At 38.5% G+C, this 72,089-nt stretch overlaps 1 protein-coding gene across 2 annotated transcripts; it reads left to right on the forward strand.

Moving 5' to 3' along the window:
• The first annotated feature begins 17,699 nt into the window (after positions 1 to 17,699).
• Positions 17,700 to 53,825, forward strand: VSIG1 (V-set and immunoglobulin domain containing 1). 2 transcript variants are annotated; one of them, XM_036271658.1, is made up of 8 exons: positions 17,700 to 17,748; positions 26,698 to 26,861; positions 30,694 to 30,801; positions 41,717 to 41,915; positions 48,124 to 48,279; positions 48,683 to 48,802; positions 52,003 to 52,150; positions 53,495 to 53,825. In XM_036271658.1, exons 1-8 carry the CDS (start codon positions 17,700 to 17,702, stop codon positions 53,823 to 53,825), a joined length of 1,275 nt encoding a protein of 424 aa, XP_036127551.1. The 2 variants fall into 2 exon arrangements, with proteins under 2 accessions (XP_036127551.1, XP_036127552.1); XM_036271659.1 differs by lacking the exon at positions 30,694 to 30,801.
• Positions 53,826 to 72,089: the final 18,264 nt, after the last annotated feature.

Genomic DNA, 72,089 nt, shown 5'->3' on the forward strand with positions numbered 1-72,089 from the left:
AAATGTTGAGTGCTTTTGTTCAGAAAGTTTTAACTGTGTGAAGCGTCATTACGTGGAAAGGTAAGTCCTAGATTAAATGCAGCTTCAGCTACTCCCTTTAGAGAAGAGGAACATGTTTAGCTACTTGGTAGAGAGAATGATTGTAATACCCAATGAGTCTCTGATTTTCATTATGTTTGTGAGATAAAACTCCAAGAACTTGACCATTTCCTCTAATATATTAACAGGTAAAAAATGCTTAGTATAATTTGGAGATTTCACAGAATGGTAGGGCTGTGGATAATAACCTTGAGTTGGTCAAAGGCCAATTCTGTAGTAATCTCTGAAGGCAAAAGTTCAGTGATGCCATTTTTAGTCATGTCATAAAAGGTGGCAGCAGAAAAGTTTGGAATCCACCCTCTGAATCCACTAAGTTTATATTTTGGTAATAGGTAAAAGACAATTTTGAATGGCTAAATTTCTATCTGCTTGGGGGGGGGGGTTGCCTTCTTAGGATATATTATAGCTTAGATTGTAAATCTGAGTCTTACAAATTAGAATTTATCCTTACAAACTGCCTGTCTTTTATGGCTCAAGTTTCCAAGAGATATAAAAGGCCTTCTTAAGAAGAGGTTAAATCAGATGAATATAAGAACAACTCACCCACATATTAGGTCAAGGTAGAGGAACAAAGAAAATTTAAGTATTGGAGAGTATGACTGAAAACCTCAGATAACCATGAATGGACATCAGTGAGGCTTTGTTACATCCCAGTCCAGGGATGTTGTTGTTTTTTCCAAGATTAAAGCAAAAAGGTATTGGGAATCAGGATGTAAGGGGATATTAAAGAAGGCTGAACAGACATCTACTACTGTCAAGAGAGTTGAATGTGGAGGTATAGAAACCAGAATAATGTTTGGGTTGAGAACAATAGGGAAATGTGGGCATACTATATGATTTTATAGCTCTTACTTCTTCTACCTATGTCCATTAGGCTGTTTTACTGAATGGATAGGAGTGTTGCAGGCAAGCACAAGGAATGATTAAGCCTTTAACTACGAATATGAAGAGTGCTTCAGGTTTTAGGGAACACTGGCCAATTTAGGCAGAGTCATTAGGCAAAAAAAATTTTTTTAATATATTTTTGTTTGCTAAATCTGGCAAGCCTAGTCGAGTATCCTGTTTCCTGGCCAAAGCAGGACAATTGCAGACTCAGTGTCATGTTCTCCGCAATATTTGCCAGTCCACATATTTTTGTGTTGTATTTGTAGAGGGCCTTTTATTTTCTTTAAGCTGTTTAAGTTATAATGACAAATTTGTGGTGTGTGGCTTTCTCTTTGTTTACTATGCTCTCCACAAAACACTGGACTAAAAAGTCTGGACTTTAAGTGTTGTAACTCATGAATGAATGTGATCTGTCAACCTATGTTTATGCTTCAGAACAGCATCTGATATTCTAGACTAAGGCTATTAACAAAGAATATGCAGATTGCTTTTTGGTTGTAAGCATTAATGGCCAACCCTGAGTATTCTTTAAAAGTGGTTTCTAATCGGTCCCTAAATTTAGAGACAGATTTATCATGCTTCTGTTAACAGTTTTGGATTATTCCTCAGTCAATGAAAGAGAGAAAACCTTCAAGGATTACTTTGAAAAGATTTTCTCCTATTTTCATACCTTTTGCATATCCAGAAACATCTGAAGCTTGGGATGTAAAGGTGAGAGGGAGCTAAGAAAGGGAAAGAGAAGGAGAAAGAGGACAGAGAACAGGAGAGGATGAAGGCCAGGAGTGAATCGAATTGTAAGGGGCAGACACAGAGTTAGAAAGGATGAGGTCTTTGGGGAAGGAGAAGGCTGAAATTTTTTTGAGTGAAGACTCAATAGATTGAAATAGTTCGAAATGTTTCTTTTCTCAGCTTTTCCTTACCAGTAAAAAGAATGCTGTCCATTGTTAAGTAGCCATCTCATTTCCTTTTTGTTCTTCTAAGGTATAAGTCTTGATATGTCCCAAGACTCTCAAATGGACCACTGCAGTTCAAAATTGTCTTCCTCGACATCAATCCACTTAGCCCATGGTAAAAAAAAATCCAACACAGAGGAAGAGAAACAGGGCTTGGTCTACCTTAGAATTGTCATCTCATTCTCTGCTCCCGGAGAACCTGAAAGGTCAGATATCCCCAAAAGACAAAAAGAAAATAGAGACAATGACTCAGTCAGACAAAATATTTAACCCTTTCAAAGAAGCAAAGCCTGGCCCAGATGATGTGGCTCAGCGGATTGAGCATCATCCCATGGACTGAGAGGTCCCAGTTTGATTCTTGGTCAGGGCACATGCAGGGTTTGCAGGCTCAATCCCCAGCAGGGAGCATGCAGGCAGCCAACAGAGGTTTCTCTCTCACATTGATATTGATATTTCTATCTTCTCTCCCTTCTTCTCTGTAAAAAATCAATAAAAGCATATTAAAAAATAAAAAAAAGAAGCAAAGCCTGCAACTTGTGTGTTTCAACAAAGAACTGGAGCACATACAGCATTACTACTTGACCCAATAGGGGCATCCATGAAGAGAGTAAGTGGTTTCTGAATTTGCTTTGTCTTTATAAGGGCTTCTCTAGACCCAGTCCAAGTCATAGTGCCAAATTGTCAGACAAAAACAGTTAAAGTGACTCAAATAGAGGTTACAATATTTATTCAGGTGATGTGCATCCAGGAGCACCTCAACATTATGTAACTCCCTGAGCCAAAAGCAAGACTGGGTCTTTCATAGAATGAAGAGAAGAGAGGGGTATATGACTATGGTCTTGTCTCAGTTGCAGTTTTCTTTTTCCGTAAATGTCATACAACTTGCACCCAGAATTGTTCCAGTTTATCAGAACTCTTTCTGGATTGTTGTTGCAATCTCATTTTGGCTGCTCTCAGAACAGCTCTTCTGAAAGCTATCTTTGTAAGTCTGTAGATTGTCTGTTAACTGTTTAATGCCAGTTAAGGTACAGGGGACTGAGTTAGAAAAGAAAAGAAAAAAAAAAAACAAGAAGAGGAAATAAAACGAAAACAACATGCTAAGCAAAGAAAAACTCGTCTACTAAATTATTTTACAGTCTCAGCTTCCAACCTTTATGTACTCTCCACTCAGGTACACAAATTCTTGGGTTCAAATCTCAGAGGTTTCCTTCTACTGACAGCCTAGTTCTAATTATTCCAATGCTCCCTCCAATATTCCTCTGCACCCCAATTTTGTTGCCTTCACATCCTTCACCCCATAGCCACAGTAGAGTTCATATCTGTTGGATGGGGAGCATGAAATCAGGAAAGGTTTCATTGAGGAGGCTGTATCTGAGCTGGACCTTGATAAATAGGACAGGATTTGCCCAGGAAGAAACAGAAGGAAAGACCTTCCAGTAGGAGACATGATATTGAATTTGCTCATTTTTTATTCCCTGTTTAGCCATCTTTCTTTTCCACTAGCCAGGGTATACTATGCCTGGGACATAGGGACCTACAAGACATATTTGTTTGGTAAATGAATAAACAGAATGAATATATGTTTATAATGTCACTTGCTATATGGAAACATGCACCAAGAAAAACATAGAAGTCCCCTTCTTTATTCACTCATTCATTTATCCAGCAAATATTTGTTCAGTATTTATTATGTGTCAAGGGATCATCTGGGTGGTGGAGATTCAAGAATAAACATGCCAGACAAAGTCCCTGTCTTCACATATCTCATATTTTAGTGTGAAACAACAATAAACAAGATATATAGGATAGTGATAAATGCTATGAGGAGAAAATAAAAGTAGGGTAAGGTGCATTTTCGGATAGGGTATTTGGGGAAGGTGACATCTGAGCAAACATTGTGGAAAAGAGGGAGCAAACAATACAGATATTTGGAGAATAACATAGTAGGCAGAAAGAACAGTAATTGCAAAGGCCCATGGGTGGGAGCATGATAGCCATGTTTGAAGAATGGCAAGGAGGCCAGAATGTCTACAGAGAAATGAGCAAAGGGGAGAGTGGTGAGAGATGAGATCAGAGAGACAATGAAGGACTAGGTCATGTTATCACCCTCAACCACCCATTGAATGCAAAGCCTAGCTGAATAATGGAGTAAGGAATTTCAGCCTTACTAGGATGTGTGGTGGCAGTGCCAGGGAGATATGCATAGGTCAAAACAGCTTTCCCCACACATATATGTTTCTTTTAGTGCTCTCTCTACCCAGAGTCATTACACAAGGCTCTCAGATGTAAGTCCCTCTGGAGACCAAGCATTGTTTGCCTTGGGAGGTTCATGAACTGGTGGAAATTGGCCAAAGTTATTTCCTGCAGGTTGGGGCTGGGACCAGGCTGTACACCTCCACCCAGTTGGAAAGAGCTCCAGAGTTGTTATTCATCAGCTACACTGCTATTTAGAACAAGTCTTGGGTTTCCCACCTCTACACCTTTTCCTGTCCCAGGAAGTAATACCAAAAATGTCAGGAGATCTATGTTCTACTCCCTGCTCAGCCTCTAAAATGAGTTGTGAGGCCCAGGGAAAATTCAGTGCTCTGGAAATGAAGGATTTGGACTTGATGTTTTAGCACTGTCACGTCATGCCTGTCTTGACTTTTTCTGTGTGATGGGCCTCCTCCTTTCTAACCCTGGAGTGGGACTTCTGTGGCCCTGTTCACATAGCTGCACCCAGGTGTGAGCATAGCCATGTTGCTTATTCAAAAGCAGTGGCCAGAGCAGGTTTTGGCTGAAGCCCCAAAGTCTCTTCTCCTGATGTCTCCATCCCCACAGTTTCTCTTTTGTGTATCTGATATTCCCACCACTAATCATCCCTCACAAGCAAAGTTGAAAGGACGTCACCAAGGGTGACATCTAGGAGCCAGCAGGCCCGCATGCCCACCCCACCCAAGCAGGACTCCATCATTCCGGAGAACAGAAATAAAGAATATCTCCTCTGAGGGAGAGACAAACAGGCTCTGCGACTGTCAGAAAACTGCTAGGGGATACTCAGGCAGGCTCACTACTGAGTGGCACAGAGCAGCTCCAGAGCACAAAGAGCCAAAGGCCACTAGGAAGCTCAGTGCCTTGGAATGCCATTATGAATGGTGGCTCTGAAGAGAAACTTGGTCGATATCACAGCTTGGTTTGGGGCTAACTGCTGTGCAAATTCTTCCTCAGCTGAGTTTTCAGACCTTAAGGCAGGTTTAATCTTCTAAATGAGAAGGAGGAGGAGGACCCAATTTTTTTTCAAGACCTGAAAACTCAGGGAAAGCCTGGACATTCCTCCTTTGCTGATCTCAGGCCTGTGCTTCCCCCAGAATTACTGCTGCAGAGGATTATGGGAGCCCTAAGGCCTCTTTCCCATCAGAAGTGCTGAACTGGGCAGGAGGACTTGAGGCAATGGAGGATTCTTTGGGGACAATGAGTGCTGGAGCAATACAGTGACCCAGCACCTGGAGCCAAAAAAGGAGCCCAAGTGGGGGAAGGGGACAGATATTTCCCTTAGACTAGAAGACTTAGTGCATCCTGTGAGCTCAGTCAGGTCTAGCTTCTAAGCCAAAATTTCTTCTTTATGAGCTCTCTTTGTAAATATAGGGGCATATTAGGAACCAGGATGCTCCGTTCACTTTAAACTAGGAGTCACAAGATCAAGTTAAGTGAGCCAGGAGTAATCAGCAAAGGCTGCTGGGTACTGTGGGAGCTGGAGGGTACATGCCCCATCTGAAGGCAACAGCCCCTCCTCAGCTCTCCTCAATTTCTGCAATACTTCAATCTGCCTGGATGGTCCCATCCACAAGTTGTTTTTTGGTTTTTTAATCCTCACCTGAGGATATATTTTTCCATTTATTTTCAGACAGAATGGGAGAGAGAGAGAGAGAGAGAGAGAGAGAGAGAGAGAGAGAGAGAACATCAATGTGAGAGAAACCACATTGATTGGTTGCATCCTGCACGACTCCAACCAGGGCCGGGGACTGAACTGCAACCGAGGTACGTGCCATTGGCCGGAATCAAACCTGCAACTCTTTGGTCCGGGGGCCAACACTCCAACCACTGAGCCAAACTGGTCAGAGCTCCACTAGTTGTTTTTAAGAGAAAGATGTTTACAAAATGATTTTAGAAATTACTCATGTTTCAATGTTGATGATTAATTACATTTGTATTTATACAACAAGCAAGTCTGTTGTGCTTACTATATGAGGGCACTACTCTAAACACTTTGCAAATATTAACTTATATCATTATTATAACAATAACAATCTCTTGAGGTAGGTATTCTTTTACCTCATTTAATGGATGAGGAAAATGAGGCACAAAGAAATTGAGTAACTTATCCACCATCCTTCAGCTGGTAAGTGGCAGAGCCAGGTTCAAAGCCAAGCTGCCTGACTGTAGTCAATGCTTTTTGTCAGTATGCTGTGCTGACTCATTAAAACTAGTAAATGAGCCCTGGCCGGTTTGGCTTAGAGGTTAGAACATCGGCCTGCGGTCCAAAGAGACCTGGGTTTGGTTCCCACTAAGGGCACGTATCTCGGTTGCAGTTTGTTCTTGGCCCTGGTTGGGTCATGCAGGAGGCAGCCACTCGATGTGTACCTTTCACGTTGATGTTTCTCTCTCTCTCTCTCTCTTCCTTTCTCTCCCTCCCACTCTATCTGAACAAAAAAAAAAAAAAAAGAAAAGAAAAGAAAAGAAAAAATGTCCTCGGGTGAGGATTAAAAAAAAAAACCCAAAACTAGCAAATGAACCCTGGAAAGTTTTGCTCAGCAGTTAGAGCATCGGCCTGCAGAGCAGAGAGTCCTGGGTTCAGCCCCGCTAAGGGCACGTACCTAGGTTGAGTTTTGTCCCTGGCCCCGGTTGGGGTTGTGTGGGTGGCGGCCAGTCAATGTGTCTCTCTCACATCTCTCTCTCTCTCTCTCTCTCTCTCTCTCTCTTCCTCCCTCTCTCCCTCCTGCTCTATCTGAAAATAAATGCAAAAATATCCTCGGGTGAGGGTAAAACAACAACTACAACAACAATAGCAATTTAAAAAACTAGCAAATGAGCAAATAAAATACAGCAAAAACAAAGCATGCTCACTGTACAGGAGAAAAAAGAAGCAAACATGAAACAGGTCTTTTGCATACTTCCTCTGATTTAAACCAAAATCCCACAGAATTTGCCACCTTTGTCATTTTCTCCTTCTTTTGTTGTCCATCTTCTTTGTAAACTCCTTCAAACCCGGTCCCCATTTTAACGATGCTCTTTTTCAGATATTCCCAACACTGATTTCTTTCCAGCCCTTTTATAAAGCAACTTGGATGCTTTGCCCTGGTGTCATTCTTGCCCTCTGAAATGATATCTCTATATTTCATTGTCCATTCTAGAGCTTTACCTTCAAAAATCCTGCCCAAATCCTCCCAGAATCCCTCTCTTCTACCAGTTGGAATCCACGAAACTCATTCTGCAATGAGGATTTGGGGGCTCATAGCCATGCCTTGAAGGACTCACATTCCCCTTCATGTATGTGTATTCATTTGGTTTTTTTGGTTGCACAGAGCGGCCTTTCATAATCACATATTTCTTAATATTAATCCCTGGTTTGTGTGTATTTGTCTTGTCTTTGCAGCAAGAGTGTGAGCCAGGCAAACTGGAGCTGTGTTGACTATGTATTGTACTGTCTTTATTCAGTGCTGAGAAGTCACATCATATAATCTGCAAGGGCATGGGCTTTGAAGTAGTCACACTTGGGCACAAGCCCTGGCTCTACCACTTACAAACTGTGTGACCAAAAAAACTCATTTTAATTCTCTGAACTTCATTTTCTTCATATGTAAAATGAGGAGTATAACTAATACCTTCTATGTAGGATTATTGTGAGATATAATGCATATAAAATACTTAACCTGAAGCCTGTCATTTAGTAAGCCTTCAGCATTTGGCAACCCTTATTACTATGTCACAGTTACCATTAATCTTCTCGGTAGCTGTGAAACTCTTCAATCTCTTGGATCCAAAAAGATCTCTGTTTTTTAAGATTAACTTCACTCAGGTATGGCATTTTTAGAAGTGTTAAATAAGACTGGCTGAAAAAATATATAGGGTCCTGAAAATATACCATTACTGCAGTTCTAAACCTGTGGGTTACGACCCCTTTGAGGGTCGAACGACCCTTTCACAGGGGTCACCTAAGACATAAACATAGAAAAATTACAGTTATGAAGTAGCAACAAAAATAATTTTATGGTTGGGGGTCACCACAACATGAGGAACTGTATTAAAGGGTTGCAGCATTAGGAAGGTTGAGAACCGCTGCTAGAATATGATTTTTTCCCAGTTCAAATCAAGCTTAACCTCTCATAGTTAGAAGGAATTGGAGGGTCTAGGTCCTCTTTGGGTGGAATAGGTTTGTGCATGTGGGCACACACATGTACATGTGCCCATGCTTGTGCCTGCACATATGTGTGGTTTAAAAAAATAGTTTTTCTTGATTGATTTTGGAGAGAGAGGAAGGGAGAGAGAGAGAGAGATACAAACATCGATGAAAGAAAACATTTACTGGTCGCCTCCTGCATGCCCTGCACTGGGGATTTGGCCCACAATGTGGGCATATACTCTGACCGGGAATCGAACTGGCAACCTCTTGGTGCATGAGTCAACGCTCAACTACTAAGCCACACTAGCCGGGCTTTTAAAAACATTTTTGTTTTCTTTATTGATTTTAGAGAGAGAGAAAAATATGTGTGTTTTTTTAAAAGCAGAATCTATGACATGTGTTTGTGCAGTGCGTCAACACAAATTGCTTAGGAGTAGGCTTCATTAAACATTTTAATGTACACAGCAGGTTGAGTCACACTATCGGTTAACATAGAGTTCCTGGTACTAAACCTTTCCAGCTTCCCTACTATCGCTAGGTAAGCATTCCCAGGCTACTCAACACAAGCTGACTCATACTTAATGTTAAAACACGACTTCTCAAAAGAGACTTTCTACATGATTCTCCCTTCCAGGACAGGAAACAAACATTTCCCAAATTCAGGAGGACAGAAACCTCCATGGCCCTACCTGAATATACTACTGAAATGTCCTTGCTTCACAGCCTTACTGGAGGCCCCTTCCAGAAGTTCTCTGGAAGCTTCTAGAGGAATCCCAAGTAAGGTGTCCAGCACATTTAGGGACTGCATGTTCATACCAGGTTAATCACTGAGAGAAATTTCAACTTTTACACATAGGGATGGGAGGGAGGAGGGGGAGTCTTGCACTGCATAACCCCATCACAGAGTTCACTTGATAGTTTCCCATTCTAGAATTTATAGTCTGGAACTCCCAGCCTTTTGATTTTGAGGACCGTAGAATTATATGCCACTTCTTTGTATTGCTTTCAAGGCAACTCAGTTATAACCAGGTATAAGGAAGTTTCTTGTTGTTGATGATGATGATAATGTTATTCTAGGTTTGTTGTTCAACAACTATACCAGGTAATGCATATTCAAGTGAGTGACACCCTTTCAAATAGTCACTTTGCTATACCATGAACTTGAAAAAGTGAATTCACCAAATGTTACTAGGTCAGGTCCTTCGAATCATCGTATACTATAAATTAAGTGCACATATCCTGGTTCCAGCTGACTTGGGCTGAGGTCCTGTTTCTGACATGTACGTAATCTTCCATTTTTAGCCATGGGGTAGTTACCAGGGACTGAGGCTTTGATCAGCAATAGCCTTACTTGTGTAAAAGATGACTGGCAGGCATTTCACAAGAGGAAAATGGTAAAGCAAAATAAAAATGGCTGCTCACTAGACGTGTGCAATCAAGGATGGGGATGGGGAGCAAGAGCCAATAGGTACTTCCCACTAAAGAGAACAGAAAACTACTTAATTGTGCATGTGAAATAGCATGTGGCTTATATCACTGAAATATTTGAGGTCAGCTGAGAGAGGTGAGAGTATGAGTCCTGTGTCTATTGCTACTATATGTGAGATTTGTACAAATTGCTTACTTTCCTTGTGCTTCTGTTTCTTCACCTATAAAATGGGGATAATGATACTACCTACCTCATAAACCTATAAAGAGGATTAAGTATCAAAGTCTGTGTGTGTGTGTGTGTGTGTGTATGTGTGTAAAATTACTTAACTCTAGTCCTTAGTCCTTATCCTCCTTAAAAGTTTGCATTCTTTGAGGCATCAGGAAGACCAGTATATAAAAAGCTATGTTATCCTTTAAGTGCTGTGAAAAAGGTATTTTTTTGTACCTAATGCTGTAAAGGTGAGATCACATCATGTGAGAATCAAGAGACAATATATGAAGAATTTATCTTTTGTGATGAGGCTCCCATGATGAGTAGATTTTGAACAATTAGACTTGGTGGGGTGGGCAATCTAGGATGAAAGGATATCCTTGTGAAAGCACTGGGGTAGAAAGGTGAATCGTATGTCCAGGGAACAGGGAATGCTCCATTTTGTTTCTTGACCACTTGTAAGACTTTAGCCAGCTCTGACATTTTTTGGTGTTATAAATAGCAAAAAATAGACAGGAAAGGTAGGTTGGGTGCTTATTGAATGCCAGATAAAAAATGCTATGTCTAGGTCAAAAGTGATGGGGAGTCATGGAAGAGTTTTGAGTATGAGAATGACACAATTAGATTGAACTTTAGGAAAACTTATATGGCAGGGTTATAAACAAGTTGAGAGAGGAATATTGGAGGCCAGGAAGTAGGCTAGGATGCTACTGCAATTACCTAAATGGGAGTTAACAGAGATTGAACTGAAGTATGGCAGGACATAGAAAGGAGAAGGGGGACTGAAGAGAAATTTTCAGTAGGATTTGATACTCTGGTATGGCATGATGAATAAAAGTAGGAGTCAAAGAATACCTCAGTGAAGAATTATAATGGAGACACGAACAAAGAGTTGGGAGCATAGGTTTAGATAGAGAGGATGACATGTGTGAGGTGAAGTTTGAAGCACCAGTGGGGTACATAAGTGAATATGTCTGGCAGGCAGTTGGGAAAAGTAATGCACTTTGAATGGTTCTATGATTGCATGGAGAACTTTTGAAATACCTTCTTTGCAACCACTCCAAAAACAATGAATTAAAATCTTTAGACTCTAAATACTGAATAGATTGCACCCTTCTATATATAATTCAAAATTTTAAATATCATACAAATATGTATAAGTAATTTCAATAAATTTTGTTTTTCCCATCATGACTTACTTCAATGATCAAAAACTATATATGAAAAGCTTTATTCCCAGATTTCTGTGTCTCTTTTGGTCTCTGTCTGTCCTTCTGTCTCTCTCTGATTCTGGTCTGTAAGAATAGCCTTGGCCTATATTTTGGAAACCCGACACTGCCTTCTGAGACAGCTCCCAAGCCACATAAAGGCAGCAGGCTCGTTATTTTATAATTATGCCTCATTTCTTGACCACAAAACAGCGCTACTAAACTTAATCACCTACCTTATTCATTAGAATGAGCCATGAATGTCCTAGCTATTTCCAAAGAGCAGACTCCCTCAAAGGGTAATAAATTTGCTCCTATTTAGGACGCTAGAACATTAAAAAACATTTCACCCTATCTCACACAATACAAAAAAATGAATTTCAAATCAATCAAATCCAGATTCACAAGTTCATTCACTTAACAAATGTTTATTAAGTACCTGTTATGTGTATAGCACTAGTCTATGTCCTTGGAATGAACTAAGAATAAAACAAACAGAAATACCTGCCCTCTTTTAGCTTATGTTCTAGATGGGTGAAAAACTAAATGAGGAAACTGTATAGTGTGTGAAAATGTAGTGAGTGCTATGGAAAATGGAAAAGATAGGGGAGATTGGGAGGGTTGGAGTAAGGAAAGCTGCTGTTTTAAACTGTGCAAACAAGGGAGGCATTATTGAAAACTGACATTTGAGCAAGCAGTTGAAGAAGATGAGGGAGGTGGTCCTATTGATATCTGGGGTTAAAGTGTCACAGATAGAGGCAACTGCCAGTGCAAATGCCCTAAAAAGTGGATGCATACCTGGTTAGTTTGATGATTAACAAGAAGAGTTGTGTGGCTGGAGCAGAGTGAGGGGAAAGAATGGTAGGTGAGGCTGGAAAGGTGGTAGAGTGGGTGAGGCAGATCATTTTAGGGTCTTCTAAGATATTTCAAAGTATCTTTTACTCTGAGAGGAATTGGGTACTATTGGAGGATCTTGAGCAAAAGTGAGATGAGATGTGATCTGTCTTACTCATAAAAGGATCATTCTAGCTGCTATAATAATAGACCATAATGGAAGATGGGGAAGCAGAGAGACCAGTTAGGAAGCTATTGCCGTGACCTATTACAATTGATGCTGGTGGCTCCAACCAAGGTGGTAGTAGTGAAGGTGAGGAAAGTGGTCACAGTCTGGATATATTTTGAACACAAACCCAAAAGAATATGCTGATGAATTAATTAGATGTGGTATGTGAGAGGAGAAGAGAAGGATAACACAAAGACTTTTGGCCTGAGCAATTGGAAGGACAGAGTTTCCATACTGAAAATCAGGATAAAATTATAGAAGTATTAAAAATATAATATTATATATTATATGAAAATAATATATAATAATATTTCTATAGTCTTGGATTGGGAAAGGCTTTCTTAGGGAAGATATAAAATTCAGAAGCTACAAAATTTTTAAAATTGCTAGATTTAATTACAACAAAATGCAAACCTCTTTATAGTAAAAGACAATTTTTAAATTTTATTTTTATTGAATTTATTGAGGTGACATTGGTTAATAAAATTATATAGGCTTAAGGTGTACAATTATATGTCATCTGTATATTGTACTGTGTGTTCACCACCCCAAGTCAAGTCTCCTTCTATCACCACTTATCCCCCCTTATATACTCTCCTGCGTCCCTCAAGCCCCATTTCCTCTGGTAAGGACATCATTATTTTAAAGTGATGGACTGGAAAAAAATATTTATAATGTATATACCAAATTCAGATTAAGATTCATAAACTATAGACTTCTACATTAAAAGATAACTCAATGGAAAAATGTTCTAAGGCCACAAACAGGCAATTCATAGTGAAAGGAACATCAATTAGGCCAGTACACCTATGAAAAAAGGTTCAACCTCATTAGAGAAGTACAAATTAAAGCAACAATTTTTACCCATGAGACTAATAAAAATAAACACTGATAATTTTTATTGTTCACAAGGCTGTGGAGAAACAGGCATGCTTATACACTCTTTTTAATTTTTTTTCCTTTATTGATTTTAGAGAGAGAGGGAGAGAGAGAGATAGAAACATCAATAAGAGAGAATATTGATTGGCCACCTCCTGCATGCCCCACTGGGGATCAGGCCCACAACCTGTGCATGTTTCCTGACCACTGGGAATCAAATTGGCGACCTCCTAGTGCATGGGTCGAAGCTCAACCACTGAGCCACACCAGTCGGACCATACTTATACACTCTTAATGGAAATGTAACTTTGTAAAGAATTTCTGGTTGACAGTTTTTCATAATATACCCAAAATTAAAATGTTCATACCCTTTGATCCAGCAATTCCATTTCCAGGTACCTAATGTACAGAAATAATCACACAAAATGGGCAGAGATACAGGCAAAAGGATGTTCACTTCACCATTGTTTATAATGGTGAAAAACTGGAAATGATCTAAGAATTTACCAATAGGAGAATGATTAAATAAATTGTGGTACGTTCATACTATGAAATACCATGCAGCCTTAAAATGAATAAGGTAGATCTATAAATGTAGTTTTATATGGTGATGTACAGAGAATAGAAATGCTTTTTCAAGATGAATAAAGCAAATTATAGAACAGTATGTGTATTATGATTATCTTTATGTTAAATAACCTCACCGTGTGTGTGTGTGTGTAGATTCATAGAGATCTGAGAAAAATGCAAAACTCCTATTGTTTGTGAGCATGGCATGATATTACACATGTTGTTGAGAGAATACAGATTTTCTCTTTATTCTCTGCATACTTCTTTTTTTTTAATTTTTATTTTTCAATAACAGTTACGTTCAATATTATTTTGTATTAGTTTCAGTTGTATAGCATAGTGGTTAGACAATCCTTTACTTACAAAGTGATATTTCCAGGTACCCGCCTGGTACCATACATCGTTATCACAATACTATTGACTATATTCCCTATGCTCTACTTTACATCCCATAACTACTTCTTTGTTCTTTAAAATCTCTTTACAATCAAAAGTATTACTTTTGACATTTTTAAGTTAAAAAATGAGGGATAAGTCAGATACAGCAAATTTCTCAAAGTTCCCAAAGATGAAATGTGGAGGCAGTAGCATGTTTGTTACATTACATTTGCACTGTGCCACTGTGCAGTGTGATGGGAGGGACAGCATCTAATACGTACTATGTGGCCTTGGGAAAGACACAACGTTTCTCAGCCTCCATTTTCTCATGTAGAGAATGTAGATAATACCTGCCCTATTTATTTTATTGTCAGTTGTGAAGATAAAATGGAAAGACAGTTTAAAAATTATAAATCCCAGTAAAAATGTGAGATATTTAATGTTTCATATGCCAGTTAATGACCCACTTCTTTTCAGCAATAGTCAAAAAGGTAAAAATTCAGTTTGAAGCAGAAAATCTAGATTATCTCTGAGAGTTTATTTTAACAGAATTCTACCTGTCCAAATTAGGTCCCACATAATACAAGTGTTGGTATTTTACCGAAATATTCTAGAGTGTCTTTTGTTTGTATAGGAGATTCTGGTGCAGATGTGTTTTAGCAATCGCCTTAAATCATACTCTCTATTCCAGCCATCCCAGGTCCAACCAGTTTGGACATACTGAATTAATGAGCAAGCTCACTCTTAATGTCTGCTTTGTACTTAGCACTACCCTGTGGGCAGGTGATCAGATATTCAGGTTTGCCTGGGACTGTTATGGTTTGCACTCTCCCATGTAATCGATAATAGTGCCCCTTTCAATTTCAAAAGTGTTCTAGATTTAATGATCAATTATATGGTCACCTTTTTATTGTCACATTACTACAGCAACCTATGGGTCATGGAAAGAAACATAAGAAGCCACTGGCTTACAAACAGTAGACTTAGAAATTTCTTTCCCTATCCCAGCTCCCCACCACTAGAAAAGCGAGTATTACTTCCAGGGGAGCCATTATGAAAACCATGGGTCTTTTGGAAACTTAGTAGACTCAGAGGTAAAGGTAAAACCAAGGTTGAGGAGAGCTAATGTGGACCTCCAGGTGGCCATCCTACAAGTTGTTCTCTGCAAAACCTTCCTCAGACTGTTTCTTTTCATTGTATTGACTAATACTCCAGAAATATTTCTAAGGGAAACCAAGCATTCTATTTCCAATAGTGCAACCAGGATGGGGAATGCTCATGACAATTGATTCTTGCCCTTTGAATGTCTGCTTATGCAGAGGAGGGAGTATGTTTCTGGAAGAAATAAGGTTGGCAAGAAAATTTAATTTTAATTTTTTTTAATCTCACTGGAAGATATTTTTCCATTGATTTTCAGATAGAGTGGGAGGAAGAGAAAGAGAGAGAAACACTGATGCGAGATACATCGATTGCTTGACTCCTGCATGTCTCTGACCAGGGCTAGGAACCGAACCGCAACCTACGTATGTACCCTTGACTGGAATAAAACCCATGACTCTTTGGTCTGCAGGCTGACGCTCTAGCCACTGAGCTAAACTGGCCAGGGCAGAAAAAGTAATTTTAAAGTGCAAGATATTCTGGGGAGTAGGACCTTCCCTTAGGGAAACTTAGGTACACAGGGGGTACACAGGGTCCTGAGGGTGGGGTGAATAAAGGAAGGTGAGTGACAAGGGAAAAAAATGTTGCCTTACATTCAACCCATGTCTTGGGAAGGGAAAGGAATGTTCTTTTCTCTGGTACCTGCTGCTCTTTTTTCTCCCTTGCCCTATATGGCCCAGTACGCAGAATTCAAACCAGTGCTACACTATGCACTGTATAGGTATGGGAATAAGACTTTTGTTTATAGCATTGCTTCAGCAGGAATGTGTAATCTTGGGTCCAATTATTGTGCTTACCAATACATTCTGGGGCACACTTTTTCTTAAGTTGGGAATTGCCTGTGTAAGACCTGGCCCCTGACCTGGAGGGACTAACAGTCACTGGATTTAGGGGAGACCCAGTTAATAAATTGTAAACTACTGGAGAGCAATCAAGTGCCAACTAATGGTAGGATATTGGCTCTATGTACAATGTGAATTTATCCAAAGGGGAGCCCTAAGAGGGGTGTTACATAGGACAGCATGACTGATCTACACTAAGAATGTGTTTAGATAATAACAGGAAGGAGAAAATTCTAAGTAATAATTGAAGTCACCTGGAGCCAGAGTTTGGCATCAGATATGAACATGGACAGGGAAGTCTATGAGAAGAAATCAGGCCTGATGGATGCAAAATGGCTTTCTGAGCAGCAGTAGGAAATTGGCTTGGCTAAAGTGTGATGAGGTCAAACATCTCTCATAAATTATAGTTCATAAAATTATCTCTGAAACTTGTACATATTTCATGTGACTGACTACTTTGAGGCAATAAATTCTGACAGCATGTTTCAGGTGAATAATTTAACGTGTCTAAATTCAGGAGAGGTGAGAACCAGATCTGGGAAGCCTGAGAATCCAGATTAAGGACTTTGGACTTTATGAAATAGTCCATAATGGTGTTACTAAAGATGCTTGATCAGGGTTGCAACATTGGCATATGGTTGGTTCAAAGGATTAAGGAGGAAGAAGTCAGGGAAACCACTTAGGAAGCTGCTACAGTAGTCCAGGGATTGAGGATCTGCACTTGGATCAGGATGGAAAGAGCAGATTAGAAAAAGGACAAATCTGAGAGCCATCGTAAAGCTGGAAACAGCAGGACTTCGAGACCGCATGGGAAGAGCCAGCGGAGGCCCTGTTTTTCTGAGGGTAACTTAAACACAAGACAAACTGTTACAAGTTCAGGTTCACATGAAGGCTTCTCACCTGTGCAGCTTGCCATTCCCTCCTAGTAAACCCCCTTTACAGGGAAGCCCTGTAGCACCTATTGAGTTACCTAATTCTGTGAAAATTCAGACTCATCCAATGTAAGTCTTAAAGCATTTATTCACTTATTTACCTGATTTTGCAAAATTAGGTGAGTGAATAAATGTTGTAACGTTTCTAACCTGGAAGACAAGCATGTACATTTCATTTTACTTCCAGTTGTGGTGGAGGGTAATGAGAACTGCCAGGGCTTCAAAAAACCCTGACATGTCTGGAGTTTCTTCACATAGAAGAATTTTGTAAAAGGATGTTAGTGAATCAATGCTTTAAGCCTTTTATGGAAATATTTGAAATTAATTAGCCTTATCAACTTTTATTTGCATAGGCTTTCTTCCAAATATATCTTTTCTCCCCAAGTGCAACTTTTATTAAAATTAACTTTAAACAATAAATCTTAGAGAATCTGTGTACAAAGAGCTTGGAGAATTTAAATATGTGGGTTTATTATTAACACAGTAGCAAATATATCAAGGAAACACGCCCCATGAAAAAGTGTTTCAAAGAAACAGAAATCTGCTCTGTGAAAGGTCTGTACCCAATAAGTAAGCCCGAAAAAGCTTGTTTGCTTGGTGATAGCTGAAGATAAGCCTGCCAAACCTCGGTGTGATTGAAGAAGTCAGTTGGAGACAGCCTAGCCCAGGCAAGCTACTGATCCCCAGCTGCACTCAACAAACTTCGGCACAATGGTATTCGCATTTTGGAAGGTCTTTCTGATCCTAAATAGCCTGGCAGGTAAGGAAAGGTTCTCCAAACCACCAAAGAAAATTGGGAATGTAGTTTCATTTTAAACTGAAATTGAAAACTTTTACATAGAATATTCCCCTCCTGTACTGGAAAGGAATTATGCTTAGTATGCTGAGTAAAAGAATTTTTAGAAATCTTGCTTAACAAATATGTGTCATGCTGATTTAGGGTGGGGGGGTAGCCTATAAATAGAATTGTTTTATGTAGCCTCTGAATTTTAAAATATTTTAAAAGAAAAATCACAGTAGCTCTTTTTTTTTTTTAGTTTAGTAGTTGAACAAATGAACTTAGAAACTCAAGCCTGTGCTAAAGATATATATTTTTTTCTGTTTTACTTGAGTATTATTTCCTTTAAGCTCCCTGTGATGAACCTGATATGCTACTGCAGGCAGAGTCTGGCTAGGAGGGCCTGCCATGCTTTACTAACATTTCTTAGAGAGTTGTACTTTTCAAAGTCTAAGCCTGTGTTTTGGAAACTATATGAGTGATTTATCATTGTGCAAAATATGGGTATTTCCAGGGAGTTGAGCAGGACAAAATCATTTTTTTTCTTTTTAAATATGTTCTTATTGATTTGAGAGAGAGAGAGAGACATTGGTGTGAAAGAGAAACATCCGTCGGTTGCTGCCCATACACACCCCAACCAGGGATCAAACCCACAACCTGGGTATGTGCCCTGACCAGCATTGAACTGAAGACCTTATGGTGCACAGGACAACACTCAACCAAGTGAGCCACACATGCCAAGACAGAACAAAATCATTTTTAGAGTCAAGATCCTTATGTGGTTAGACTCATAAGAGATCACTAATTCTGAATAATCTCTTGGCTAGTTTTTTTCAAATACTAGATATATTTTGAATTTGTTCTTATGATAAATTAGGTCCATGGTAGATGCAATAATATTATTTCTCCCCAAAATAATCTCTTTAAGCCATCAGTAATATTAGGCAATCATTATAATGAGGTTTACTAAGTATATTTAATGATATAAGAAAATGCTCAGGATAAAATGTTAAGTGAAAAAGCAGGATACAGTCACATTCCTAGAATAAATTGCTAGGTTATATACCAAACCGCTCATAGTGATTATCTGTGGGTGATGAAATCATAGATGATTTTAATTTTATTCCTCAGTATTTCCATATTTTTCAGGGTTTCTACAAAAATGCTATTTTTATTACCAGAATAAAAGTGTTATTTTTCAAAACTATATGCTTTTTACTAATAGTTCTCTAAATGCTCATTATGAAATGCTTAAACAAATATGTTCCACAGAGTCATCAGAAGGCAATACTGCATTTACCCAGTGATCTAACCAGGACTTAGAGCTGGAAAAAGCCACCTTTCTCAGTTTCCATTTTGGTGGGAACAGATGTTACTATTTTCCCTTTCCCTCAGGCATATTCATTTTAAACCTTAACTTTAGACAGTGAAAGTCTTTGTTTTCTTTAAAGAGCTCCCAGTCATTAGCTAATTGGGTCGCCCCTGGGCCTTCTGCACCAGCCCTCTAAAATCACACCTGTAGTCAACACCTATTTCCCTATGTGAGGCTTTTGTCTGGCCTGATCTAGACACCAGTTTTGGAACAGTTGTAAGAGTTTTTTTTTTTTTTACTGTAATTAATGTATACATAATTTTTACTTATTATAAATGTAATGTGCAGTCATTGTAGAAAGATTGGAAAATATAGAATTCTGTAAATAAGAAAATAAAAATCACCAGCAATCTTACCAGAAATTTGGGTAATTTTTTTTCTTTTGCAAGTATATATATATATAAAACATTACAAAATTGGGTTTATATCTTGTATCCAATTTTTTACTGCTTAAAAAACTACTTACACAATATCAGAATCTTACTTGATTATGACTTTTAGAACAAGGGCTAATCAGAGTGACTGATGAATATTTCAGTCTTTGTTCTGAAACTACTGTCCAACTGGTTTTATTGGCATATGGTGTATACTGTGTATCTATACATACACAGTGTAGCTGGCCTAAAGCAAATATGGTAGTATCAGTCTAGCAGATAGAATGGAAATGTGGTATAACATATTGTTGTTTTCCAAACATATGTATAGAAGTCAGAGAAAGATTTCAATTGTCTGTACCTGACATTAGCAGTGTCTATCACTTGATCCAAATATGGCTGTGAGGCAACTGGTAATGTTTCCATCGATGTGTAATTTGATGGCCTAGCTGAACTTGTTTTCTGGTAAGGAAAAATGTCATGTTTTTGGCGTTAAGCACGGTGCCAGGTAAATAGTGGGTACAAAGGAAATATTTATGGAAAGAATGAATTACCTGGGGAACATTATGTTAAGTGAAATAAGCCAGTCATAGAAAGACAAGTATTATATGATTTCACTCATATGTGAAATTAAATGAACAAACTGAACTACTAAGCAAAATAGAGACAGACTCAGAGAGAGTACACAGATAGCTCCAGGGTGGTAGGGGGTGGGGGATGGAGAGGTTGAGCAAAAAAAGAAAAAAAGAGAGAGAACTCATGGACATAGACAACAGTGCAGTGATTGCAGGGGTGGAGGTGGAAAGGGGCATAGAGGAGATAAAAGGTGATGGAAAAAATAAAACTCATTTTAAAATTACCCTCTGAAATCCTTCCATTTGCAACATGAATGGACCTTGAGAACATTATGCTAAGTGAAATAAGTCAGATGAAGACAATATTGTTTACTTGAACTTATATGTGGAACCTAAAAAGCCTGAATTCATAGAATCAGAGAGTAGAGTGATGGTTATCAGGGTAGGTGGGTGGGGAAAATGGGGAAATGTTGGTCAAAGTGTACAAACTTCCAGTTGTAAGATGAATAAGTTCTGGGGATATAATGTACAGCATTGTGACTATAGTTAACAATACCATATTACATACCTAAAAGTTGCTAAGAGAGTAGATTTTAAGTGTTCACACCCCCAAAAAGAAATGGTAATTATGTGATGTGATGGAAGTGTTAATGAATTATACAGTGGTAATCAGTTTGCAACACGTTGTACACGTTAAACTTACACAATGTTATATGTCAATAAAGCTGGAAAAATAAAAGAATGGATTACTTTCCCAAACTCTAAACATCCAGAAATAATTTTCACATACATATTTAATGTCAATTTTCTGTACAACTAAGCAAGGCAGACTTTATTTTAATTAAAATCTTTCTGATGACTCCTTAGGAAGTCTTAGGCTAAATTCTACTTTAGAAAAATAATTTCAGTCAAAGATTTCTTCTGAGAAAAGTTCATGCAAATCATGTTAGGTGCTTATAATAAATATTAGTCACCTGTTGGAAATGTATGTTGACATTTTTTCATTTTCTGGAGGAATATGCTGTGCATTTTAAAGCAGTAATATGTTTGAACGTTGGTTTTGCAGTCAAGTCCAAAAAGTGAGCGATCATTTGGTTATATTATCTTCTAACTCAAACATGATGCCATTATACATGAAGTTGCTGGAAATTAAATCACTTCAAATGCAATCAGGTTAAATATGGCTATTTGGAGGATATTTTTGCCATGGTACATTAGGAGAATAATTACCCCCCATAAGCAAAGTTCTAGCCACATTGTGGGTGTTAAATAAATGAATGAACAATCACTACCAAAATATGAGTCATTTAAAATCTTTTTAGAGTGTTGATTAATTTAAATGTATACTCCTGTATTATTTTACTTTAATAATAGGCACTTATTTTTTAAAAGCAGTCACACATATCCAGGTTTTTTTGTGTGTTCTGTGTAAGTCAGTCAGGTCATGAGTGGAATTGCAATCCTAAGTTTTGTTTAAATCAGGTACTAATTTTTATTTTGCTATGTATTCACAATTTCATTAATGGAGTGATTTTTCTGCCTCTTTTCAATTTTTAAACAATTTCTCAATTTAAAGAAAATTAATCCAAAGGAAGGGGAGTTTTTTTTTCCCGACACTCACAGAATCACCTCTAATTTAAGACTAAATTTGCACTGTTCACTGTCTACATGTGGCTAAGTTTAATAAATTCAAATTAAACATAATTAGAAATTCAGTTCCTTAGTCACCCTAGCCACATTTCAGGTGCTCCATAACTACATGTGGATGATGGCTACTGAATTAGACAGTACAGAGATAGAATATTTCCATTATCATAAAAAGTTCTATTACCTAATGCTGGGCTAGAGGGTGAACTCAGAGGTTTAAGTAATGTGCACTAACTGAATGATGTAATATTTTTTTAAAGTTCATCAGGGAATATACAGCTCTTAACTCTGAATTATATTGTCACTGTATTAGGTATGCATTCCCACCAGCAATGAATGAGAGTTCCTGTTGCTCCACATCCTCACCAGCATTCAGTGTTGTCAGTGTTTTCAATTTTTGTGATGTGGAGTATCTTTTATACTCTTATATATATATATATAAAATCTTTGGTGAGATGTCTGTTAAGGTTTTGGTCCATTTTTTAGTCTGATTGCCTGTTTTCATATTATTCAGCTTTAAGAATTCTTTGTACATTTTGGATAACAGGTTGTTGTTGTTTTTTTTTTATCAGATATGTCTTTTGAAAATAGTTTCTTCCAGTCTGTAGTTTGTCTTTTCATTCTCTTGATACTATCTTTCTCAGAACAAAAATTTTTAATTTTAATAAAGTCCAGCTTATCAATTTTTTCTTTCATGTATTGTGCCTTTGGTTTTGTACCTAAAGTCATCATCAAGCCCAAAATCATCTAGATTTTCTTGTATGTTATCTTCTAGCAATTTTATAGTTTTGCTTTTTACTCTTAGATCTGTTACCTATTTTGAGATAATTTTTGTGAAAGGTGTGAAGTCTGTGTCTAGATTTGTTTTTTACACATCAAGTTGGACATCAAGTTGTTCCAGAGCATTTGTTTAAAAGATAATCTTTATTCCATTGTATTGCCTTTGCTCCTATGTCAAAGATCAGTTGACTATACTTATTTGGGTCTATTTCTAGGCTCTCTATTCTGTTCCATTGATCTATTTATCTATTTTTTAATAATATTACATGGTCTTGATTGCCATATCATAGCTTTCTAGGAAGTTTTGAAGGTGGATAGTGTCAGTCCTCCAACTTTGTTCTTCTTCTTCAATATTGTGTTGGCTTTCCATGTAAATTTTAAAATAAATTTGTCAATATCCACAAAATAACTTGCTGGGATATTGATTGGAGCTAAATTAAGTCTATAGATGAAGTTAGAAAGAACTGACATCTTGATAATATTGAGTCCTCCAATCCATAAATATGGAATATCTCTCTACTTACTTAGGTTTTTCTTCAATTTCTTTCATCAGAGTTTTTTTTTCGTTTTTCCCATACAGATCATGTGGAGATTTTGTTAGATTTGCAATGAAGTCTTTCATTTTGAAGGGTGCTGATGTAAATCGTATTGTGTTTTTAATTTCAAACTTCACTTGTTCATTTTTGGTATATAGGAAAGCAATAAACTTTTGTACATTAACTTTGTATCCTGAAACCTTTCTATAATCACTTATTAGTTTCAGGAGTTTTTTGCTGTTGTTGTTGATTCTTTTGGATTTTCTACATAGACAATTAAGTTACTTGTACTTTCTTTCACAATCTGTGTATCTTTTATTTCCTTTTCATGTCTTACTGCATTAGCTAAGACTTTCACTATGAGGTGGAAAAGGAATGATATAAGTGATGTCCTTGCCTTCTTCCTGATCTTCATTAAGAAAGCTAGTTTTTTTTTTTTTTTTTATCATTAAGTACAATGTTAGCTCTAGGTATTTTGTAAATGTCCTTTATAAAGTTGAGAAATTTTTTCTCTATTTTTATTCCCAGTTTATTGAGAGGTGTTTTGTTGTTTTTGTTTTTTTTTAAATCACAAGTTGGTGTTAGATTTTGTCAAATACTTTTTCTGCATCTATTGATATGATGATGTAATTTTTTTTTTCTCTTTAGCCTGTTGCTGTGATGGATTACATTAATTTATTTTCAAATGTTGAACCAGGCTTGCATACCTTGGATAAATTCTACTTCGTAGTAGTATAGAACTTTTAAAATATTTTTTAAAATTTGATTTGTTATATTTTATTGAGGATTTTGCATCTATGTTCATGAGATATATTGATTTCTTTTCTTGTATTGTCTTTGTCTGGTTTTAGTGTTAGGGTGATGTGGCCATTACAGAATGAGTTAGGAAGTATTGCCTCTGTTCTAGCTTCTGAAAGAGATGGTAGAGAATTGGTATAATTTCTTCCTTGAATATTTGTTAAATTTCACCAATGAACCCATCTGGGCCTGGTGCTTTCTCCTCTAGAAGGTTATTTATTATTCATTCAATTTATTTAATAGATATAGAATAGATATAGGCCTGTTCAAATTGTTTACTTCCCCTCATGTGAGTTTCAGAATATTGTATCTTTCGGGAAATTGGTCTATTTCACTAGGTTATTGAATTTGTGGGCGTAGAGTTGTTCCTGCATTTCTATCCTTTGAATATTCATAGAACCAGTAGTGACTACCCTTTTTCATTTCTCATATTAGTAATTTGTGTCCTTTGTATTTCTTCTTAGTTAGCTTGGCTAGAGTCTTATCAATATTATTGATCTTTGCAAATAACTCATTTTAGTTTTATTCGTTTTCTCTATTGATTTCTTGTTTTTTGATTTCATTGATTTCTGCTCTAGTTTTCATTATTTCTGTTCTGCCTGCTTTGGAATTCGTTTTCTCTTTCTTCTAGTTTCCTAAGGTGCAAGTTTAGATGATTGATTTTAGATATGTATTCAATGGTATAACTTTTCCTTTAAGGACCGCTTTTGATACACACTATAAAATTTGATAAGTGGTGTTTTCATTTTCAGTTATTCAATATATTTTAAAATATCTCTTGAGATTTCTTCTTGACACATTTGTTATTTTAAAGTAAGTTATTTAGCCCTGGCTGGTTTGGCTCAGTGGTTGGAGCGTCGGCCTGCGGACCAGAGAGTCCTGGGTTCGGTTCCCGATAGGAGCATGTCCCCCCCCACACACAAAAAAGTAAGTTATTTAATCACCATGTACTTTGGGACTTTCTGGTAATTATTTTATAATTGATTTCTACTTTAATCTCATTGTGGTCTGACAGCAGACATTGTATAACTTCTATTCTTTTAAATTTGTTAAGGTTTGTTTTATGTCCCTCAACTTGGTCTCTCTTGGTGAGTATTCATAATGTTTTAAAGGACATCTCTTTGTATAGAACATGACTCAATAACAGCAGAATGCACTCCCCCCAACCAAGGACCCACAGAACATTCACCAAGATAGACCAGGTGCTTGGCCATTAAACAGACATAAAAAATGTGTTAAAATTTGAAATCATACAGGGTCTATTCTCTGAACAAAATGCAGTCACAATAGAAATCAAGAACAGAAAGACAATAAGTAATTCTTTAAACACTTGAAAATTATACAACACATTTCTAAATAATCTATGGATCAAAAATGAAATCACAAAGAAAAAATTTTAAACGTATATAAACTGAATGAAAATGAAACTATAACATATAGAAATATGTAACATGTAGCTGCTGAGAGAGAAATTTATAATATTGAATGCTTACATTTGAAATGAAGAAATGTCTCATCATTAATTGAAGTTTCAACATCAAGGATGTAGATAAAGAAGGACAAAATGATCCCAAAACAAGCAGAAAGAAAGAAATAATTAAGAGCTGAAGTCAATGGAATTATAATAAGAAAACTATAGAGAAAATAAAATAAAATAAAAATATGGTTCATTTTTAGATGTCTGTTTAATGACCAAGCACATGGTCTATCTTGGTAAATGTTCTGTGGGTCCTTGGTTGGGGGGGGGGTATATTCTGCTGCTACTGAGTGGTGTTCTATACAAAGAGATGTATAGAAAAAAATCAATAACTAAAATTGGCAAGCCTCTAGCAAGACTGGTAAAAATAAAAACAGATAAGACATAAATAATATCAATAATAAAATATGGGACATAGATCTGGTAGTCCTTAAAATTTTTAAGGAGACAGAGATTTAATGTACACTTTACAAAACCCCACCCCCCATGGTAACATTTTATAAAACTATAGTATAATATCACAAGCAGGACATTGACACAATCCACTGATCTTACTTATATTGTTCCATTTTTACTTGTACTGTGTTTATGTATATTGATTTAATTCTATACAATTTTCAATTTAAAATTATTGGGAACCCCAAAGAATTTTTGCCATGTGGGTTATTTCTACCTATATTTACAGTATTCGCAAATAAAACAAAAAATAAATTAAAAACAAAAATATACAGGCACACATTCCATTAGTTTCTAGAGCAATGACATCATTACCTATCATGTGGCTTCTAGAACACTTTATTGTACACTTATGAAAGGATGACACTGAAAAAATCTAAATATTATTATGAATATAATTTTGATCTTTTAGTCTAACAAAATGGCTTAGAGATAATGACAACAAACTCATCCATGGTTTTTCTGGGACTTTTCTGGTTTAAGCACTGAACATCCTAGCAAACCAGTATGGCTTGCCTGAGACTTGCCTGGTTTTAAAATGGAAAGTACCGTACCCAAGGGACCCCAAAGTTCTTGGAAAACTAGAATGGTTTTTCTCCATACTCAAGGACCTTTGTGGGTCTCTGAACAGCATTTTAAAGACCTCTGCTCAAGGCATCCTTACACAGAAGAAATTCCCAGTTCAGTGCTACCACCTCACCATCATATAGAATTTGAATATCTTCACAAAGTAATTTGTTAAAGACTGCCCTACCCCATGCCAATTGCTTGCTCTGTTTTTTAATATGGTTTTTTCTGCCTTCTCCTTTTCACCTTGGATTCCTCAAATAAGATGTAATTGAAAGTGTTTTGTAATGAAAAACTATAATCAGAATGTGAGTGTGTACCATTACCATTTTGATGATTATCTTTTCAGGTCAAGTTATTTTGGTGCAAGTGACCATCCCAAACAGAGTTGTGAATGTGACTGTTGGATCTAATGTCACTCTCGTCTGCACCTACACCAGCACTGTGACCTCCCGGGATAATCTTTCTATTCAGTGGTCACTCCACAATAATAAGGAGTCGCAGCCGATTACTGTAAGAACTTTATTCCTAAACTATTCCCTTTTATTAGTTCTGACATAAACTGTTGAAGTCTATCTATGAAGTAATGGTAAGCCGGTGACAACAGTGGCAAAACCTCAGATACAAAGAATTTAAAGATAGTTGTTTAGGGAATACCATCATGTAAGTGAATTGGCCTCTGTCCTCTCTTCATATTCAGGTATAGACTGTTATCTCAATTCTGTGTAAGTCAACATCAAATATATCAGGTATTCCAGAGTAGACAGAAACTGTATATCTCATAGGTGAAATAAGCAGTTCTGAAATGATCTCCTCCCCCTTAAATCTTTCTCACTATTTCCAGAAGACCCTAGTTCAACTTCATGTCCTAATTGACCTGTAGATCTCTGTCAAACTTAATATCTGGGATCTGCCTCTCAGGTGAACTAGCTCATTGCACCAGACTGAGTTCTGATGGAATGAGAGTCCCAGATGGGTGGAGAAGGCTAAGTAGTGATGAACTCTAGGTAATCAAAGACAGCAGGAAGCTAGAGGATAGAGGATAGGAGGGGTAGGCTAGAGTCTTGGGGGAGAAGTTTCCAGAAGAGAGAGTATGAAAGTCAAATGAAAATGACTCTACCAGCAAGCTGCCTGTTCCCAGGTTTTCTCTATCTGACCTTAAGGGTAATTGCATCTTTAAATTAGCCCAAGGATTCAAATTGTATACTCAAAGTGTGTCTCTGTGTGTGTGCATTAGGGTACAAGTACATATGCCAACACATATCCCTTGAGGGAAAAGATCTATAGCTTTCATCAGATTTTCAAAATGATGTATGATCCGAAACAAGGAATTCAGAGAAGAGACAAATAAAAGTGGTTTGGAATAGCTGGATGTATCTGAGTTTGGCCTTGAAGGAAAGGAAGGATTTTGATTAGTAGAAAAAGAGGGAGAGCCAATTAAGTGGGCTGGAGGAGGCCCAGGGCAGGGGTGAAGAAAAAGAAGGATGTTAGCTTGGAGAAGTTACACCTTGGCCAGGGTTGCTTCAGTCATCACTAGTCTTTTGGAGGTGCTGAGTTATCTCTTCACCAGAGGCCCTGAACACTTGTTTAGCAGGAAACATCATTCAAGAGGAGATTTAATCAATTCCACCCTCTAGTCAAAGTTCAATAATTTTGTTCATTACTGGTTATCTTAAACAAGTATCTGAATCACTCTGTGCCTCTCTTAAAATATGGTATAACAGCAATACTCTTCTATATGTCTCATGGGAAATCAACTCATACACAGTATGTAACAATACTTGGAAAAGAATATAAAGTCCTGTAAGTTTTTACCCCTGTAAACACTGTTACCAACATTAGCAGCAGCAGCAGCAGCATAAATCCACCAGTTTCCATCATCCAAAACATCCTGACCCAAGACCTCACATGTTGCAGTCAAATAAGAGAGAAGGCTGCTCTGTTAGATTGTGGATGACAATAATCATGTGATGTTTCTTACTTTCTAAAAGTTACATGCCTAACTAGTTTTATTTCAGTATATTCTTCCTCTGTAAGCCTAAAGTCCTTCTCATTTTGCCAGTAGGGGCTGAATTTAGAGAGAACTTGATAATATATATTTAATTTTTTTAAAATATTTGGTCCTCAAATCAAGATGTCTTCAACTGCCTGGAGGCCAGGCCAGAGCAGTCTGAATTCATAAACACAAATTCTTCTTCATGCCTTCTCTGACACTTGAATTTACAAGCTCACCTCTTAGTTGAACTATGTGGTTAGTGAGGAGCTCAGAGATGCAGGTTCAAATGATCTTTTGGCCAACGATGAGTTTTTTCTAGACCTGGAAATACAGATGAAGAAGGTATAGGTTGTTGAACTGACTGTAGCTTGAGCTCAGGACATCTCTTAGAGCAACTTTAGAAAGGAAATCTATTAACAAATAAGTATTTTAAATTTTTCCCTTTATTAATTTTAGAGAGAGAGGAAAGGAGAGGGAGAGAGAGATAGAAACATTGACGAGATAGAACATTAATTAGTTTCCTCCTGCATGTCCCCCACTGGGGATTTGGCCCACAACCTGGGCATGTGCCCTGACCTGGAATCAAACTGGTGACCTATTGGTGCATGGGTCAACGCTCAACCACTGAGCCACACCAGCCGGCCCAAATAAGTATTTATTAAGTAGCTTATTTACTTGTCATTTACCTCATTCTTCAAAATGTCTGATATAGTCAGGGCAAATAATTTAAGTTATCTACTCTTTGGGGATAGCCAAATTAAAGGAGGTTTTCTGCACTGAACTACTTGATCAGTGAAAAAATGCTCCTTCATCATAAAATATTCTAGGTGTTTCTTGAAGAGCATGGGGCCTGTGCTATTTGTGTCCTTTAGCCACTTGGAAGACAGGGTGGAGGAGGGACAGCTCTTGGCTTGGAGACAGTGAAAATCACTTCCAAAAAAGGCAAACTTTCCCTTCCCCTTCCTTGCTCCAGGAAGATCTCCATTCTAACTATCCTTCGGTCTCTACATCCAGAGAACTTGAATTCCTTCCCATTTTCCTCCATACACTGTAGGCATGTTCTCTCTGCTTTTCCAAATGAGCAATTTTGGAGCCCCAGTGGAAACCTTCTGATGGATGTTAGTTCTACTCCTTGTCCTTCTATTTACTTGCTGGCTGGATGACCTTTCAGAGAATCAGTTTTCCCATCTGTAAAAGGGGGTTACTTACTTACCTCATAGGTTTACTGTGAATATCTTTTTCATTTTTAAATTTTTATTAAATTTATTGGGGTAACATTGATTAATAGGATCATATAGGTTTCAGGTGTAGATTTCTATGATACATGATCTGTATATTGCACTACGTGTCCACCACCCAAAGTCAAATCATTTTCTGTCACCATATATTAGGTGCACTTCATCCCCCATGTCCCATCCCCTCCCTCTGGCAACCACTACACTGCTGTTTTTGTCCATGTGTTTCAGTTCCATATCCCACATATGAGTGAAATAATATGGTTCTTAGCTTTTCTTTGACTGACTTTATTACACTTAGTGTAATAGTCTCAAGATCCATCCATCTTGTCGCAAATGGCAGTATTTTGTCTTTTCTTATGACTGAGTAGTATTTCATTGTGTTTACGTACCACATCTTTATCCAATCCTCTGTCACAGGACACTTTGGTTGTCTCCATGTCTTGTCTACTGTGAATAATGCTGCAATATTTAATGAGATGATGCTTGTGAAGCACTAGGAAACTTTCTACATAGTAACCATTCAATGAATGTGAGTTATTATTATCAGCAACACTATTCGCAAAAACGGTGATTTTGAAAAATTCTTATCCCATCCACATCCCCGGATCATGGGCACTAGGGAACCCATCGCAACAAGAAACACTTAGTACAGCTGGTAAGTGGGACAGAACTCGGGGGAATCCTGGCCCAGAATTGGTTTCCAGTTTCACTGATTTCCAGGTCCCTGTGTGGGAGGGGTCAGGCCCCTTCTCTGTTTATTCCTTATCCTTGAACAGAGTACCTGCTCAACAAAGTGGTTGCAGCTATCTTCCCTTGAGATGGCATTTTCCAAAATAAAAATTTGGCTTCTACTTGAATTTTTTTTCCTCTTTGAGCACTTCCATGCATTCAGAATTCTGTAGAGAATTTGTATGTTAATCTAGGAATGGCTGGTAGGATTTTTGGAGGATGATAAAAGGAGACTGCTGTGTTATTAGAAAATTCTGTGATTTATGGGAGTAAGATGTTGCCAGATTGACCACTGAGTGATTCAATTCAACTCCTGGGTTGATGTGGCTGTATACCATTTAGCATTCGGCTCTCAGATCCACCCATTTCTGCTCAAACACAGCACAGCCCGTGCCTCAATACCGAGGGTATGGAGGAAAAGGCAGTCAGTCAGTGTCTAAAAATGGCGTATGCAAGAGACGATCGGGGAAGATGTAGCTGGACCTCTCAGGTAAGAACACCTATTGGTGTAATACTGGACCACTTCATTGTTTGGAGTCTGTAAGGCAATGGCGCTAGCTTTTAGGAATGGGAAGGGAGGATCTGAGTTTGGTAACAATACAGATAAGCACAAACCCCTGAGTTTGCCTTCTCATGCCCATGTCTGGAATTCTTTTGAGCCTCCTCCAAAAGGCTCAAGGCCTTATTGCTGCCCTGTTGAGCAGGGCAGTAACCAACTCTTATCATACACTCATATTCTCCTCCTCTCTCCAAATCATTGTTACAAAGGAGCAATTGACTCCAAGGCCTAGTGTTTCTCAATACCCATGGGAGGATGTTATTTCTTATTGGCTATCTCCTCTAGGGGGGTTCCTTTGGTGAATGAGATCTACAGAAGTATCCCACAAATCTTCCAGCCAGAGAGGCCATGATATTCATTAGCATGGTCCTCCTCTTAGAGAAGCTTTCCTCTTGGAAGACATGGACAGCTTCAGTTGATCACTTCCTCAGTAGGGAATCTTAGTTGAAGAATCTAGTTTCCAGGACAGGCAAGCTAGCATGGAAGTTTTGGGTGGTCTGGTGCCCCTCTGATCACAACAGTGGCCTCCTCTTCCACCCAGCCAGTCATTGGTGAAACTCCAGAGACCTCCGCTGTCTATGAATAGAACAGGCATTGATCCTACTTAGCATGGGTCTCTCAAACAATATTTACTTTTCTAAAATATCCATAGTGAAAGAAACCCTTTGCCATCCTCATCTCCCCAGCACATATAGAGTGTGGACAACTTTTTTCCATAATCTGCTGGTTACATTTCTTCTGTGTGAAATCTCAGCTCCCCTAGTACAGTCCAGAGAAAATTCTGGGCTTGAAACCATTGCTACCCTACACTCACCCTGCTTCTGTGGCTCAGCCCTTTATGAACAGTGCAGGAAAGCAAGAACCTGGAGGGGAAAGAATGGGTGGTTTGCTGTGTACTTCTATGCCCTCCACATTTCCAAAAGAACCGACAAAATCAGCTTTGAATGCTAAACACATTAACTGCAACTCAGACTCAAACAGAAAGCAGACTCAATTCTTTCAAACCTTTTGTTTATACTCCGGCCTCTAATTAGAGAGCAGTGTCATGAAGCTGAAGAAAGAATCTTTTTTGACAAATCTGGCTCCTAGCTGCATGGCCTCATGTGAATAGGAACTTGGCACAGTAGGAGAGGAAAGGCTGTTATTGCAGCTGGCAGACATTGAATGCATCGTGTGGTGAACATACTCGGCTTGGGAAGAAGCATCATGCCAATGAATAGCAGCAGTTGGCAGAAGAAGGGTCAGGCTGGAGTAGGGGATGGAATAGCCCCAAAAAGGGAAGGTTGCCTGGGGATCATCTTCCTTGCCTAAGTCAGAATTGTAAGTGCCATTCCAATATGTTCAGTGGGAATCGGGAGGTCTGAATTCCAGGTCTGACTATAAATTGTGTGACCTTGGGAAAATCACTTCCTGGAGGAGTCTTAGTGTCCTTTTCTGTAGTATAGGAGGATGAATCAGAGGTTGCAAACTAGAGGACTCTGGGCCTGATTTGGTCAGTATATGCATGTTGGATGGCCAACCCAGTATTTTGTTTGTTTCCACACTTTGAAAATCTTGATTGTATTGGATCCCTTGTTCACCACAGGCCCCACAACTCTCTGATCTTAACACTATCCCCTAGTCATTCCTCCCAGCCATTTACCATATTTTCATATCCATTTGGCTCCATAAGGCTCCTCGACCTCAGAAATCATGACTAAGTGATCTCTCAGGGGTCTTATATCAAATATGTTATTATGATTCCGCATTTAGCCTCTAACATCACCAATGAACAGACAGAGAGGACCCTGGAGGGAAAGTAGGGAAGTCTGCCATAAACACAACCACAAAGGGTGAGTGGGCATTAAATGAATAAGTACCACTTAAGGAATCACTTGGATGGATTTCCTTAAAGCAGACCCCCCCATCCCTGTCTGCCAAAGATGTGGCTTATTGAACATCCATGGCTTTTCCTGAACCTCAATCACTTTAACCTGTAAATTGACCATATACTTTCTTTGAAAAGTGTAAAAGCATCACAGGGTCATGGCCACGCCTTGATCATTGTTCAGCTTTGGTTTTTAAAAAACTTATTCTTTTGTGGAAAATGGAATCAAGTTGCAGTCCTTCCTACATGATTAGATAAGCAGGTTAAGGAAAACATTTTATTCTTTTTTCTTTATAAGGACAGTGTGACAGTGTGGACTTCCCCTAACAGAAAGTCCCTTTATCTATGTATCTGGCCACTGAGTAGCTCTGGACACTTTCCTTCTTACACAGCAACCTGAGACCAAGCCCTTTACCATTTAGGGCTCTATTGTTCTCTCTACTTACCCTATCCTGTCCCTGACACCCTTTAGTATTATTTATGAGAGGGCAAAATATAAGCTATAGTGTAAGGAGCTAGGATAGAAGGGTTGGTGAAGGTCCTTTTCATAGAGAAGTTACAAGTTGAGGCCTCATGATTATTTGATCATTTCGCCTTGATTCTTGCCCAACTGGGAGACTTTTAATGACTTATTTTCATGTCCTAGTCTTGGCATAAAACACACACTCTTGGCCCCTGATCTCTGCAGAAACAAGGTCATTTCACCTAGAGATCCTCTGAGATTTACTCTGAGTCATAGGCAAAACTGATGTCATATTTCATTGTGATGTCTTCAAACCTCAGTATAAAACACACTGCCCTACCCCCAGTCTTCCTGGGAGCAGGGGCACCTGCCAGATGTTGAAGTTGTAAAGGACTTGCTTCCTTGATGGACTTCAGGCTGTGTTCCAGGTAAGAGTCCACAGGGTCTTTAATTGTTGATTAGAAAGTAAATAAGCCCAATGCTGGCTAGTAAATGGAAAGCTGGATATCTTGGGTGTTAAATGAAGGGAATAGACATTTGACGAGTTGAACTTCCTCCTGGCTGACTTGGATACCTTAACACTGGCCTTCTGGTTTGTCAGTAAAACAAGACCCCTCTAGGGGCAAAAGTTAGTAATTTCAGTAGGTGTGAATGGATGAATTGAATTATAAATAACTCATTTATATGTCAGGAAAGAAAGCTAGTTGATGTTAGAGAACTGGAAGAGACAGACAAGCTATCTCTTTAAATATAATTTTTTCTTTGAATTTTCCCTCAGAATCTACCTTTCTGCTTTAGTTTTAAAATATATTGACTTTCTGTTTGAAGGACACTACTTTTGAATTTTCTAGACAATATCTTTTGGTTTGCCAATTACCTTTCCTCTGGCATTAGCCTATTAAGGTAAGGAGCACTGGAAAAGGAATTAGAAGAACTAGGTTCTAGAACTGTTCAACTGTAAACTTCTCTTCACTTCAATTTCTTCCATAAAGTGAGGAGAGTGAATTAAATGAACCATAGGCTTTTCAAGTAGATTTTATGAAAATATTAATTAGTTCCACTGGATCAGGACATTAACTGTTTATTGAATAACAAATATCATTTCAATTATACACATTTGTATGAAACTAACAAAGTATGTACATAGACTGTCTATATCAGCAGTTCTCAACCTGTGCATTGCAACCCCTTTGGGGGTTGCAGGACCCTTTCACAGGGGTGGCCTAAGACATAACAGTAGCAAAATTACAGTTATGAAATAGCAACAAAAATAATTTTATGGTTGGGGTTTGCCACAACATGAGAAACTGTATTAAAGGGTTGCGGCATTACGAAGGTTGAGAACCACTGGTCTATATTATGAAGAAAACTTAGGGATCAGTGATTCCAAAGCATCAGTCATTCATGTCTTGAATTTATGATTTTTGTTATAATTGTGCACACAAGCAGTATTATTTAATGTTTTATATACTGGCTTGTTTTCTTAAAAATGTTTAAATATCTATCTTAGTTTTTTTTAATTTTTATTAATTTATTTTTGTTACAGGTGTTTCTCCTTTTTTCCCCGATTGACACCCTCCTCCCCATCCCCCCACCCCGTACCTAACTTTTTTGTCCATGTCAATCTGTTATGCATACATGTATATAAGTTCTGTGGTTTATCTCATCCCTCCCCCCACCACCCCCTATTAGGATTGTCAGTCTATACTCTACTTCCACATCTCTGGGTCTACCCTATTCCTCAGACTGTTATGTTCATTATATTCCTCAAATAAGTGAGATCATGTAATATTTGTCCTCTCTGCTTGACTTGTTTCACTTAGGATAATACTTTCCAGCTACCTCCATGTCCTCTCAAAGGATACGAGATCTTTCTTTCTTACCACTGCATAGTACTCCATTTGTCTACTGATGGATACTTGGGCTGTTCCCAGATCTTAGCTATTGTAAATAGTGCTGGTATGAACATGGGGGTACATATACTCTTTCTGATTGGTGTTTCAGGCTTCTTAGGGTATATTCCTTGAAGGGGGATCACTTGGTCAAATGGAAGTTCAATTTTTAATTTTTTGAGGTAACATCATAGTGTTTTTCATAGTGGCTGCACCAGTCTGCATTCCCACCAGCAGTGCACTAGAGTCCCCTTTTCTCCACACCCTCGCCACACTTGTTGTTTGATGATTTGTTGATGGCGGCCATTCTGGCAGGAGTGAGGTGATACCTCATTGTTGTTTTAAATTGCATCTCTCTGATGATTAATAATGTTGAGCATTTCTTCATATGTCTCTTGGCCATTTGTATGTCCTATTTGTAGAGGTGTCTAATTAGTTCCTCTGCCCATTTTTTAATTGGGTTCTTTGTCTTCCTTTTATTGAGCTGTATGAGCACTCTATATATTTTGGAAATTAATCCCTTACCTGATGTATCATTGACAATTATGCTATCCCATACAGTGGATTGCCTTTCCATTTTGATGATTGTATCTTTGCTGTGCAGAAGCTTTTGAGTTTGATGCAGTCCCATGTGTTCATTTTCTCCTTTGTTTCTGTTGCCTTAGGTGATATATCAGTGAAAATTCTGATGCATATGATGTCTGAAATTTTGTTGCCTACATTTTCTTTCAGGATTTTTATGGATTCGCAAGTCACATTTAAGTCTTTCATCCATTTTGAGTTTATTCTTGTGTATGGTGTAAGTTGATGGACTAGTTTCATTTTTTTGCATGTAGTTGTCCAATTTTCCCAACACCATTTATTAAAGAGGCTGTCTTTACTCCATTGTATGTTCTTGCCTCCTTTGTCAAATATTAATTGAGCATAATGTCTTAGATCCATTTCTGGGTTCTCTGTTCTGTTCCACTAGTCTATATGTCTGTTCCTGTGCCAGTACTAGGCTGTTTTGATTACAGTAGCTATGTAGTACAACCTGATATCTGGTATTGTGATCCCACCTACTTTGTCCTTTTTTTTTTTCAAGATTGCTGTGGCTATTTGGGGTCTTTTTGGTTCAATATGAACTTTTGAAGTATTTGTTCTAGTTCTGTGAAGTATGTCATTGGTATTTTGATGGGGATTGCATTGAATCTATTGATTGCTTTGGGTATTATGTACATTTTAATGATGTTAATTCTTCCAATCCATGAACATGGTATGTGCTTTCATGTTTTTATATCTTCCTCCATTTCTTTTTTCAATGTCCTGTAGTTTTCTGCAAATAGTTCCTTTACTTCTTTGGTTAAGTTTATTCCTAGGTATCTTAATTTTTTTTTTGCCACATTGGTAAATGTGATTGTTTTTTTAGTTTCCCTTTCTGTGTGTTCATCATTAGTGTATAAGAATGCCATCAATTTCTTGATGTTAATTTTGTATCCTGCTACTTTGCCAAATTCATTTATTAAATCTAGTAGATTTTTGATGGAGTCTTTAGGGTTTTCTATGTATAATATCATGTCATCTCTAAATAATGACAGTTTTACTTCCTCCTTTCCAATTTGGATCCCTTTTATTTTTTCTTCCTCTCTGATTGCAGTGGCTAAGACTTCCACTACTATGTTAAATAAGAGTGGTGATAGAGGCATCCCTTTCTTGTTCCTGTTCTAAAGAAAAATGCTTTTAGTTTCTGCCCATTGAGTATGATGTTGATTGTAGGTTTTTCATATATGGCCTTTATTATGTTGAGATATGATCCTTCTATTCCCACATTGCAGAGCGTTTTTATCAGAAATGGATGCTGGACTTTGTTGAATGCTTTTCCAGCATGTACTGATATGATCAGGTGGTTTTTAGTCTTCATTTTGTTTATGTGGTGTATCACATTTATTGATTTGCGAATATTGTACCAGTCTTGCATCTGTGGGATGAATCCCACTTGGTCATGGTGAATATATTTTTTGATGTATTGCTGGATTCTATTTGCTAGTATTTTGTTCATGATTTTGGCATCTATGTTCATCAGGAATATTGGCCTGTAGTTTTCTTTCTTTGTAGTATCTTTTTCTAGTTTTGGAATTAGAATTATGCTGTCTTCATAAAATGAGTTTGGAAGTCTTCCTTCTTCTTGAATATTTTAAAATAGTTTGAGGAGAATGGGTGTTAGTTCTTCTTTGAATGTTTGGTAAACCGCCCTGTGAAGCCCCTGGGCCTGGGCTTTTGTTTGCTGGGAGAGTCTTGATTACCTCTTCAATTTTCTTAGTTGTTACTGGTCTGTTCAAATGTTAAATCTCTTTCTGGTCCAGTTTTGAGAGACTATGCATTTCTAGAAATTTAACCATTTCGCTTAGATTGTCGAATTTATTGCCATATAATTGTTCGTAGTATTTGTTAACAATCCTTTGTATTTCTATGGTGTCAGTTGTCACTTCTCCTATTTTATTCTGATTTTGTGTATTTGGGTTCTCTCTCTTTGTTTCTTTGCAAGTCTCGCTGAGGATCCAGCAATCTTGTTTATCTTTAAAAAACAACAACAACAACAAAAAAAAAACAGCTCTTTGTTTCATTGATTCTTTGAATTTTTTGTTTTTGGTCTCCATGTCATTTATTTCCGCTCTGATCTTTACTATTTCCTTCCTTCTACTTGCTCTGGGGTTTCCTTTTTGTTTGCTTTCTAGTTCTTTAAGTTGTGAGGTTAGATAGTCTATTAGAAATTCATCTTGCTTCTTGAGGTAGGCCCGTAGTAGTTCACTGTCAGAACTACTTTTGCTGCATCCCATAGATTTTGTATTGTCGTGTGTTCATTTTCATTGGTCTCCAGGAAATTTTTAATTTCTTCCTTGACCCATTCATTGTTTAATAACATGCTATTTAGCCTCAATGTGTTCAAATGTCTTAGCATGTTCTTGTTGCAATTGATTTCTAGTTTCATGACATTGTGATCTGAGAAGATGCTTGATATCATATCAATCTTCTTGAACTTGTGGACACTCAGTTTGTTTCCTAACATGTGGTGTATGTTTGAGAATGTCCCATGTGCACTTGAGAAGAATGTGAATTCTGCAGTTTTGGGGTGTAATTCTCTTTAGATATCTATTAAATCCATTTGGTCTAGTGCTTTATTTAGAGTCTCTGTTTGTTTGTTTGTTTTTTCTTGCTAATTATTTGTCTAGAGGATCTATCCAGTGATGTCAGCGGGGTGTTGAAGTCCCCTGCTATGATTGTATTGCTATTGATTTCTCCTTTGAAGTCCTCCAGAAGATTTTAAATATATTTTGGTGCTCCTATATTGGGTGCATATATGTTTACCAAGCTTATATCTTCCTGCTGGATAGATCCTTTCAATATTATGTAGTGGCCTTCTTTGTCTCTAGTTATGGCCTTTATTTTGAAATCTATTTTATCAAATATGAGTATTGCTATCCCAGTTTTTTTTTTTTTTTCTTTTCTGTTTGCTTGGAAGATATTTTTCCATCCCTTCACTTTCAACCTTTATGAGTCTTATGTTGTGAGGTGGATATCTTGTAAACAACATATAAATGAGTCATGCTTTTGTATCCAATCAGCTACTCTGTGTCTTTTTATCAAAGCATTCAATCCATTTACATTTAAGGTGATTATTGATATGTACTTATTTATTGCCATTTTTGTTTAGTGTGGTTCTGTTTTTCTTTCTATTTATTCTATTAATTACAGCAGTCCTTTTACAATTTCTTGTCGTGCTTGTTTAGTTCTAATGTATTCCCTTAGCCTTTTTTTGTCTGGGAAGGTCTTTATTTGACCTTCTATTTTGAATGATAGCCTTGCTGGGTAAAGTAGTCTTGGATTCAGATTCTTGTTTTTCATAACCTTGATTACTTCACGCCATTCTCTTCTGGCCTGTAGTGTTTCTGTTGAGAAGTCAGCTGAGAGCCTTATGGGGGTTCCTTTGTAGGTAACCTGTTGCTTATTTCTTGCTGCCTTTAGGATTCTTTTTTTGTCTTTAATTTTTGGTGTTTTAATTACTATGTGTCTTGGTGTGGCCCTGTTTAGGTTCTTCTTATGGGGCTCTCTGTGCTTCTTGAGCTTGAATGACTCCTTCCTTCACCAAATTAGGGAAGTTTTCTGTCACTATTTCTTCAAATATATTCTCTAACACTTGCTCATTTTCTTCTTCTTCGATGATTCTTATGATGCAAATATTATTACATTTCCTGTTGTCCCACAATTCTCTTAAGCTGTCTTCCTGTTTTTTAATTGTTTTTTCCTTTTGGTTTTCTGCTTGCTTGATTTTTTCTACCCTGTCTTCTAATTCACTGATCCGATCCTCAGCTTCCTCTACTCTGCTGTTTAAACCTTCCAATGTGTTCTTTATTTCTGCTATGTCATTCTTCATTTCTTCTTGGTATTTTTTAATTTCCAATTTGTTGATTTTTAATGTTTCTATGTCTTTACTCATGGTGTTGATATTCTTACTCATGTTGTTGAACTTCCTCAAGATCATGGCTCTGAATCTAGCTCTGTTAACTTGCTTATCTGGGTTTCATTTATCTCATCTTTGGTAGAGGTCTCTTGGTTTTTCATTTGGTATTTGTTTCTTTGTTTCACCATTTTGGCTATCACAGTGGGTTTTGGAGCCTGCCAAATTTTCCCTGTGGGTGTTGGTGTTCTGTTGTTTGTGGCTCCCTCTCCTGAGTTTGGATGAGTGAGGGAGGACCCATGTTGAACACCACTGTCAAGTCTTACTTTCCTTGGTGGAGCTGCAAGCCCAGGAAAGTTCAGTTATCCTCTAGATTTTTGCATGGAGGCTATTAGTCACGGTTACTTGAAGAGCCTTGGGTTTTTGGTTTAATGAAAAACTACCTCAGGTGTTCAGTGTAAGGGGATTTTCCGAGGGTGGGGTAGATACTGGTTGTTAATGAGCCTCAGTTTGCATGTCATTGGCCCATCAGGTGGGGTTGAATCTCTAAGGAAGTGGCCACTGCCTCTTCCCAGAGCCCTGGGAAGAAGTAAGATGACCACCAACCTGTGTGGCTGAAACTCTGCAAAAGCTCTGAGCACCCTCCAAATCCTGAGTGTCCCCACACAGTTCCAGCCCAGTCTTTCCTCCCTCTGCCGGAGCCCAAAGTGAGTGGCTGTGACTATTTTCTTGCTCTGTCCCGGTTCTCTGTGCTGTGGAGCCCCTTGGGAGTTTAACCCCAAGGTTGCTGCTCACAGCTAAGAACACTGATATCCATGGGCTCCCAGCCCTTCTCTTGCACCTCCACAATCCTGCCAGGATCAATTTGGTGTTCCTGGTTATATGGTCCTCGCAAGCTGCTTTTCTGTTACTTTTTCCTGACGATTTGTCTTTATTTTCATTGTAATTCCAGTTTGGTCCTGGGAAATTGTCTGTGTAGCTTCCATTCACTCTGCTGCCATTTTGGAATCTCTATCTATCTTAGTTTCACCCTAAGCAATAATATTCCTGATGTCACAAATTTTATGTGCTAGATATATCTCTTTCTAATAAGTTTTCATTTATGTACCACCTAAATCAACTTATGTGCCTGTACTCGCGGAATACATATCGTACTTAAGAGAACATTGTTCTGATTCTTTATTCAGATGTGGAAACTAAATGTTGGAAAGATTAAATAATTTTGCTTCTTACCACAAAGGAGGTTGCCGTGGAGGCATGACCAGAGGCCACGTCCCCTGACATTGTCACAGAGGTGGATCTGTGGCTAAAACCCAGGTCCTCTGACTCAGAGACCAGGCCTGTACCTCACCATGCTGTTCCCACAGTTGTCATTGTGATATAAATATCCATGTTCTTAAATAAAGATGGGACTAGATTTTAGATCTTTCTTAAGTGTACTGAATAATAACAATAAAAGTCCTTGTGGCTTTGCATAAGTCATTTAATCTTTCTTGGTTTGAATACCCTTATTGAAATAATAATTCCAGTTCTGCTTCCTGCCACACTTTCTAGGCCCTTTTCTGGATTATTTTGTTCTACTCTTACACCACCATTATGAGGAAATGGTACCAGATGATTTATCAGGGGTCTGTCTGCTCTGAAATGTTAATCTCACAGGGTGAAATCAAGTTTGCTTAACCAAAGGAGTATGTGTGTATGAAAGAAGCATGAATATTCTAACTTTCAGGGAAACCAGATAGTCCAGACAGTCCCACTGAATAAATAAATTCAAATTTAAAACATTATAAAGTGGGAGGGGAAAATAATGGTTTTGGATTTCCCATCAGGCATCTGTATCCTGTATGAATTTCATCCAAGTAGACTCATCAGGTGAGCACTTTGATCTTCTAACCTAAGCTTAAGAGTTGAATCCTGTCAGCTTCAGCTGTCTACTGTAAGACAGGCATATGTCTCTGATGATATTACAAAGCTGCTTTAAGCACAAGTGAGGTAATGGCTGTGCACAGCTGTGAGAAAGCTAAAGTGCTCCACTGAGTTGCAAAACCTTTGCCACAGGGACCTGTTCCTGCTGGGGGGAAATATGCTGCTAATCAAAGAAGGTAACTTTAGATAGAGGGAGCCCCCAGGTAGTTTATCTTCGCCCCAGACACTCTCCAGTTCTCATTTCTCTCATTTTTCTGTCCTAGATTTACTATTCTGAAGGTGGACAAGCTGCATCCATTGGGAGATTTAAAGATCGAATTGAAGTGTCCAACGAGCCAGATAACGCATCCATCACTATTTTCCATATGCAACCAGAAGATAGTGGTACCTACACCTGCGATGTTAACAATCCCCCAGATTTTGATGGCAACAATCAAGGCATTCTCACAGTTAATGTGTTAGGTATGAATAATTTTTTTGCCCTTTCTTGAGGCAACTTAGGACATTGAATGAGCCAGGGCATGGTTTACAGTGCCAATTAAGTCCCAGGGATAAATACCCTCCCTGCTCCAATTATCAGGGAACTAGAGACACACCTCCTAACCGAACCCAGATAGCAACACTGAGAAATCACTCATAAAATACATTGAAACAGTTGTCAAAACAAAAGGGCTGCCAAAATGATGGACAGCAGTAGATGACCCAACCTCCAGGGATCCCTATCTCTGAAGGACAATGCACAGTCTCACTAAATGATCATTAGCAACACTTTCATAGGGGACCTCCAATTACAGCCAGTCCTACCTAGGGGAGACAACTGCCAATTTATTACCTTTCTTAAGCCAGCCACAATTTCTACCATTAAATCATTATTTTGAATAAAATAAGGAACGTACCTTTTTAAAAATGCTAACATTATTTGAATTATTTTCCAAATTCCACATATAAGTGAAATTATGGTATTTGTCTCTCTCTGACTTATTCCACTTAGCATAATACCCTCTAAGTTCATTCATATTGTTATATTGTTACAAATGGCAAGATTTCATTCTTTTTTATTTCTAAGTAATATTTCATTGTGTATACATACACAACATCTTCTTTATCCATTCATCTATTGATGGACCAAAACAAGAATAGATCCATAGATACAGAAAACAAACTCTTGGTTGCCAGATAGGAGGGTGTGGGTGTGGGTGAAAAAGGTAAATGGGGAATAAGAGGTACAAAATTCCAGTTAAATGAATAAGCTATAAATATATAGTATACAGCACAAGGAATATAGTCAATAATATTGTAATAACTTGGCATGGTACCAGATAGGTGGTTACTACAACTTAGTGCGGTAATCACATCATAAAGTATATACATATAAAATCATTATTTTATACACTTGAAACTAATATAATACTGTATGCTAGCTATACTTTAATAAAACATTTAAATGTTAACCCTATTTAGAAAAAGGAACATATGTTAAGCCAGAGTTAAGAATCAATTTATTTATATACAAATATGCTTTGTGTGACACTGGGAAAGTTATATCTTCTTCAAATGAATTTGGAGGGGTTCATTTATTCTGTATTTATTGAGTAACTGCTTTGTGCCAGGAGCCGTAAGATTTACACTATTGGAGGCATGGTTATTGCTCTTGGGAAGTTCACAATTGTGGAGATGTCTAGGGCTACTTTCAACCTCTGTTTGAGAAGACAGTGGGGGTTTTGTTTATGTGTTTCAGCTTAGCATGTCCTATGTACAGGCCTTCAGAAGTACTGAAGGGAGGGATGAAAGGGCTGTAAACCCTCACCAACTAACCAGTTGAACTAAGGGCTCTCCCACTTGTAAGTAACCCCAAATGGATATGATCTACTTGCTGTTCTTCTCAAGCTGTGCACATCTATCACAGGAAAGGAGGAACTAGATCCAACCAGTGACTTGATCATTGAGTAGCTTGGAAAAACAGCAATTGGTAACAAGATGACACCTAGAAGAAATATCCAGAGTTGTCTGAGCTTGCCACTCAGGTGATGCCAAAAATGCACTATGTATTTATTGTGAGATGTGCTATAGCATCTATACATCTGGTAATCAAGAGCTGATTTTAAAGAGCAATCATGTTTTTATTTTGCTGAGCCCTGTGCTAGGCACGTGGGGTATAAGGGAAGACAAGAAGTATACACAAGCCCTTTCCTGAGAAAGTTGATGTTCCAGTTTGGAAGGTTAGTCATTTATATGGGAACTAAATGGTCTGTTATAGATGATAGCATGTCAGGCTCTGAGTCAGAAGACCTAGGTTCTAGCTCTTACTTGGCTACTCTGTGGCCTCAGGCAAGTCAGTCCACCTTGTTCTGACCATTTTGAGATGGAGTTATAACTCCTGCCCTGTCTTTACAAGTTTATTATGAGGATTAAATTATATACTGTCCATGTTCAAATAATTTGAGAGATTAGTCCTCTAATGGTTTTCTGTTGCTCGCTGGCTTTGGGTTGTCCTTTTGACCAGAAACAACCTAAAAGAAGCAAAACCTATTTATTTTTGAGCTTGGGAATAATTCTGAGATAGTTAGATAGATATTTTTAAGTTTAAAGTTCAGAGTCTCCCTAATCAATTTTTATAAGAAACTGAGGGTCATTTTTCTCTACAAGTTGTTCTTTCCCATGAGTTCCTACAATGACTGTGTCATGACTTCTCCTTAAGCATCCAGGATCCAGGCAAGGTAAGAGGCAGAAAGGTCTGTGGATTTCTTTGTTCGTGAACTCTCGAAAATTCTATTTTTATAAAATGGCTTAAGAAAAAAAGCATTCTGCCTTGCCGGTGTGGCTCAGTGGCTGAGCATCGGCCCATGGACCAGGAGGTTGCTGATTTGATTCCTGGTCAGGGCACGTGCCCAGGTTGTGCAGGGGGAGGGGGCTCATGCAGGAGGCAGCCAATCAGTGTACTCTCTCATAGATGTTTCTGTCTCTCTCTCCCTCTCCCTTCCTCTCTCTCTCGAATCAATAGAGGAAAAAAAGATTAAAATAAAAAAAGAACAAAAGCATTCTACAAATTAGTGCTTTTTGAAATTTTAAAACTGATTATTTTCTCTAAAAATTGCAGAAGTTGTTTCCAGTTCTTAAATTCCATTGTATATGAGTGCCTATTCTGTTTACCCTGACTGAGGGGTGGGGCATGGTGGGGGCAGGCCAAGGGTGAGAAGAAGTGTTGATATTTCCTTAAAGATTGCTCTTCCTAGCAATGCATCTTTTAGAGACATTTTATTACCCAGTGGTGGACATTGATTGATCCTATGCATTTATTCATTCATGTATACATTCGTTCGACAAACCCTGAGTACATGTTCAGTTACTGTGCTAGGTAATGGTGATGGAAAGATATGAAAGATAGGGTCTGAGCCCTCCAAAAGTTCAAAGTCTAGTGAGGGAGGCAGATATATAACTTAAAAACTTACAGTGGAGGTAGGAGAGGAGAGCTGAAAGACAGAGGAGAAAGGGCTAAAAGCTGTCTGAGAGACTTGTAGGCTTCCTAGAGAAAGTGACTTTTGTTCTGAATGTTGAAGGATGTGCAAGAGTGTGTAAGGTAGAAAAGGGGCTGAGGTAGCAGGACATAACTTAGGTGAAGGAAACAGCAATGAGCAAAGGCCCAGGTGGTTTGGATGACCATTCATTTGGGGGACTTCCATAAAATATGACGGCTTTGGAAAATGAATTGCTGAAAAATACCCAGCAGAAATTTGAATAATTATTTTGTATGCATTGGGAATGAGCATCATCTTTCTTATGTAATTTGACATATAAAAAGAAAACGATAAATTTAGAAAAGGTTTGAGAATACACTAAAGCATTTTATTTTATTTTCTGAGGTGAGTCTCTTCCTCCCAGCCTAAATCTGTTGAAAGCAATAAAATGAAATGGTAGATCAATGGCTTTGGCAGTAAACATCTAAGTTCTACTGTGAACTTTAACTGGACAGAGTGTCAATTCAATCATGATGCAGTAGTTTTAGAAAATATATAGGTTTGGGATGATGTGCAAAATGATCCACTAAGTCTTTTATTAATAAAAAATAAATAAAACGATCTTTCGTTCTTACAGCTACATAGTATTCCACTGTGTATATGTACCACAGCTTTTTTATCCACTCATCTACTGATGGACACTTGGGCTGTTTCCAGATTTTAGCAATTGTAAATAGTGCTGCTATGAACGTAGGGGTACATATACTCTTTCTGACGACATGGAGGGACCTGGAGAGTACTATCCTAAGGGAAAGGAGCCAATCAGAGAAAGACAAATATCACATAATCTCATTTATTTGTGGAATATAATGAAAAAAAAAAAAGCTGATGAACAAAATAGACCCAGTGACATAGAGGTAGGGTACAGACTGGCAAACCTCAGAAGAGGGGGTTGGAGGGCAGTGAAGAGATAAACCACAGAACTTCTATGCATGGATGCATAATCATGGACATAGACAACAATGCTGGGGATGGGTAGGGGGGATCGGGAGGAGGCTGTCAATGGGAGAAAAGGAGAAACATTTGTAACCAAAATAACTAAAAATAATTTAAAAATTAAAAATGAATAGATAAATAAAAGGAGAAAAACATGTTCGGCAAAAAATAAATAAATAAATGCCTATCTGGCTTTGATTCTGGGCTCAAGAAATGAATGCAGGTAATTGAGATTTTTGTCCATCATTTAGTGCAATCCTAGTGTCTGACTCTGTGTTAAGATACCCCATTTAACTTTCTGCTCAAATTGCTCTATTCTGTAAGGTTATAAATTCGTCATACTTTTAAAAATGCAGTATATAGATTTAGTGATAGTTGCAATGGACTTCTGGTGAAATAGTCTTGTTTAGGATAGGCATATCCAATGAGTTGTCCCCATCTGAGAAAATCAGTGGAAAGGAAGAGAGAATAAAGAGGTAAATAGAAAAATACTCCTTTTAATTAAAAGACACTTGTTTAAAAGATAGAGATGGTGAAGTGTTTCAAAGAGCTATAGCTATATCCATCTGTTTACTTGCTCATGTGAACAATGGGTTAGAATCTAAGATTGGAAGATTATCTTCAGTATCAAGCTATAAAATGTGGCAGTAGGAATTAGTCCTACCCATCCATGGCCAACAGCAATTTCATGTGCAAGTCTCTATAAATATGATTTTATTTATATAAATACAATATATTTGGATTAGCCAGAGATCAGATAATCTCTTGTTCACATTTTACAGATGAGTCAACTGAGGTTTGGCTACATTAGGTTACTTGCCTAAACACATTTATGGTAAAGTTGTAGAGCCAGTATTCTGTGTGGATCCAGAGCTCTGTTCTTAACTGCTACTTTTCAAGTCAGATCAGAGAGCTGGGAAGTCTGGAGCATTTAAGGTCTGACTAGCCTAAGTTAGAGAACTTATGTCTTTGGAGGGCTTTAAGTCCAAAATAAGATCTTGAAGGTGAGTTGGAAAGTATCGATATTCAGATCCTTATCTTTCTGTCAGACTAATGTCAGAAAAACCTGTGAGCTCTAAGATGAGTGGAGAGGTTCTGATTCTCAGTTTCCCACGGGACTTCTCCACTAAGGTGTTTTATAAGCAGTTAAAATTCAGTATGTCCCAAACTGACCTTATCCTCACCCCTTCCTCCTCCTCACTCTTTCTCCAAAAACCTGCTCCTCTTCCTGTATTCTTTATCTCAGGGGATAATGGCAAGCTCATATACCCGGCTGTTCAAATCAGAAACCTGGGAATCATCACTGACCCCAAATTCTTCCTCATGCCCCATATCCACTTGGTCATCAAGTCCTGTTGACTTGTTAGTACCTCTTGAATTTGTCTCCTCCTCTCCCTAAGTTCAGGCACCCAAGAGTCAGAGTGATTAAGGTAAAATGTTAAAATGACCATCATCTCTCTTCCACTTAAAGTCCTTCCATGGTCCTCTGCTGTCAGTATAAAATACATGAACTACAAAGCACTCCTGTTTCACCACTACACCCACTCCACTTCAGAACTGTGTCAGAATTAGTTATGAATTTCTGGTGCCTAGTCCAGTGCTGGGAATGAAAAATGAATAAAGATGTCAGTGCTGTAGCATCCCCCCCACCACAGACACACACAACAAATGGGCTTCCCCTACCAATGAATACGCAGGCAAATTCAAACCCTGTAACCATTTTGTGCCATCCCCTGAAGAATAAATTGCAAAAATGACTCATAAAGGTAAAGGAAAAAGAAAAATATGGCACTAATATAACAATTAAAAAAAAAAAAAACAGGTTATCTCAAAATATTTAAGGGTTATATTTTCCTTTAAAACTGCTTCAAGAGTATAAACTATGTTCCTAGTTATTTAGTATTTGCTTACATTTGGTTGCTTTAATAAAGCCATGTTTTAAGACACAATGTGGAAACTCTTGTTTATGGATCTGGGGAGGAGGCAGATGGAAGAGATGCTATTAGAATCTTAATGGTCTGGTGAGTAAAAGCCCCTTGCATCTGAAGTGCTCTACTCCCACCTGGTGGTACAAATAGAAAACTGTCAAAATAAGTTATAAAGAGTAAAAAAAAAAAAAAAGGCAGACTTTCCACAAAATGAATGTGAAGAAGTAACTGCAATTGATACAGACATCCATTCTTCCAACAGCATTTTTACTGGTTGTCATTGCTTTACAGTCAAACCTTCTAAGCCCTTTTGCAGCATTCAAGGAATAGCAGAAACTGGTCGACCTATATCTCTTTCTTGCCACTCGATGCTTGGAACACCTTCCCCTGTGTACTACTGGTATAAACTTGAAGGAAGAGACATCATACCAGTGGAAAACAACGTCAGTAAGTATAGTCCTTAGCAGCCCTTGGCAAGGTATCATGTGTGTGGTGGCTGACAGTATGTGTCTGTGGCCTGCTGTTCATCTTTAGAGATCAGTCTTCTATTTTGGGGGAAGGGAGGTGTAAAAATAATATGTATCTCCTAACAAAATGATTGTAGTCTGGTCTTATCCCCAACTTCTAGAAGTCAAGCCTAGTTTTGGCTCAGAGGTGGTGGGTATGGAGAGAATGGTGTGGTCTTAGTGGGGCTACCTTTGGAATAGTCTCAAGGGGTCTAGTTGGATCCTGCAAACCTCAAGAAAGAGAGGCTAATGTGAGGAAGTGGGTCAGGATTGAATGATCTGCTAATTGACATGATCTCTACCCACATAAAAGATTTCCAAAGTCTATTTCCTGGTTTTGACAGATCCAGCCAACGGGACCTTGGTTATTGGAAATCTGACCAATTTTGAACAAGGTTATTACCAGTGCATTGCAATCAACATCCTTGGCAATAGCTCCTGTGAACTCGATCTAACTGTTTCACGTGAGTTGACCATACAACTTGAACAGTTTCTCCTTAAGTCAAGTATCCTGGGCCTTCCAATCAAGTATATAAATTATTCCTGGTTAGTCCTTTCTGCTTCTCTGGAGATTTTGGTGCTTTCTAGGTTAATATGATGAATTGCCATCCTAATATCTACTGCTAACATAATACTTAATGTGTACCGCACACCACCCCAAAGTGTTTATAAAAATACATTTGTTTAACTGTCACAAAATCTCTAGAAAGTAGGAATTACTATTTAACAAATAAAACAACAGCCTCATTGATAGTACCAGGCTAAATTTTCTTTGTTATGCTGTTGGTAAATCTAGGTGAAACTGTAGCAATCTATGTCAAACAAGGAGCCCACAAACTTTCCAGTTCTTAACTAATTTGTTAAGATCTGCCTCTAATAATAGTAGTAATAAGAACACTCACATCTACAGTCGCAGTAGCTAATATTTGTTGAGTACAAATTATGTGCCAGACACTCAGCCAGGTACTGTGAACATTTCCTCACTCAATCCTCCAACTACCCTATCAAGGAGGCAGAATATATTGTTAGCCTCATTTTACTGAAAGGAAACTGAAGTTCAGGGAAGTAAGTGGCATGCCCAAGATTATCCAGTTAGTAACTAGCAGTGCCAGGATGCCTCTAAATTTCAGCCTTCCAGTTCAAAGGTGCTTGGTCACTAAGCAGACTTGAGGGCCTAGAGTTATCAAATTGGACCAGTCAGGGGCAAGGTCCCATAAGAGATTTTTTGCTACATCTCTCAAAGATTACTTAATACTTAGGATCATGTGATCTATTCATTTTTTTTCTAACTTACTTTGAATCTGCGGTTTCAATATATACAATACACAGGTGACCATCTCCATTACTCTCCTATGAAGCTGAGCTTTCTTCCTTTTCTTTTTGTCCTGATCCAAAAATTTTCCAGCTCCAGGCTACATCTTCATTTTTATATCACTTTCAACTATTTTTAGTCAAAGTGAAGAAACTTTAACTTTTTGGTCTGTCCGTTCTGTGGTCCCATTCTACCTGTTTCTCCCCAGTCTCTTGATCCATTTCTGCTGTTTTTCTCTGGATCTTCCCGAATCCCGTTTTGCCTTTCCAGAGGTATAGTCATACTGCAGATGTAGAGACTCCTAGGATTTGTACTTGAGCCACACTTCCTTTTAAATCCTCTTTCCAGTGATGTTGGCATTTGCCTTTTCCTTCTTGCCTTCCTGCCTTCCTACCTTCCTACCTTCTTGCCTTCCTTCCTGCCTTTCTCCCTGCTTTCCTCAAATATTCACTGAATATTTACTATATGCCAGGGACTGCCCTAGGTAATGGAGAAACAGAGATTAATAAGGTATATGTTGTACAATCAAGGAACTCACAGTTTAGCTAGAGAGATAAACTAATGCTAACATGTGTTAAATGCTATAATAGAGGTCTGCAGGTGTCTATAGGACATTAAATGAGAAATAATTAATTATGCTTATAGAAACAGGACTGGCTTTACCAATTAAGTACTATTTGAGCTGGATCTTGAAGGAACTTTCAAAGTCTGTTTCTTTATCTATAAAATAGGAATAAAGGTGAAAGGAGGTTGAAATATGACAATAGAGCAATAAAACAGCCAGGCCATGCTGGGGGATGAAAATGGAGGACTCCAGAAAGGATGTCTCTGAGGAAAATAAAACAACAACATAAGAAACCTATAGATTATCCAATGTGTTTGAATCTATTAAAAGGAGTTCAATAGTTTTACTGGAAATTTTGGGGATTAATGATAATACATTTTTTAAAATCCATGAATGAGGCCATTATTAACCTCAGAAAAATTTTTAATGTTGTACAAGAGAGGATCATAATAATAATATGTTCTGCAGCTGTGGACAAGATTTACATAATCATAATACTCCAAACTTGATTTAACTACAACTTGTGCTATAACTATACAAGGAAAATGTGGCATGATGTGAGAGAAATGGTGTAAGAGAGTTAAAACTTCAACTTCCAGAGTAGGAAGTCAATAGAAAAGGACCAGAATTGGAAAAGGCAGGACATATTAGAACGAGCATAATAGAAACATGGGGGCAACTTTCAGAAGATTAAAAAAGAGTTAAAAGTAGTTTGTGTCTAGTAATGGGACTCAGAGATTAAGGACTGGTGGTTTTTGTTTTGTTCTTTTGTTAGAAGCCTAGAACAACTGTTTGACTTTCTAGATTATGCACATGTGTTCCTTTAATCATAAAACATTTAAAGAATAATCCAGCAATTCAACTAGCCTTTAGTCTCAAAATATAAGTTGTCTATTTTTTTTATCCTCACCCAAGGACACTTTTGCCTCTATCTTCAGATAGAGCAAGAGGGAGAGAGGGGGGAAGAGAGAGAGAGAGAAACACTGATGTGAGAGAGACACATCGACTGGCCACCACCCACACAACCCCATCCAGGGCCGGGGACAAACTGCAACCAAGGTACGTGCCCTTAGTGGGAACTGAACCTGGGACTCTCTAGTCCACAAGCCAACACTCTAACCGCTGAGCCAAACTGGCCAGGGCTAAGTTGTCTATTCTTATCTGAAGAATAAGAGGTGGATGGAGATGAGCCCGCCTGGAACACAGACATGACCTTTTGGCCTCATGCTCAGCTGAATTATTTCACATGTTAAATTTCTTTATAGACTGATCTAATAAACCAGTTTATGGAATGGGCATATCCCTTTCCAGTGGCCAGACTGTATAAGGCTCAATAGTGAGCATGGAAACTGTGAAGAATGTTTATAGGGACCTACTTGATCTCTTCTCTGGGAAAACCTGGTAGAATGTCCCTGCCTATAACAGAGATCATTTCTCTGGTCACCAGAGTGCAGCTCCATGGTGTGTCCTTCACTGCCCAAGCAAAGACTTAGTGAAGACTCACTTCTCTAAACCCCACTTTGAAAGTGACCCCACCTCTCCCAAGTTGGCATATTTTTTTCTTTATGTGTGTAAATGTGAATGGGTAAACTACAAAGTTGACTCAGCCATCTTTCTTCCCCCTGAATCCAACTGCCAGAGTTCTAGGGGTTTCCATGCTCCCAGATTATGTAAGTCTATTTCCCACTCTATGAATGCCCCAAATATTCCCCACTGGTCACAAAAGTACATCTATGAGGCAGAGACAATATATTTCACCTTACTAACCAGCTGCTTGTATCCTCCAGATCCAGAAGTTGGAATCATTGTTGGGTCCTTGTTGGGTACCCTAGTGGGTGCTGCCATTATCACCTCTGCGGTGTGCTTCGCAAAGAGCAAGTCAAAAGCAAAGGGGAAGGAAAGGAAGAGAAATTCGAAAACCACCACAGAACTCGAGTAAGACCTTAATTTGTTGTCTTTATATGAATATAGACATGTCTCTGGCATATCTCTTTCAGTCAGCTCTTCCTAATCACTCCTTTTAGCATAAGATATCAGGGGTAGCTTTCTGTTCATTCTCACTACTTTTTTTTTTTAAAGGTTGACTTTTTTTTTCTTTTTTATCCTCACCCGAGTACATTTTTTCCAGTTTTTGTTCAGATAGAGTGGGAGGGAGAGAGAGAAAGAGAGAGAGAGAGAAACATCGATGTGAAAGGGACACATTGAGTGGCTGCCACCCGCACGACCCAACCAGGGCCGCTGACAAACTGAAACCGAGGTACATGCCATTAGCGGGAACTGAACCCGGGTCTCTCTGGACCGCAGGCCGACACTCTAACCACTGAGCAAAACTGGCCAGGGCTAAAGGTTGACTTTTTAAATATGTTTTATTGATTTCAGAGAGAGGAAGGGAGAGGGAGAGAGAGATAGAAACATCAGTGATGAGGGAAACATTGATCAGCTGCCTCCTGCATGCCTCCTACTGGGGATCAAGCCTGCAATCCAGGCATGTGCCCTGACCAGGGAATCAAACCTGGGACCTCCTAGTGCGTAGGTCGATGCTCAACACCTGAGCCACACTGCCCAGACATTCTCACTACTTTTATAAAAGAATCATAATGAGTACTGTTTACTGAGTGCTGTCTACCAGACTGTTGTAAGCACTTTACATCAACTTATTTAACCACAATAACCCTTTAGGCCTAAGAAAATGGTTTAATATATCATATAAGTATACTCGTCTTTCTACCAACAGTCATAAAATATAATTTTCAGTATTCTTTGGAACAAGGGGTCCATGAAAAGCAAAAGTGCCTAGGGCCCACAGAAGTCAGAATGTGACCATGCCCACAGCCCATGCTCTTGAGCACTCTGCTATTTCTTCTTGAACGTATATCACACTCGTTCATTTGTTCATCCCGCCATTTCTATGTTCTATAACTATTTATTGGGCATCAACCATGTGCCAAGTATTGTGCTAGATGAAGTAGGAGCTAGAGATACACCCAAGCCATGAATTTGGCTCTTGAAGACCTTACTAGAGATATGGATCCTTTCGCCTTGATATGTTTTCCCACCTTCTAAGGACTGCTTTTTCTCTCTTGAACTCTCATGATATTGTTGAGACATAAAATTTCTGCACCCAAAATGGGGACACATGGTCTAACAGTGAGTCAGAATAACAGAAATCACAGAGGTCCTGAAAAGACTGGGACCTATTGTCACTGAAGCTACAGAGCCTGTGGCTCCACGTGAAATGTCAAACCCTAACTTGGTCTTCTCTGGGTCTTCTTCTTGCAGACCAATGACAAAAATAAACAGAGGTATAGAGTTTGAGACAATGCCACCTGAAGATGTTATTCAACTAGAAGCGACGCAACCTTCCTTCCATGTGGCTGAACCCAACATCACCCTCGGGCCAGATCATGGGCCTATCCCCACGCCTGAGCCTTCCCTGGAGCCTGCCTCAGGACCTGAGCCTGACCTGGTGCCTGAGCTTGAGAACGAGCTGGAGACAGAGCCTGAGCTGGAGCCAGAGCCAGAGCCAGATCCAGAGACAGATCCAGAGCCAGAACCTGGGGTTGTAATTGAGCCCTTGTGTGATGAGGAAAAACCAGTGAATAAGGCATAGGCTGGCAGCCTAAGTACAGTGTTTATCACTAAGGAACCCATTACTAGCATTTAGAAATTAGTTGACCTAACTAATTACCCACTACCTCCCTCCATTCTGACCAACCCTCTTCTAACAAGGTGCTCCTACCATCAATCCAAAATAAACAGGTCAAGATAACTACTAAATAAATGCAAAGGTTCCTGCCTTACTGGTAAAAGTTACTTACAATTTTACTAACACATAAGCATAACTAATGACAAGGCAAGTGATTTCTAATTCAATTCAAAGTGTTTTTGCAACAACAAGTGTAGTGTTTCAGAAAATCTTATTTCTGTATTTTTAGCTATTCTTTGTTACATTATACATGCACAAATGACAAGGTGGCTTTAATTGGATTCAATATTATTTCCAAGATTAGTTCAAGGCTTCCTATTTTTGCATTGACCACTAAGAAAAGAATTCACCATCACCATCTCACAGATTGATTAAAAAACATCTTTAGAAATTCCAGAAAAGACTATGTAAAGTGTCCGTATGGATTTGCACATAGCATTTAAAACTAACTCTTAATATTAATGCTTCATTTATCATATTGGATTTCCCAAGGAAAATCTGAACATAGCAATTTCTTAAATAACCCAATTTTAAGTGCAAAGTATTGTATAGGCAAACAATTCCAAATACAAAGTAATGTACAGGCAAATAATTCCTTTAGTGAACACAAAATGTTACTATCATAGGCGATGTACAATTTAATTTCGAATGAGCTATTGTATTATCACTGTGTCTCATTCTGTCTACTTTGGAAAGGCCAGTTTAGGAAACTATTCTAAATGAACACTTAAGTTCAATTTCAGATAATCTGAACTAATTATTTAATCTGTTTTACTGTTGGGGCACTTCACATTAATGGAGATATCATTCTTGTATGTTAAATAGTAACTAAAATGCATTGATATCACCTCTTCTTCATCTGTTAAAAAGCTCTTCCATTGATTATATTTCACCTATATCCCATCTTGAAGAAATTTATATGTAGACCTTCTCATCTGTGTAATGTATCAGATTTTAGATATTATTTTAAGGTTCATTAAATAATATCAATAAAATCTTATTTCAATGATCTTAAGGTAAATCTTCTATAAGCATTTTTCTAACATTTACTTTATGTACAATAAACTGCACCTATTTCAAGTGTACGGTTTGATGAGTTTTGACAAATGTATACACCTATAAAACCACCACAACAATCTAAAGCATTTCCATCACCCCAAAACATTTTCTGTGCCCTTTTGTGCAACCCCACTCACACCCTGCACCAAGATAACCAGTGATTTGTTTTCCACCATTTAGAGAATAGCTTTGCCTTTTGTTGACCTTCATATAAATGGGATCATAGAGTATGAATGTTTTTGTGTCTGACTTCCTTCTAAGGTGGATCTTTTTTAAATAAGTAATGAATATCTACTTATCATATCCAGATATTCATGTAGAGGATTTTCTTAAACTATGGAGCCCTTTCTATATATATTCTATTTGTACACTAATTGAGACTCTAGGTTTTAGGGTAGATTGACATTGAAATTCACATTACACTTGTTCAGTGCCATTGAGAGAGATGGCAAGCTTTAACTCATGTATTTCCTTTGATGTGTGTGTTAATTTTAGCTAATCACATGGGTTCTTGAAATATCTATAATTACATTCAGACTAAACCTATTATGATACATGGTGTCTAATGGTTATAGGAAGCAAAATGATAGCCTTAAGAATGATCTAATATTTAGAGATTAAAAACTAAACACCAGCAGTATAAAAATCTCAACTACCAGAATGTTCACTTTTCCCTTCCACTTTTATGACAAAGACAAATCACAAGAAACTGATATATAATAGCCAATCACAACACCCCAAAATTTATGATGGATTGATGCCAAACAAGATAGAAGGCACTCTTGGTGGTCTTATAGAACTCCATCCTTATTAGACCTGTTGTGTTAAAAAATACTGAATAGTTGGATCAGTGGTTTTAAACATTTTTTGAGGTCATGGATCACCTTGAAAATCTGCTAACAACTCTGGACTCCTCTCCATAGAGACATTCGTACACACACAAAGTGTCATGTACAGTTTTAGATAAATTACAGACAACCTGAATCTAAGATTAAGAATCAGTGACTTTGATAAAAACATGGAAGGTATGCAATAAATCTGTGGATGATCTATTCCCTGTTCCTAGAGAGAATGGCTACTATGCTGGGTTAACAAAATCATGACAAAATGATCTTGATAGCCTGGAAGCTGAGCTGAAAATAACAAAATGAATTTGACAGCACTGGAGGGAGAGGTCTGAATTTAAAAATAGAGAGTACATCTTGCCCAGACAGAAACCCTACCTAGGCAAGGTTGGAAAGTAGGTTAGGTTAATCTGAAATGGTATTTTTGGATCTCTCCTTTCAGTGCCCTTCCTGGCTTTCTGGCATTTTATTTTCCAAACACCCAGGATTCTTATGCATCTTTTAGCTCAGTGACCCACTCAGGTCTGCATCCCTCAGGTAGTATTCATTGCTTAGAACCCTTGCCACCCTTTCAAAAGGTAGCCATTCTCTTACTTGTTCCTGTCCAGTGAACATGATCTTTCATCATCCAGTGATGCCATTCAGGTTGATAAGGACTTAGCTCTCTTAAGAGTATTTACCTTTACACAGGAAACTCTGGAACATAGATAATTTCTTAATTCAAAGAGTCTAAACGGTGGAATTTCGAGAACTGGAACAATCCAGAGGGGAGTTATTTGTGGAAAAAGGAGACTTCTCAGCCCTTCCCAAATCAAACCACATGTGTTACCATCTACTTCACCATAAGTCCACTCTGAGTCAGGGTGACTTTCATCCCAGACCCCTTAATCTTCTGTTAGTACATCCATAATAGAACATATATTTATGTTGCAATGAATCTTGAGACTCTATAAAATGTATAATCATAACAATACTTTCACTATATCTCACTTAGGCAGGAAAATAAACTTATATGTTAAAGAGCTTTTAAATAAGTGAACAAAAGTGTTTTTCTGCTTATTGGTGGCTCAGAAAATACTAATGGAATAGGTCATTAGTTAAATATTCTGAGTAAACCTCAACCAAATTATTTCAGCATAATTGTTATTCAGAGAGATATTACCCAATTTATTTTGCCATAGGTAGTTAAAATTTAGATGGGTATAGTCCCAACCAAATTCCAAACCAGACTTGAGCTTCTTAATCATTCACCATTTACCACCCAAAAATATTTCCAGAAACTTTTCTCCTCTCTTTGTTTCTGCATTAGCAACTAGGATATGCTAAAGTCAACAGAACAGCTTTTTGGCTGTAGGTTCCTATTCTCCCCAAGTTCATCTTTTTATTCTGTCACCCATAGGACATTCATTGAATAGCTACAATGAACCAGGTTTTATGGCTGGTGATACAATTGTGAGCAGCATCAGAGCTAGCTCTTGTCCTCAGGGAGTATATAGCTTTGCTATGACAAGTTCTTACATGTTATCAATAGTGGTATGTTGATTCTAGGGGAGGAAGTCTGAAATTTGTACTGCAAAATATAGTGATGTATAATGAAAAAGGACTAACCCATAGTAATTCTTGACCAATAGCAAAGAAACCGTGCAGAGGGGTAGGCAAAAGTAGGTGTATAGTTGTGAGTATGTGAAACAGTATATTCTTATATTATTATCATTATGTTTTTGCAACTTTTTATTAATTTTTGTTACAGATATTTCTCCTTTTCTACCCTAGATACCCTCCTCCCAATCCCGCCCCATCCCCCCAGGCTTGTTGTATATGTCCATTGGTTACACATACATGCATGTAAGTTCTTTGGTTTATTTCATCCATCCTCCCTGCCCCCTCCTCTGAGGTTTGCCAGTCTGAACCATACTTCTTTCTATGTCTCTGGGTCTATTTTGTTCATCATTTATTTTGTTCATTATATTCTACAAATAAGTGAGATCATGTGGTATTTGGCTTTCTCTGATTGGCTTATTTCACTTAGCATAATGCTTTCCAGGCCTCTCTATGTCGTCCAAAGGATAAGAGATCTTTTGCCCTTACAGCTGCATAGTATTCCATTGTGTATATGTGCCACAACCTTTTTATCCTCTAATCTATTGATGGATACTAGGGCTGGTTCCATAACTTAGTGATTGTAATTAGTGCTGCTATGAACATCGGAGTACATATATTTTTTCTGATTGGTGTTTCAGGTTTCTTAGGGTATATTCCTAGAAGGGGGATCACTGGATCAAATGGAAATTCAATTTTTAATTTTTTGAGAAAACACCATATTGTTTTCCATACTGGCTGCACCAGTCTGCATTCCCATTAGCAGTGTACTAGAGTCCCCTTTTCTCCACACCCTCGCCAACACTTGTTGTTTGATGATTTGTTGATGGCGGCCATTCTGACAGGTGTGAGGTGATACCTCAATGTTGTTTTAATTTGCATCTCTCTGATGATTAGTGATGTTGAGCATTTCTTCATGTCTCTTAGCCATTTGTATGTCCTCTTTGCAGAGGTGTTTCTTTAGGTTCTCTGCCCACTTTTTAGTTGGGATCTTTTTCTTCCATTTGTTGGGTTGTGTGAGTAGTTTATATGCTTTGGAAATTAACCCCTTATTTGATATATCATTGGCAATTATGCTCCCCCAAATAGTGGGCTCCCTTTCCATTTTGATGGTTGTTTCTTTTGCTATACAGAAGCTTTTTAGTTTGATGTAGTCCCATGTGTTTATTTTTTCCTTTGTTTCTCTTGCCTTATGCATTGTATCAGTGAAAATTGTGCTGTGTGTGATGTCTGAAATTTGTTGCCTACATTTCCTTCTAGGACTTTTATGGATTCCTAAGTCACATTTAAATATTTTACCCATTTTGAATTTATTCTTATGTATGGTGTAAGTTGGTGTTCTAGTTTTTTTTGTTTTGTTTTTTCTTTGTTTTTTGTTTGTTTGTTTGTTTTTTGCATGTAGCTGTCCACTTATCTCAGAACCATTTATTGAAGAGGCTATCTTTACTCCATTGTATGCTCTTGACAACTTTGTCAAATATTACTTGAGCATAATGACTTGAGTCAATTTCTGGGTTCTCTGTTCTATTCCATTCATCTATATGCCTGTTCTTCTGCCAGTAACAGGCTATTTTTATTGCAATGGTTTGTAGTATAACCTGATATCTGGTATTGTGATCCCTCCTATTTTGTTCTTATTTTCCAACATTACTATGGCAATTTCAGGTCTTATTTTGGTTCCATATAAACATCTGAAGTATTTGTTCTAGTTCTGTGAAATATGTCATTGGTATTTTAATGGGGATTGCATTGAATCGATAGGTCGCTTGGGGTACTATGGACATTTTAATTATGTTAATTCTTCCAATACACAAATAAGGTATACTCTTCCACTTTTTTATATCTTCCCCTATTTCTCTTTTCAGTGTCCTTTATTTTTCTGAAAACATCCCCTTTATTACTTTGGTTAAGTTTATTCCTAGGTATCTTAGTATTTTTGCTATCATGGTAAATGGGATTTTTTTTAGTTTTTCTTTCTGTGAGTACATTATTGGTGTATAAAAATGCCATCAATTTCTTGATGTTAATTTTGTATCCTGCTACTTTGCCAAATTCGTTAATGAAATCTAGTAAATTTTTAATGAAGTCTTTAGGGTCTTCTATGTACAATATCATGCCATCTAAAAATAATGACAGTTTCACTTCTTCCTTTCCAATTTGGATCCCTATTATTTATTTATTTTTTCATGTCTAATTGCTGTGGCTAAGATTCCAGTACTGTGTAAAATAAGAGTAAGGAAAGTGGGCATCCCTGTCTTGTTCCTGTTCTTAAGGGAAATGCTTTCTGTTTTATCCACTGAGTATGGTGTTGGCTGTAGGTTTCTCATATATGTATGACCTTTATTATGTCGAGATATGTTCCCTCTATTCTCACATTGCTGAAAGTTTTTATCAGAAATGGGTGCTGGATTTTCTGGAATGTTTTTCAGCATCTATAAATATGATCATTTATTTATTTATTTATTTATTTATTTATTTATTTTTCTTTATTGAATTTTTAAAAAATTAATTTATTTATTTTTGTTCCAGATGTATCTCCTTTTTACCCCACTGATTCCCCCCTTCCTCTCCCTCCCCATCCTGTCTTCACCTTTGTTGTCCATGTCCATTGTTCATACATACATGCATATAAGTTCTGTGCTTGATCTCTCCTCCCTGCCTTCTCTTCAGGGGATTGTCAGTCTGTGCCCCACTTTCATGTCTCTGGGACTACCCCATTCCTCAGATTGTTATGTTCATTATATTCCACAAATAAGTGAGATCATGTGATATTTGTCTTTCTCTCATTGGCTTGTTTCGCTTAGAAAAATAGTCTCCAGGTCCCTCCATGTCGTCTCAAAGGATAAGAGATCTTTCTTTCTTATAGCTGCATAGTACACCATTGTGTATATGTACCACAGCTTTTTTATCAATTCGTCTACTGATGGACATTTGGGTTGTTTCCAGATCTTAGCTATTGTAAATAGTGCTGCTATGAACATGGGGTACATATATTCTTTCTTATTTGTGTTCCAGGCTTCTTAGGGTATATTCCTAGAAGGGGGATCACTGGGTCAAATGGAAGTTCAATTTTTAATTTTTAGAGATAACACCATATTGTTTTCCATAGTGGATGCACCAGTCTGCATTCCCACCAGCAGTGTACTAGAGTCCCCTTTTCTCCACACCCTCACCAACACTTGTTGCTTGATGATTTGTTGATGGCGTCCATTCTGACAGGTGTGAGGTGATATCTCATTGATGTTTTAATTTGCATCTCTGTGATGATTAGTGATGTGCATTTCTTCATATGTCTCTTAATCATTTGTATGTCCTGTTTGGAGAGGTGTCTATTTAATTCCTCTGCCCATTTTTTAATTGAGTTCTTTGCCTACCTCTTGTTGAGTTGTATGAGCACTCTCTATATATTGGAAATTAACCCTTTCTCTGATATATCATTGGCAATTATGCTCTCCCATACAGTGGGTTGCCTTTTCATTTTGATGATTGTATCTTTGCTGTGCAGACGCTTTTGAGTTTCATGTAGTCCCATGTGTTCATTTTCTCCTTTGTTTCTGTTGACTTAAGTGATGTATCAGTGAAAATTCTGCTGCGTATGATGTCTGAAATTTTGTTGCTTATGGTTTCTTCTAGGATTGTTATGGATTCATGGGTCACATTTAAGTCTTTTACCATTTTGAGTTTATTCTTTTGTATGGTGTAAGTTGATGGTCTAGCTTCATTTTTTTGCATGTAGCTGTCCAATTTTCCTAACACTATTTATTAAAGAGGCTGTCTTTACTCCACTGTATGATCTTGCCAACTTTGTCAGATATTAATTGAGCATATAACCTTGGGTCCATTTCCGGGTTTTCTGTTCTGTTCCACTGGTCTATATGCCTGATTTTGTGCCGTTACCAGGCTGTTTTGATTACAGTAGCTTTGTAGTATAACCTGCAATTGGCTAATGTGATCCCTCCAACGTTGTTCTTTTTTTTCCAGATTGCTGTGGCTACTCAACGTCTTTTTTGGTTCCATATAAACTTTTGAAGTATTTGTTCTAATTCTGTGAAATATGTCGTTGGTATTTTGATAGGGATTGCATTGAATCTATAGATTGCTTTGGGTAATATGGACATTTTAATGATGTTGATTCTTCCAATTCATGAACAAGGTATGTGCTTCCACTTTTTTATATTTTCCTGTATTTCTTTTTTCAATGACCTGTAGTTTTCTGTGGTTTGGTCCTTTATTTCTTTGGTTAAGTTTATTCCTAGGTATCTTCATTTTTTTTGCTGCAATGGTAAATAGGATTTTTTTTTAGTTCCTCATTCTGTGAGTTTATCATTCGTGTATAAGAATGCCATCGATTTCTTGGCGTTAATTTTGTATCCTGCTACTTTGCCAAATTCATTTATTAAGTCTAGTATATTTTTTTTATAAAGTCTTTGGGTTTTTCTACGTATAGTATCATGTCATCTGCGAATAATGACAGTTTGACTTCCTCCTTTCCAATTTGGATCCCTTTTATTTTTCCCTCCTGTCTGATTCCTATGGCTAAGACTTCCAATACTATGTTAAATAAGAGTGGCGAAAGTGGGTATCCTTGCCTTCTTGCTGCTCTTAAGGAAAATGCTTTTAATTTTTGCCCATTGAGTATGATGTTGGTTGTAGGTCTTCAATATATGGCCTTTTTTATGTTGAGATATGATCCCTCTATTTCCAGATTGCTGAGCGTTTTTATCAGAAATGGATGCTAGATTTTGTCAAATGCTTGTCCAGCATTGATTGATAAGATCATGTGATTTTTATCTTTCATTTTGTTAATGTGATGTAGCACACTTATTGATTTGCGAATATTGTATCAGCCTTGCATCCCTGGGATGAATCCCACTTGGTCATGGTGAATAAGTTTTTTGATGTGTTGCTGGATTAGATTTGCTCGTATTTTGTTTAGGATTTTGGCATCTATGTTCATCAGGAATATTGGTCTGTAGTTTCCTTTCTTTGTAGTGTCTTTTTCTGGTTTTGGAATTAGAATTATGCTGGCCTCATACAACAAGTTTGGCAGTATTTCTTCTTCTTGAATATTTTGAAATAGTTTGAGGAGAATGGGTGTTAATTTTACTTTGAATGTTCGGTAAAATTCCCCCGTGAAGCCATCTGGGCCTGGGCTTTTGTTTGCTGGGAGAGTCTTGATAGCATGTTCAATTTCTTCTGTTGTTATTGGTCTGTTCAAGTTTTCTATCTCTTCCTGATCCAGTTTTGGGAAACTATGTGTTTCTAGAAATTTATCCATTTCACTTAGATTGTCGAATTTGTTGCCATATAATTGTTCATAATATTTGTTAACAATCTGTTGTATTTCTGTGGTGTCAGTTATTATTTCTCCTCTTTCATTTCTATCCTCACCCGAGGACATTTTTCCATTTTTTGTACAGACAGAGTGGGAGGGAGAGAGAGGAAGAGAGAGAGTGAGAAACATCGATGTGAAAGGGACACATCGAGTGGCTGCCACCCGCACGACCAACCAGGGCCGGGGACAAACTGCAACCAAGGCACATGCCCTTAGCGGGAACCGAACCCGGGTCTCTCCGGACCGCAGGCGGGTGCTCTAACCGCTGAGCCAAACCGGCCAGGGCTCTCCTCTTTCATTTCTGATTTTGTGTATTTGGGTTCTCTCTCTTTGTTTCTTGGTGAGTCTAGCTAAGGGTCCATCGATCTTTTTTATCCTTTCAAGGAACCAGCTCTTTGTTTCATTGATCGTTTGAATTGTTTTTTTGGTCTCCATGTCATTTATTTCTGCTCTGATCTTCACTTTTTCCTTCATTCCACTTGCTCTGGGGTTTTCTTTTTGTTTCCTTTTTAGTTCCTTTTGTTGTGAGGTTAGATATTCTGTTAGAAATTTTTCTGCTTCTTGAGGTAGGCATGTAGTGCAATAAACTTTTCTCTCAGAACTTCTTTCGCTCATCCCATAGATTTTGTGTTGCTATGTGTTCATTTTCATTAGTTTCCAGGAAGTTTTTAATTTCTTCCTTGATCTCCATGGTAACCCATTCATTGTTCAATAACATGCTATTTAGCCTACATGTTTTCAAATTTCTTTGCATGTTCTTGTTACAGTTGATTTGTAGTTACATGCCATTGTGATCTGAGAAGATGCTTGACGTGATTTCAATCTTCTTGAACTTGTAGAGACTTAGTTTGTGTCCTAACATGTGGTCTATCTTTGAGAATGTCCCTTGTGCACTTGAGAAGAATGTGAATTCTGCAGTTTTGGGGTGTAATTCTTTGTAGATATCTATTAAATCCATTTGATCTAACACTTCATTTAGAGTCTGTGTTTCCTTGTTAATTTTTTGTCTAGAAGATCTATCCAGTGATGTCAGCGGGGTGTTGAAGTCCCCTGCTATGATTGTATTGCTGTAAATTTCTCCTGTGAAGTCCTCCAAAAGATATGTAATATATGTTGGTGCTCCTATATTGGGTGCATATATGTTTACCAAGGTTATACCTGCCTGTTGGATAGATCTTTTCAATATTATGTAGTGGCCTTCTTTGTCTCTAGTTATGGCCTTCATTTTGAAATCTACTTTATCAGATGTGAGTATTGCTACCCCAGAGTTTTTTTTGCTTTTCATTTGCTTTAAAGATTTTTTTTCCATCCCTTCACTTTTAACTTATATGAGTCCTTTGTTGTGAGGTGGATCTCTTGTAAACAACATATATGTGAGTTTTGCTTGGGTATCTAGTCAGCTACTCTGTGTCTTTATATTCGTGCATTCAAACCATTTAAATTTAAGGTGATAATTAATATGTACTTATTTATTGCCATTTTTGTTTAGTGTGGTTCTATTTTTCTTCCTATGTCTTCTACTAATTATAGCAGTCCTTTTAGCATACATATCTTGCAGTGCTGGTTTGGTGTTAATATATTCCCTTAGCCTTTTTTTGTCTGGGAAGCTCTTTATTTGACCTTCTATTTTGAATGATAGCCTTGCTGGATAGAGTAGTCTTGGATTCAGATCCTTGTTTTTCATGACCTTGATTACTTCATGCCACTCCCTTCTGGCCTGTAGTGTTTCTGTTGAATAGTCAGCTAAGAGCCTTATGGGGTTTCCTTTGTATGTAACCTGTTGCTTACCTCTTGCTGCCTTTAGGATTCTCTCTTTGTCTTTAATTTTTGGCATTTTAATTACTATGTGTCTTGATGTGGGCCTGTTAGGATTCTTCTTACTTGGGGCTCTCTGTGCTTCTTGGACTTGAATGCCTTCTTCTTTCACCAAGTTAGGGAAGTTTTCTGTCATTATTTCTTCAAATATGTTTTCTAACCCTTGCCCATTTTCTTCCTCTTGGGGGACTCCTATGATGTTAATATTATTATGTTTCCAGTTGTCCCACAGTTCTCTTAAGGTATTTTCCTGTTTTTTAATCATTTTTCCTTTTGGTTTTCTGATTGGTTGATTTTTTCTACCCTGTCTTCTAATTCACTGATCCAGTCCTCAGGTTCCTCTACTCTGCTGATTAGACCTTCCAATGTGTTCTTTATTTCTGATATGTCATTCTTCATTTCCACTTGGTTGGTTTTCAATATCTTTACTCATGGTGCTGATGTCCTTACTCATGCTGTTGAGCTTCCTCAAGATCATGGCTCTGATCTCTACCTCTGATAATTTGCTTAGCTGCATTTCATTGATCTCATCTTTGATAGAGTTCTCTTGTTCTTTCTTTTGGGATTTGTTACTTTGTTTCACCATTTTGGCTATCTGAGTGGGTTTTGGAGCCTGCCAAATTTTCCCTGTGGGTGTTGGTGTTCTGCTATTTGTGGCTCCCTCTACTGTGTTCAGATGAGCCTCGGTGGGCTCACGTTAAACCCCACTGTCAATCTCACTTTCCTGGATAGATTTGCAGGCCCAGAAAACGTTCAGTTATCCTCTAGCTTTTTCCTGGTGGCTAGTAGACTCAATTACTCAATGGCTTAGAATGTAGCTCTGGTGTTCTGCTTAAGAGGATTTCCAAAAGGTGGGGTAGATGCTGGTTGTTAATGATCCTCAATTTTCATTTCTTTGCCTCACCTGGAAAAGGTTGAATCTCTGAGGGGGGGGGGGCGCTGCTGCTTTTCCCACAGTTTGGGAAGGAGCACACTGGCCACCATCCTTTGTGGCTGCAACTCAGCAGAAAATCTGAGTTCCCTCCACATCCCAGGTGTCCCCACAGAGTTCTAGCCCTGTCTGCCCTCCCTCTGCCTTAGTTTCCAGGTGAGTGGCTGTGACTGTTTTAGTACTTTGTCCTGGCTCTCTGGGTGAGTGGGCTTGGTCTATTCCCTAATGGCACTCTTCACATCTAAGACTGTTGCTCTCCTTGGGCTCCCAGCCCACCACACTCTCGAGCCTCCCCAGATCCTACCAGTGTCCCTGGTTATATGGTCCTCTCCTGCTGCTTTTCTATTGCTTTTTCCTGAAGTTTTGTCTTTATTTTAGTTGTAATTCCCGTTTGGTCCTGGGAGATCGTCTGCGTGGCTATTCACTCGGCCTCCTTTGTCACAACCTCTAAGCCTATCTTGTGCACAGCTGGTTTGCACAGGCCTTTCTAATGCCCCCGCACCCTGCAGGTCCCATGGGTAACTGGATCACATAGTCCCTCTGGGGACCAGGCTCTATGCCTTTGTTATGGGCTGGTGGGACGCCCAGGCCTCTCTGGTGCTTCAGCACCTCGCAAGTCCCATGGGTATCTGGATGGCACAGACCTTGCTGGGTTGTGCAGGCCTCTCTGGTGCTTCAGTACCCCATAGGCCCTGTGGGTAACTAGATCGCGCAGTCCCTGCTGTGTGGCACAGGCCTTTCTGGTGCTTCATCACCACGCAGGCCCCTCGGGAATCTGAATGGCACAGTCCCTGATGGGTGGTGCAGGCCTCTCTGGTGCTGAAGCACCCCACTGGCCCGTAGGTAACTAGATTGCGCAATACCTACTGGGTTGCACAGTTCTTTCTGGTGCTATAGCACCCCATAGGCCCTTTGGGTAAGTAGAACACACAGTCCCTGCTGGGTCGTGGGGGCCTCTTTGGTGCTTCAGCACACCGCAGAACCCGTGGGTAACTGGATTGCACAGTCCTTGCTGGGTAGCACAGGCCTCTCTGGTGCCCCTGTGCCCTGCAGATCCCGGGGGCAGGCAGCTGGATGGCACCAGTCTCTCTAGGGCTCAGGCTTCCCACTGCACTTGTGAGCTAATGTACAGCTCAGGCGTCTGTGGAGCCCCAGGTCCTGCTGCTGGTGGCTGGGGAGTGCTGCTGCCCAGTGGGGCTCAACTCCTGCTGAGCTTTTACTGTAGATTTTGGGGATGGGTCTCAGCTGTTGGTCTGTGCTTCTGTTGCCTAGGGATGGATGTCTGCACCCCAGCCTCTGTTGCTGGGGTATATCTGGACTCTGATCAGGCTGCTACTATGGGGGATGGTGCTGGGCTCCGGGCTGTCCGCAGCTTCTGCGACCGGCACCTTTGGAGATCCACTACTGTGCACCAGTCTGTGTTGACACAGAGTGTCCACTGGTCCGATGGTACCAGGTGCGCTGGTGGGCTCAGGTTGCTGGGCCCTAGCTGGTCCCACTGCCTCCACCCAAGGAAGACCTGGGATCTTCCAAAATGGTGGGACCTCCCCGTGGTGCAGGGAGAAGCACCCTGAAGGGCCACTTACAGAGGTACCCGGCTGCTCAGTCCACAGCACAGGAACTGTCTGCTCCACATCTCTGCACTGCTTTGGTTTGGTCGTCCACCTGACGTCCACTCACACTCTCTCACACACTCACCCCCCTCCGATCTTGCCCGCCGCCATCTTTTCCTTTCTTTATTGATTTTAGAAAGAGAGGAAGGGAGAGGTAGAGAAAGATAGAAACATCATTGTGAGAGAATATTGATTGGCTGCCTCCTGCATACCCCCAATGGGGATTGGGCCCATACCCTGGCCATGTGACCTGACCGAGAATCAAGTCAACGACCTCTTGGTGCATGGGTCGATGCTCAACCACTGAGCCACAATGGCCGAGTGATCATTTGGTTTTTATCTTTCATTTTGTTTATATGGTGTATCGTGTTTATTGATTTGCAAATATTGTACCAGCCTTGCATCCCTTGGATGAATCCCACTTGGTCATGGTGAATAATTTTTTTGATGTATTGCTGGATCTGATTTGCTAATATTTTGTTAAGGATTTTGGCATCTATGTTCATCAGGGATATTGGCCTGTAGTTTTGTTTTTTTGTTGTTTGTTTGTTTGTTTTTTGCAGTGTCTTGATCTGGTTTTGGAATTAGAATTATGTGGCCTCATGAAATAAGTTTGGAAGTCTTCCTTCTTCTTGAATTTCTTGTAATAATTTGAAAAGAATGGGTGTTAGTTCTTCTTTGAAGGTTTGGTAAAACTCTCCTGTGAAGCATTCTTGGCCCAGGCTTTTGTTTGCTGGGAGAGTCTTGATTACATCTTAAATTTCCTTAGTTGTTATTGGTCTGTTCAAGTTTTCTATCTCTTCCCAGTTCAGTTTTGGAAGACTATGTGTTTCTAGAAATTTGTACATTTAGCATAGATTGTCCAATATTTGGTGTATAATTGTTCATACTATTTGTTAACAATCCTTTGTATTTCTGTGGTGTCAGTTGTTAGTGTTCCTCTTTCATTTCTGATTTTGTTTATTTGGGTCCTCAATCTTTGGTTCTTTGTAAGTCTAGCTAAGGGTCCACCAATGTTACTTGTTTTCAGAGAACCAGCTCTTTGTTTGATTGATCTTTTCAATTGTTTTTTTAGTCTCTATGTCATTTATTTCTGCTCTGATCTTTACTATTTCTTTCCTTCTACTTGTTCTGGGTTTTTCTGTTTGTTTGCTTTCTAGTTCTTTCAGTTGTGAAGATATATAGTCAATTAAAATTTTTTCTTGTTTCTAGAAATAGGTCTGTAGTGCTATGAACTTTCCTCTCAGGACAGCTTTCACCATGTCCTATAGGTTTTGTGTTGTGTGTTCATTTTCATTGGTTTCGCAGAGGGTTTTAATTTCTTCCTTGATCTCCTTGGTAACCCATTCATTGTTTAATAACATTCTATCTACCTTCTATGTGTTTAAATGTCTTTGCATGTTTTTGTTGTAATTGATTTCTGCTTTTATGCCATTGTGATCTAAGAAAATGATTGATATGATTTCAATCTTTTTGAAATAGTAGCGACTGAGTTTGTGTCCTAACATGTGGTCTATTGTTCAGAATGTCCCATTTGCACTTGACAAGAATGTGAATTCTGCAGTTTTGGTGCATAATTCTCTGTAGATATCTATTAAATCCATTTGATATAGTGCATCATTTAGGTTCTCTGTTTCATTGTTAACTTTTGGTCTAGAGGATCTATGCAGTGATGTCAGTGAAATGTTGAAGTCCCCTGCTATGAATGTATTGTTGTCAATTTCTCCTGTGAAGTCCTCCAGAAGATTTTTAATATATATTGGTGCTCCTATATTGGGTGCATATATGTTTACCAAGGTTATATCTGCCTGTTGGATAGATCCTTTCAATATTATGTAGTGGCCTTCTTTGTCCCTAGTTATGGCCTTCATTTTGAAGTTTATTTTATTGAATATGAGTATTGCAACCGTAGCTCTTTTTTTTTTTTTTTTTCTATTTGCTTGGAAGATTTTCTTCCATCCCTTCACTTTCAACCTATGTGAGTCTTGATGTGAGTCTCTTGTAAACAACATATGTATGAGTCATGCTTTCTTATCCATTCACCTACTCTGTGTCTTTTGATCAGAGCATTTAATTTATTTACATTTAAGGTTATTATTGATATGTACTTATTTATTGCCATTTTTGTGTATTGTGGTTATATTGTTCTTCTGATATCTTCTGCTAATTACAGCAGTCCTTTAACATTTCTTTTTCAGTGCTGGTTTGTTGTTAATATATTCCCTTAACCTCTATTTTTCTGGAAAGCTTTTTATTTCACCTTCTATTTTGCATGATAGCTTTGCTGAGTAGAGTAGTCTTGAATTCAGATCCTTGTTTTTCATTACCTTGATTACTTCATGCCATTCTCTTCTGGCCTGTTGGGTTTCTGTTGAGAAATCAGCTTTGTCGGGATTCCTTTGTAGGTAACCTGTTGCTTGTCTCTTGTTGCCTTTAGGATTCTCTCTTTGTCTTTAATTTTGCATTTTAATTGTTATGTGTCTTAGTGTGGGCCTGTTTGGGTTCTTCTTACTTGGGGCTCTCTGTGCTTCTTCAACCTGTATGCCTTTTTTCTTCACTAAGTTAAGGAAGGTTTGTGTCACTATTTCTTCAAATATACCTCTAACCCTTGCTCATTTGATTCTTCTTCTGTAACTCCTATGATGTGGGTGTTGTTACATTTCATTTATTCCACAGTTCTCTTAAGCTGTCTTCCTGTTCTTTTTGTTTTTCTCTTTTTGGTTTTCTGATTGGGTGATTTGTTCTACCCTGTCTTCTAATAAGTGCTGCGGTCCTCAGCTTTCTCTACTCTGTTGGTTATTCATTCCAATGTATTCTTTATTTCTGCTTTGTCATTCTTCATTTCCAATTGGTTGGTTTTCAATGTTTCTATATTTGTACTCATGCTGTTGTGCTCTTCACTCATGTTGTTGAGCTTCCTCATTATCATTGCTCTGAACTCTACTTCTGATAATTTGTTTAACAGATTTTATTTATCTCTTCTTCAATAGAGTTATCTTGTTCTTTTATTTGGGATTTGTTTCTTTGTTTTACCATTTTGGCTGTCTCAGTGGGTTTTGGAGCCTGCCAAATTTTCTCTGTGGGTTTTGGAGTTCCACTGATTGTGGCTTCGTCTACTGGGTTTGGATGAGTATTGGAGCACCCATGTTAAACCCCACTGTCATGTCTTAATTTCCTGGGTAGATTTTCAAGCCCAGGAAAGGTTTGGTTATCCTCTAGCTTTTTGCCTGGAGGCTATTAGTCTCAGTTACTGGATGAGCCTTGAGTTGTAGCCTTCAACTGAATGAAAAACCTCCTCAGATGTTCAGGGTAAGAGATTTTCCAGAGGGTGTAGCAGATGCTTTGCTGGCTGTTTATGAGCCTCAATTTGCATTTCACTGGCCTGGCTGGGTGATGTTAAATTCCTGAGGGAAGGGCTATTGCTTCTCCCTGGGGCTCTGGGAAGGGACTCTTTGAGTAAAATGCTACTGTCTTGTGTGGGAGTGATTCAGCAAAAAACTCCCATTGTCCTCCCCGCTCTCCAAGCTCCCAAGTCTCCATACAGTTTCAGACCATTCTGCCCTTCCTCTGCGGGAGCCCAAGGTGAGTGGCTATAGCTAATTTAGTGCTCTGTCCCAGCCCTCTGTGCTGGCTTGGGATATTAAACCTGAGAGAGCTGCTCACAGCTAAACAGCTGCTGTCCCTGGGCTCCCAGCCTACCCTGTGGCACCTCCGCAGATCCTCCCAGGCTCGATTTAGTGTCCTTTTTCTGTACCTGGTTATATGGGTCTTTTCCAGCTGCATTTTTCCCCAAGGATTGGTCTTTATTTTAGTTGTAATTCCAATTTGGTCCTGGGAGATGATCTGTGTAGCTTCCATTCACTCTGCCACCATTTTGAAATTTCTATTCTTGTGCTATTATTTATTAATTATTGTATTGTTTTACATATGAACTGTAAACTTACTTTTGCCCTCCCCTTTATATTGATATATCCTATGACCTTTGGAGTACCAGGTGACCTTTCCCCTCAATATTGTATGCTGAGAAGTTAAAATTTGCAGCTCTTACACTGGCCTGTGTGCAAGTCATGTTTGATGAACTTTCAGTAAGAAGAGCTAGAAGATCTGGGAGATTTGACATCAATAGTACTGAATCTTTTCCAATCCCAGGGCACTTGGGGGTGATATAACGCACAAAATGGCTAACTCCGGAAAATGATGGGGTGGAGATAGGAGATAATGCAGTATAAAGTTCTTGGTGGGGGCGACAGGAAGGGGAAAATAGTTTAAAAACTGAGTCAGAGAGAGTTCTGAAGATGGCGGGGTAGGTAAATGTAGTATCACGTCCTCCCACAACCACATCAAAATTACAATAAAACTACAACACAACCATCATTCAGAACTGCCTGAAATCAAGCTGAATGGAAGTCCTACAACTACAAAATTAAAGAAGGTAATGCAGACAGGCTGGTCCCACACCCACGTGTGTCGGATAAAAATCAGGAGGGATATCTCAGCTGGGAAGGTCCTCCCTGAGGAGTGAAGGATCCCCATCCCACACCAGGCACCCAGCTCAGGGTCCTAGTGCCAGGGAGAAAACTCCCCATAACTTCTGGCTGTGAAACCAGTAGGAACTGAGGCAGAGGGAGGCTGCGGCTGCAGAAGCCTCAGCAGTTTCTCTTAAAGGGCCCATACACGGACTTACTCAGACCTGCTCCCTCTGAGCTCCAAGGGGAGGCAGCTTGAGGGGCACCATGGAACAGGGAAGAACTGAGCTGTTTGGCCTCCAGACGAGGGCTGGAGGGGCAGCTTTCTCCTGGACAGATGTGCTGGTGGAGGCCATTCTTCCTTTGGTGAGCCCTTCCCCCACAGGCAGGGAGACAGCCACCATATCTGGGAACCCAGCAACCTGGCTCACACTGTTGGCCCTGCCTTGGTGATTCCCTGAGGAACGATCCCACCCAAATTTGGGGCCTACCCAAGCTGCCCCCA

The sequence above is a fragment of the Molossus molossus genome, unplaced genomic scaffold, assembly GCF_014108415.1.
Source record: "Molossus molossus isolate mMolMol1 unplaced genomic scaffold, mMolMol1.p scaffold_m16_p_2, whole genome shotgun sequence".
NCBI lineage: Eukaryota > Metazoa > Chordata > Mammalia > Chiroptera > Molossidae > Molossus > Molossus molossus.

What these genes read in the sequence shown, in the direction of transcription:
- VSIG1 (XM_036271658.1), top strand. Translation starts at nt 17,700, where the DNA reads ATGGTATTCGCATTTTGGAAGGTCTTTCTGATCCTAAATAGCCTGGCA. An exon ending in TCTCACAGTTAATGTGTTAG is followed by an intron (nt 41,916 to 48,123) that starts GTATGAATAATT and finishes ATTGCTTTACAG; the next exon opens with TCAAACCTTCTAAGCCCTTT. An exon ending in AAAACCACCACAGAACTCGA is followed by an intron (nt 52,151 to 53,494) that starts GTAAGACCTTAA and finishes TTCTTCTTGCAG; the next exon opens with ACCAATGACAAAAATAAACA.